Source organism: Camelus bactrianus, chromosome 24 (assembly GCF_048773025.1).
Source record: "Camelus bactrianus isolate YW-2024 breed Bactrian camel chromosome 24, ASM4877302v1, whole genome shotgun sequence".
NCBI classification, from domain to species: domain Eukaryota; kingdom Metazoa; phylum Chordata; class Mammalia; order Artiodactyla; family Camelidae; genus Camelus; species Camelus bactrianus.
The window spans coordinates 12236640-12308728 of NC_133562.1; the positions used below are offsets into that span (position 1 = coordinate 12236640).

At 41.3% G+C, this 72089-nt stretch overlaps 1 long non-coding RNA gene across 1 annotated transcript; it reads left to right on the forward strand.

Moving 5' to 3' along the window:
* Positions 1 to 23539: 23539 nt before the first annotated feature.
* Positions 23540 to 47295, forward strand: LOC123614459 (uncharacterized). The gene is made up of 3 exons (XR_006721865.2): positions 23540 to 23991; positions 24960 to 25529; positions 39054 to 47295. It is a non-coding gene; the product is annotated as an uncharacterized LOC123614459 (long non-coding RNA).
* Positions 47296 to 72089: the final 24794 nt, after the last annotated feature.

Genomic DNA, 72089 nt, shown 5'->3' on the forward strand with positions numbered 1-72089 from the left:
AAGTCTAGTCATATAACAGTTTTTGGTTCTGCCATATGTATGGATGCTTAAAATAGGAAAAAGAAAAAAAAAAGTTGGCCCAAAATATCTTAGCCAATGGCTCCATCTAGCTTTATTATAGCACTGTCTCAAGTCATTTAAATATGTATAACTGCATTTCTCTTAAATGCCTAATAGCTGAATGTTCAGTCCATTTTAATACTATCTGCCCTCAGAAAAATGGGTCACGTATGATAGTCAGAAGGGCCATAGTGGAGAATGACAAGTCCATTTGTATCAACACTCATAGTTCTTCATATTCTTTTATCACCTTTTCTAAAATAAGGGATTTCAGACTGAAAGATCTCGAGATTTAAATGTGCATTTTTTGTAAATGCAAATGAAAATATTAAAGGTGCTCAATGTATTCATGGAGCAGATTGATATTTTTCCACACAATAATGCTAAAATGCTGTGCCCTCTGCAGTGGGACCACAATTAAACCTGTTGGCATTTCCATTTTAAACCTAGTCATAAAAAGTCTCTCTGAGCAGTAATGTGCCATTCCAAGACTCGAGCCAGCAGTCTCCACCGCTCAGGAACAATATTTGAGGAAGTTTTAGCAGGGGGTCAAGTTCTAATAAGGTAAAACACTTAGCAGAATTTTTCTTTATTTCACACAAAATGCTTGCTTGCCCTCTACCAACTAATTTCAATCTCATGTGTGATGTTTATAAATAGCATGAGAAATGCATTCAAGCTCCAGTTTAGAAAATGTAGTATATACTGTTGTATCCAGTTGTGTTAGATCCAGTTTAAATAATTTGAGAGGACAATGTTTAAGAAAATTACAAATAAAAATTAGAAATGAAAGTGAATATTTGAATGAGAAAAGTGATCATAAGCTAAAAGTTAGAAGCCTGACAAAGGCCACAATATCAAAATCCAGAAGGATCACAAGATAGAAAAATATTATATGGGTGAAAGATAACCTTAGATATTTTGGCTACTCTTTGATCACCTCTTTATACGACAAAGACTTTATAAGATCATTTATTATGAAGAGAATTTAGTCAGTCTTTCCCTCTACCATCAGAAGTTGGCAAACTTGCTCTAAAAGGCCACGTGGTAAATATTTCAGACTCTGCACCAAACAGTCTGTTACAGCTATTCAGCTCTGCGATAGCAGGCAATCAGTAACAGACAGTACATTTTCACGTGTCATGAAATATTTTTCTCCCAATCATTTAAAAGCATAAAGATCATTCTTAGGTCATGGGCCATAGAAAATACAGACCACAGTTTGCCAACCTTTGTTCTACTCCAGTTGATAGCTTTCAAAAACTATCAATCATTAATAAATTTCTACTTTCAGCTTCTTAAGTCATTGTTAATATGTATATTTTATGGTAGTTGTCAAAGTTATAAAAAAAATTTTTTTACATATGAACATTTTGAGTTTTTTCTGCTATGACTAATTTTAACTTGAATTTAACCAGTTTGTCATTGATAACAAAACTCATATGATCCTTTGCATTGCAGTTTAGCTGTTATATTAGTATTCTGTATTAAGCCAAGAAGTTTTAACATTTTCCCCAAAGCACTCATGTCATTCAGTCATATGATTCAAAGAACCTATTCACCACTTCCATTAGAAATGTGTCACTTTTTCTTCATTATTGCTTTTACCACACTCTTAAAAATTTGTGGTTATGTTCAATGTTAGTGTAATTTCTATTGATTTCATCACTCACTTTCATCACTTTGGTTCATATTTATGCATTTTTTAAATCTGAAATTTCTCAGTTCTTTAATAAATAACTATAAAGATGACAAGACTCATCATATCCATCTAAATCAGGTGTAATTTCTCATGTTTTAGTAAAACATTCCAAAACACCTTTTCAAAACACCTAGTAACTTTGTGTCAAGATGCCAGGTCCGTTGGCACAGTATTCCAGGAATCCACTTTGTGATGCCAGGACTCACTGAACCATATTATACACAAATGAAAACCACACCAGCATGTCTCATCAGACTCAATACAATGTATTCCCAACTCAATTATGCCTTAGGCAGGTATCAAAAATGCCTACAGCTAACCCAATACACTCAATGAGTGGGGAAGAGGTTGGAAAAGACAACAAATTTCACCAGCTCCATAACCATGCTAAGACCTGGTAGGGCCCCTTCCCTGGCCTTCAAGGTGTTTGCGTATCTTATCTTCGTAAGTCTGGTCAATCCACTGCTTATTGCTCCCCAGAAGGTCTGTCATGCAGCTAGGCAGTCGTCCATAGCCCCATCTACCACATTCTCTTGACCATTCCAGTCCACAAATGGCCAAAGCTGAACATTAAATGAGTAATATTCCAGAGGAAGTAAGAATACATGCATTCATCTTACAAATTACGCAAAAGGTAATTATTTTTTAAAAACACAGTAAGTAATCATTCAATGGTTTTGAAAAAGAACACATTAGGAAACTCGTCTACTGAGATTTGAAAATGATGTGTATGCTTAGGACATTTCATTCAACAAAGCCTAGCAGAAAATTTTATATCACAATCACACATCATAATTACTGATTCTAATTTAATTATGTGATTGCACGTATTTATTTACTCCAGGAACTATAACAAATATACAGTAATTAAATGGTATAACAAAAGGCTAAATTTTCTAAGGAAAACAAGAAATTCATAAAGCTTCTTACATAGTAAAAAAAAAAAAATTTAAAAATTAAAAAGGTTAATTACAAGCTTACAAAAGCAGCCTACTCTGATTTGAAAGATAATTACAGCCAGCTCATTGACCTTCTCTACTGTACTAGATGTTCTTTTCAAGAGTAAAGGAAGGAGAAAGTTATAGGAGGAGAGTTTCAGGTTTGAGTATCTTCATAGGTTGGAAAGCAACCACCATGCTCCTAGAAATTTCCATAAAATTCTCTTTGTGTAAACGAAGTCATTTGAGGGTTAATTAATCTGCAGTTCAAACCTCTGTCTTTTCTTCTTGGCTTTCTTTTAGCCTTAGGGTCCTTGTAATACATTTCTGGTCTTAAACCCACAAGCTTTTGAGAGTCTATTGTTTTCCTAATATAAACTTACTAGCTTTTTTCTGTGATTATCCATGTAAAGGATAATTAACTCCAAGAAACTACTATTTTTAAGACTTAGACATTATAGAAATAGTACAGGTACACTGAACTGTATTTTCCATCCTATTAAACTAAATACTCCAATTTTAAAACACATGTTCACAGGTCTGCCTGGCTTTGAGAAAAATCAAATATGAGATAAAAATACAAAAAAGCCCAGATAGTTTAGAATAAAAATATTACTCATATTACAGACAAAATACTCCATTATTTCTTCAGTTTTGAGTTTCTCTAAATTACAAGCTAAGCTATGGCATTTAAAATACAGCTTATTTTTAAAACTTTTATTTATACACAGTATAATAACGAAACTCTAACTTCCTTAAGCCTGTATCAGGCATCCTTATCAGGCCATAGTTCTACCCTATAGCAGTTAATCTCTCATTGGGAGACCAAAATAATGATATTTTCATAACTATGCCCTCCATTATGCTTACTTATAATTATATTAAAGAGTTAATTTCTATGAGTAATTCTATTACTAAGTAACAGACAATTTATGAACACTGTAGAGCTTTGGAGGAATGTTTGGAGAAAATGCTTAATTAGGCCATGGTGTGAATTTTGACATCTTTCTTCATGGTTCACAGAATACACTTTTGCTGACATATCTTCAACAGTTTGATCAACATAAAATCTTATCTTTCCAATATTAAAAACAGTATTACAGGGTCATAATATGATGAGAAACAAAAAAAAAAAGGTTTTATTTTTTAAATAAATGTCATCTTAGTAAGTCAGTAAGCCAAAATGATCTAAGAGCACTGAAAAATAAAATAAAATTTGCATGAAAATACACCGCTCACAAAATATGATGGACTTGTAATGGATGAAAACAGCTTTGAATCCAAGAAGCCCCCATTCTAGTGGGGAGTACGCTTGGGGCATAAACATGTTGCTTCAGGGAGTCTGAAGCAATTCGCCCACTGCTTCACTGATATTGCCAACACTGGCACTTACTGGGTTATCACTTTCCGGCCAGAGAATGTACTAAAACTAGACGCTCATTAGGTGGGACCCCAACGGCCAGCAAATAGAGCTTAGGCTAAAGAATCTACTTTCTTCTTCATTTATCTACACTTAGATAAGCCGCATGATTGTAACAAACAGTGACAACATTAATCGAAGTCACTAACATTGAAGCAGAATTCTCAAGTTTCTAATTTATAGGGAGCTAAATCCAAACATGTTATTAACGTAGAGGATCCATGCACTGGCACATATAGGCTGTGATTCAACTCTGTTAACAGTTTTTTAGGTGCTTCCTTACATTCTAATGCTTGATTTCACACTTCCTGGCCCAGGCACGCACGTGTGGTCCATCCCCGAGTTCTACGGCACTGTGACAGTGGCACTGAAAACTGCGTAGTGTTCTCAGTCAGCCATGTTGGCCAAGAAACCGTGTTATAATCAAATTTAAACAGGGTCCGATGTAAATCAGATATTCTCACAACATATATTTTCACAAACACATTTCTCACTAATGAGCCTTTATGTGTTGGCAAGGGATGAGGTATTCAAACAGAATTTTGTGACTCATAAATTTAATTTGGCCTCAGTATCACCTGTTCCGATGTGAGAAAAATATTCTGCCAATATAGTACTTGCTATTCAAATGCAGCTTTAAGACAAGTCTCTCCCCATTCCAACTTATTGCCCCATAGAGATCCCCCCAAAGAGAAATACCGAAACTGTTAGAGGTCTTTTTAAATCGTGTAGCAATAAGAGACCTACGTAAGGCTCTAGTTCATTCTTCTGTTCAGCTGCCAAAACTCCACACACATGCCCACTCCAGCCAGACCAAATTATCAGAATTCATTTTCAGCGTTCCTGATACCCTATAAAATGAGGTGGAGACCACCCCAAATACATAATAAAAACGTAAAATTCATTCAGTCTTTCAAGTCTCAGATTAGTAAGCATCTTTTATCAGAAGTTACTCAAATAAGTCATATTAATGTTAAAATATTCTGAGAACAGTAACTTGCTGCTTTCAAGAGTTACATTTTACCTCACTGCATCACCAAATAATGGAACCCGTGGTAGTTCTGACTACAAGTCTCCCTTGGGTCTATGGATTTTAGTGACCTTGGTTGAAGGCTCCACCCACCTATGCAACTCCTGGTAAGTTCTAATAAAAATATCAATTTATACCTTGACAATACTCTTCCTTTCCTGTATTTCATTCAAGCAATGAAAAGTTTTTCTGAATTCTAAGTCTTGGGGGAAAAAAGAGAAATGAGTAACACTAATTCTCTTCTACTATCACTAAAATGACATTAATTACACTGGAACCAAACATGATTGACTTGTGTAACAGAAATCAACATCATAATGTATGATGTGAATTCAATACAAATTCTGGGCATCTAGGTAATTCTCACACACACCTTCATACTGCTCTATATCCTCCTTAGAAGAAGATTTTCCTTTGTGGACCTATGTTTGTAAGATTCATAAAAATAGATGCATAATCAAGCTGAACTCTTCAAAAATAGTTTCTAACCTTCCATCTGAACCTCTGCCTCTCCCGGATTAGACAGTTCTGATGAATCTAGCTAGAGACCTAGCACCTTACAGTGAACCACAATCCTTACTCCTCCTCCCAACCATCCTAACCTGCTCAGGTTATAAACAGACCTGATTTCAAGCTCAGGGGTAGGTTTAGTGTTTTCACTGTGGTCTGTCCAGGACTGGCACGCTCAGCCAATCTATGTACCTTAGATATAACCAGAGCAAGCACGGTATAATTTTTCTCGATACAGCACCTGGCTCCCTGGGCCGCTTGCTGGACACTCTGATACCTGGTGAAAGGGGAGGCTGCTATCGACATAAATGTTCTGACAAGAGCAATGTACAAAGCATGACTAGAAAGCTATTCTCAAATGAACCACCGGGCTCGAGTCCTGGGAATCTGTATTTAACACGCACCCCGGGTGATTTCAGCGCTGGTCACGGGCAACCAGGTGTTCAGAAACACTGCTACTGCGCCGTCACAGCCAAGCGTCAGCGTCACAGCTTCCCACACGAGCCCTGTACGTTGCTTCTGACACAGTGAGCTCGATATATTTCTTTCTCTTCTAAATGATTTAGCAACTTGTCCTTCAGGAGATTCTCACCAAGCAGCGGTCTAGAAATTGAAGTGTCATCGCTAAAAAAACATGAAAGAAAAGCTCCCTATGACTCAAAACGCACGACACCGAGGTACTCTGCGAGGTGATGTGCACCTACTTCCCAGTTTAATCAGGGGACTACACGCTTTCTTTAACACAGGTCCTCACGAGAACAATACTGCACCAGATAGTGCACTCATCGAAGACGATGCAGCAGTAAACAAAACTGTATATACAATACCTGACATCAAGGAGCTGATCGCCTAGTCGGGGAACAGAAATAAACATGCGTCGCATGCTACACGGAAGGAAGCCCCATGGACAAGGTGACTCGGGAGAAGGGGAAGACAAAGGGACACGACACACAGCTTTTCTCAGAAAAGCTGCCCTGGGAACGGAAGGAGGTGAGAGATGTGACTGGGTCTGGATTACTGATTTATTTTGAACGTGGAGCTAACAGGATACGCCGACAGCTAGAGATCGGAGGAAAGCAAAAATGAAAGATGAGTCCGAAACTTTTGGCCTGAGCAGAATGATGTTCCCACTTACTGAGCTGGCCAGTATTCTAAGGGACAGGGCTATCATTACTCGCATTCTGTTTTAAGGGTCAGAACATCTGGGCTGCCCTTGCTTACGGCCGTTGCCACAGGTAACACAGCTTGTACACGGCGGAGGTGGGCTTGAACCCAATCAGTCAGACTCTGGAGGCTATACACAACCACAGAGGCAGCTCTAAGACCCGTCATCCTGCCCCCGCCGCCAGGCTGGCTTTGATATAGCCCTAGAATCTCAAGCAGCTCAGAATAAGCACAGACAGAAAAGGAGGGTTAGAGTCACTGCACGGGGCTCTGAGCACACCACCGTGCCCGTATGATGCCCCTCCGCACACTCCCCGGCAGAGCAGAGGGGCCTGCCCGTTCCCCTGGTGTGACATGTCAGAGATTCCTGCTGCTCCTTTCCATCTATATATAGGCAGGGCCAGCCCCGGGCAGGTGCAGCACGCAGACAGGATCTCAGCGCCCCTCCTGTACACCACCGCCCTCCAGCATATGGTACGTGGGTGGAATTAGGTTAAAAAGAACTTCAAGGACAACCTTGGAGGAGAAATGAAACCATCACCAAAAGGAAACACGCAGTGGAATAAAGGGGAAGTCGCTAGATGATAAAGGTGGTGGAGGGCTGTGCCTACGCACAAGGAATGTGTGGCTGGCCACCTGTCCATTGCTCTTCGGAAGTTTCTACACTGATGATTAAGTTTCAGGCTGGGGAGAGGAGCAAGAGGAAGGAAAAAAAGCATCTACTGATTATCTGATAAGAGCTGGACACTGGACTATGTGCTTTATATGTTTTCACAACACCATGTGGCCTTGTCATTATTATGACAATTTCAGAGATTGGAGCGAACTCTGCTGCACGAGGTCCACCTGGAAGCTCCATGCGGCAGGTGAGCTCCTGCCCGGTTCACACCGTATTCCCAGGGCCCGGCACTCAGGGGTGGGGAGAGTGGAGGCCCCTTGACTCTTGAAGGAGGCAATGCCTCCCTCTTCCCAATTCTAGTTTCCAACCTAGCGTCACCTCCCTTTCCACCAGGAGGAGAAGCGGGGCTGAGAGCCCCAGGGCCACTCCTGCTATGCAGGTGGCTGAGGCTGTGGGCAGCAGGACAAGCCAGCAGGTGCACCATCAAGCAATGGTGGCGACCGCCAGAAAGAGCGCCAAGGAGGCAAGAACTGAGAGGGCAGGCATGCCGGGAAAGCCAGGAAAGCCGCAGCTCACCTGCTCTCAATTTGCACAGGAAAAGGGACAGTTGCGTCTGCCTGCAGAGGAGACGACGTCCTGAAAATCTGTCATCCCCCAGGGGTTCTGCTTTGGAGTCCATGCCCTGGATAGACGCCTCCACCACCCAGGCGCTTTTGGCAGCTGGCCGGGCCGCTTCCTGTTCTCAGCCACCTGCTTCTCTGAGTCACTGGTCTTGATGCCTCTGAAGTATACCCAGCCCCCCTAACAGCCTTAATTCATCTGTTCATTCCATTACCATTTATTCTCAGCAGAGGCACTAATTAAGAATGTGAAATGGTGGTACACCAACAAGAGGCAAGGTAAAGGAACCGTGTGACCTCCCATCCCGGGACTTGGAAGTGGACAGGAACTTTTTACTCTTGGTGTAAATTTACACTCCTACTCAGATAACTAATTTGGGATGGGATTACTTTATAGCCCCCCCCCCGGGGGGGCTGTCCAAAGAACCAGTGTTAAACCACATTACTGTTAAACTGTCCTTTATCATTGATTAAAAACAAAATCCAGAAGCAGTTGTAATCAGTTGATATCTGGGTAGAACTAGTCCCTAAAATGCCCAACTTTAGAGCAACAATTCAAAACACCAAAGCTTAGCATTCTCTAAATATTCAAAAGTACAGAGCAAAGAGCTGCCCATTAGACAACCTGGAATCTTTTACCTAAGTAATGCATGATCTGAGAAAACTTTCTTCTTTCTTCCCCTACAAGGTGGTCCTTGTTCCCCAGTCTAAAATGTCTCAGTGTAGCCTTACACTTCATTTGATAATGGATTTAAAGATGCCTCAGTGTCCATGTTTCCTTCTGTGCTACACAGTGGAGGGGGAAGCAAGCAAGCACTGTGCTACATTAATTTTTATGCCCCTTACAATGATTCTTTTCAGAATACATTGTATTATTGGCCAGCACTGGGCTTTCTATAATTATAGAAAATCATCGGAGATATGCCACGTTCCAAAGCCCTTCCAGGGAACCCATCCTATCCTCACCTCTGGGTGTGTCCTTCATCACGACTCCCTTTAGAGCTTCACAAACACCAGGGAGTGCTACCCAGCTAGGATACCCGACTCGAAAGTTTCTCACTTTGGCAAAGCCCCGCCCTTGTCATACCACAAAAACTGTAACACTAATGCCCCTGATAAACGTTAACACCAACTGTTGCGGGAGAGAGAGAGAAAGAAAGAAAATAACATATCATGTTCAAAAGCACCTGCATGAACCAGATGCTTTCTGGGAGAAAATGTGAAAATTAGATATGGAGAATTCTTGAGATAAGTTTTCGCAACAATTAAATGTGAGAAGGTAAAGAAATGGTGTCAGTTCACATTGAACAGAGGGATAAAGCAGTTTATCAGAAAAGAATACCTTCCCTATTAGAATTTCAGTCTGAAGCCACAAAAGGCCTGCGGGCCACCCTTCAGACCTCTGTGAGCTCAGCCCATTGAGGGACTGTGCCAGAGATGTTACATTTTGGCAGAAGGCAGAGACTCATGGCGTGCAAGAAACACCCTAACTGCTTTTCCTCAACAGAAAAGGATTGTTCCCTATTAAGTTGGCCACTGGCATCTTTTACTTCTTGGAGAATTAAGCAGAATAACAAATCACACATTGTGTTGGTAGCCAGCTAAGGAGGAGGTGTGTCTGTGTTGCAATAGCAAATGCTGTGGGCTTCATGTCAGGACCCAAATTCTTCTCTCCTTCTCCAGCCTTCTTATCTACCTCGGGGGACATGCAGCCATGAAGAGCTTCAGGATGGTGGTGATAATGATGCAATATGTACACACACACACAGTGGGCAGTATACATTTAATTTCACACCAAAAACAAACCTGCATGTTCACTGCTTTTTCAAGAATTTAATATTACCAAAATATTTTTTTAAATAAAGGGAAAAATAAACAACCATCCTTCTATTCCTTGGAGAACACAGATCCAAGTCTCTGAATTCATCCGAGTCCAGACTTTCATCCGCACTCCAGAACAATTAATGCAGTTAATTCAGTCAATTTATCTAATCAAACATATTGAAATAACCTATCTTGTTTCAGTATTACCCAACTACCAAGAACTCAGTTCTATTCTCAAGATTTATGAAACACCTGTAGACTACTTCTCAGGATTCAAATATATTACAATAGAATGACTGGTTGAGACTCAGAAGAAACAAGTGTCCATAAAAATGAGACAGTATTTGATGAACCGAATTGAGAGAACTGGGGGAACAAAAGCTTCCTTCATCATCTTTCCTCCCTCCTTCCTCTCCTTTTGCCCTCAAATCAGAATATAGCCAGACACAACCTTTTTTCTCTCTCATATCTTTTTTTGATGCCTCGGTTCAAATTATGAAGACTGAATATTCTCTTTTGGAAATTTAATCTTAATGCTTTTTCCATGTCAGGAATACCCTAAGTGATGGTGTTTAACCAAACATCCTGAGGAGGCTGAAAAACAGATTGAGAAAAATACTTCTACCTTTAATGTCTGGCTTACCTGATCCACATTCTATGACTGTATTTGTTTCTAAGCCTCTAGTTTAAAAAGGTATATGAAATTCCACTGGAATTGACGTTGGTGGCAATTTGTTTTCCGTCTGGATAAAATGATAGTATTTCAACTTAAAGAAGAAAAAAGAAACCCAATCTGAAAAGGGGTTGCATTATTTATTCAAAGATGTTCCTAAAATTTTACAAGGCTTAAAATTACTTATTGTTTGCCAAATTACACGGAGATAAGATGCTGGAACAGAATCAGTTATTTAAACTGGGCAACAAAGAAGACTCTGAAGATTTAAAGAACATCGTTTCATAGTGTTTGGCTGCAAGAAACTCTGAATATGGCCTTATAAAAAATCGCTCAATGGAGGAACATGGCCCAGGAGTGATGACTTAAGTTCTGGTCATTTTTAAAATCTAGCATAATGCCGCCTCATACGGTAGAGGGGACAGCATCTGGTAAGTGGAATGTATTTTTAAAGTTCTTCAAAAATTCCAAGGCAAATTGATCCAGTTTTCTAGTGCTTATGTAAAAGTTGCAAATGAAATTGCTGAAGAATGAAAAAGAAAGTATCAGAGCTCTGTTTCAATCTCCACAAAGAAGATCAAACTTTCTATTCAGGAGTAAGACAGTTTTCTTACAGAGTGTCACAGCTGGGAGGAGTCAGAGATGACCTTTCCAGGCTCTTTTACAGATGAGGAAACTGGGGGCCAGACACCTTAAGTGACTCAGGGTCATCTTCACTCCTAGCTTTTAATGAGATATCTCAGACATTCTCATCTTGTAAGATGTGTACTGTAGATTCGCCTCACTCAGATGTAAACCATAGAGGTAAGAAAGAGCGTGCACTGTTGCACAGAACCTACGACAGAAGATGAACAGTCATGGCTGAGTAGGGTCCGGCTCCCATGGTTACATGTGAGATGAATTCAGCACACTTATATCACCACAAGCCCTTTAGCCTGCTTTGAAAAGGAAGTTCAGTGCCATCCTCTCCTCTTCTCCACATTATAGGCTGCCCTTGTCCGCAGAGGGAAGCAAGGAAAGTGAATATCTATTTCCCCTGTGTTTTTCTGATGACAAGTGATCTGGGAATTAATTTAAGAATCCTGTTTGTTCAAATAAAACATTTCTGACCCCAAAACACTAACTGCTATCTTTAAAAGGACTATGTCTGGTGGTGACCTTTGAGTTTTCGGTTTCTTTTTTCTTACTGATTTCAAATGTTGGCCTACATCCTGGAACAGCTTCTTGCATGGAAAAAAGTCCAAAACAGCCACTCCTCAATTCTAAGAGTCCTTAAGATACTTCTGAGTGCTGGAATTCCCTGGGACGTAGACTTTCTTTCCCATTGAGCCACATTCTGTCCACACCACCAGGGAGGCTTTTAGAGAGCAAAGGAAACGTTTGGGAAACTGTGGAAAGTCCCAGAATCTGGCTCCGCATGGCTCTCTCAAGGCCTGGGAGGCAGTCACACCATGGTGACCATTGCTTTGCTTTGCATTCCAGTCTGCTCAGTATAAAAGCCCTTATCTGTGGTCAAAATTTTTAAATAAAATAAAAATAAAAGGACTTGTGTTTGGTATATGTGAGCTATGCTTAAAACAAGAGAAGAGAGCATTGGCCAGGCATGGTAGCCAGGAAGGGAGCCGTCGGGGAACACGCGGTGAGGCTGCCAGAGGAGATCGACAGGATGCAGCAGGTAAGTACTGTTCTGATTCCTTTTTCTTAAGAAAAGTGCCTCCAAACTGAAAGCAGAATGAACCAGAACAAATCTTGATACATTTCTCATGAGAAAACCTAGTTGTTCAAAATGGAGTAAATTACATCACCAAGTATTGAACCATCTTGTGATTCCAATCAAGAATCATTTATGGTCATCTTTGCATAATCAGAAAGAAAAGAAATTTGAATAGACTGAAGACATAAAAAAATCTTGACTCCAATTTCAAGAACAAATTCTAGAAAGGATACTGTTCAACTTGACTCAAATCCCTGATAAGTTCTATCAAGGATCCAAGAACAAGGGGTTTAGAAGAACTGAGTCAACAAGCCAACACAGTTCACTAAGAACAAATCCTCAAGGTACTCTGCTCGTTTTGAATTATACATCAGAAGAACGCTCTATAGAATAAACCAGGAGTCTGCCAAGACATCTGACAGTTACTCATGATATTCTTATGAAGCCCGTGGAGCAATATGGATTGGGTCATGGTAAACAATCCATCTAACCGTACTAATTCCACAAGCTTAGTCAAAGGCTATCGGCAATTCAGGAAGAGAGAAGAAACCTAAGCTTCATGCTGGACACTTTCTATTCTTAACCAAGCTCACTCCTTCCTGCTAGCATTTGCTGTTCTCCTCTGCCTGGAATGCTCTCTCAGCTCTTTGAATAGCTGGATTCCTCTGAAACTGAAGGCATTAGTATAAATGCCACCTCCCACCCCATCACTCTCTATCCTACCCGTTTGTTTCCTATCACACTGTTTCTAGTTCATCTCCTCCAGTGAAGTATCAGCTTCATAAAAGCTAAGGCCTTGTTAATTCAACATGCCTTCACAAGGCCTAATACAGTGTCTCACGTGGACCAGGCTCCAAGAACATTGGAATGAATTAATGAGATACATCCTATGTTGTGACATCATACCTTCTATTTGGCCTTTCAGAATATATTTTCTATCAGTGTCTTATATGAAGATATACAAGGCTTGTGTGGAGTTTTTTCATTTTTTTCATTGAAGTATTGAAGTATTTAATTGAAGTTCCTGTACAATATTATGTAAGTTAGAGGTGTACAATATAGTGATTCACAACTTTTAAAGGTTGTACTGCATTTGCAGTTATTATAAAATATTGCAAGGGGGGTGGTGGTTGCTTTTGTTTTTCTCATTACATTATACTGGATAAACACACTGCACGACGAAATAAGAATTCCAAAGGGCCTTGAGGGAGTGAAAGGTCAAACCCAAACAAAATGATGTAACCAGGATACACAGAAAGTTCTGCATTTAGAATGACAGGAATTTTTTGTGCTATCACAGGATAGGGAAATCTGGTTTGTCATTGGGATTTGTAAAAAGTACGTCGGGTTTCAGGTTATCACAGTCTTGCTATGAGCCCATAGTGTGATGTGGGCATTAAAAAGTGCTGGAGTCTTAAAAGGAAACATGGTACCTTCAGACCAAATTACATACTTGTTCAGTGTGAGATGTTAACATTTAAGGAAGATGACTAGGAGAGGCATGGAAAACTATTCTCACAATGAAAGAATCAAACTTTTACCAAAAACTCCAGTTAAGAAGGAAGGAGTTTCTAATAGTCTACAGTCATCCCAACATATGTTAGATTATTCCATGAATCAGTGAATTCTTTGTCAGTGTAATTTCCACTGAACAGTTAGCAGCTGGGATACAGTGGAGGAAATTCCCACACAATGCAAGGTTATTTTATTAACAACTGATGACTGATTTATACATCTATACAAGCTTCTATACTCCCTAATTTCACTACTGTCAATGATTTGCACAAAATACTTACATTTTTCTGTTTTACAGTGAACAATTTATGGAGCAGTTGGTTGAAAGGTAGACATGTTTTGTCAACCTGCAGATAAAAGAATTATTATAGTGTTTTACTATATGTTGGTGAACCATGGAGGCATCAAGAAATGACCAGCTGCTTACTCACATATCCAGGAATGGAATATTTGGTACTAAACTAGAAAAATCTGGGCATGATGCATAGGATTAGCCTTTGTAGGAGCAACCCAGGAGGTTCTCTCTAAATCTGGATCTCAAGAAACTAAAAAGACCAAAACATAATAGAAGGGAAGCAGATTTAGAAGATGGAACAGGAGGAACACAGCTACCAGTTTGGAGAAAAGCTGAACAGAAGGAGGACAGTCAGCCTCAAGACTCGGGCAGAAGGAGCAGCAGCCTGAAGTTGACCTTGTTTATCAAATCCCATAAAAGACATACATGTTTTGGTTTCCATAGTTTCATAATGATGGATGATTCAACAGATTCAAAACAACCATGGTGAAATATTCCTCGGGGCTGCTCTCTTCATGAAGCAACTCTAGTTAAGTCTGCTTCTCAGGGATTCTGGTACACTGTACTCATCTCTCCATTTTAATGCTCATTATGGCTTATATGTTTTAGTATCATGTAAGTTTTCTTAGCATGAGTCAGCCTTTCACGTCTATAAAACATGGAAGAGCATACTAGGGAGCTCGTACTAGATCCTGGGCTCAAGTAACAACACAGCACAACGGCACCTTGCATGGCTCCTTGGCAGAGAGCCGGATAGCCTTCCTCTGACCACACCAGGACTCCCTCTCAAAGATACGTCGCTCTGTGTTGACTGCGTGCTTTAACATGAGCTATTTAGTGGTGGCAGGATTTAGAGATGTTTGATTTCTAGGTATGAACAAGCTCTACTGAACATAAGGATCATTAAGAAACCTACAGGTTAGAAAGGAAGTCGGAGTGCGATGGTCTGCAAAGGAAAGGTTTGGACATCAAGCAAACTTCAGCAATTGGTTATTTGAAACCGTGGAAGTGATCAACAAAGCCTGACCGTCACAGGACAACTCCTGAGCCTGGACAAGGAGGTTAGTATGAAGCTCAGTATTTGGAGGAAGCCTATGCAGTGATCGGTAGACCTGAAATGGGTCTACTCTGAGACTTCCGCAGAGAGCCCTTCAGGTGAGAACTCCCAAGGGGCCCAGAGAAACACTGGTGAAAAGGCTGCTGAATCAGGTTCACACATTTAATGAGAACGATGACAATGAAGCAGTACTCACCCATGCACATTTTTGGAAATACAAAAACTCCTGCCTTTTTCTCCCAAAAGAGTGCAAGGAGAAACTACTCTGAGCACGGCTTGGGTTCGAAGCGTGAAAGGGCATCGTCCACAACGGAACACTCAAAAACCAACTGCTGAGTCATTCTCTCCTCTGCTGTATGGGACCCCATCTCATTCCATCCAGAAATTGTGACCCGGAGCCAGCAGTCCACAAGAAGAGAAAGTGAGTCTGCCCCCATGCATTTCTTTCTGCTTACTTTGCATTTGAGAATGACACTGTGACATCATAGCACAGAGTTTATAAATGATACGTGAAATTTTCTTGACCAGTGCACAAAACATCAGCGCAGACTGCTGGGTAATCTCCCAACACCGCGCACAGAGTTTATGCAGAGCTGTGGATGCCTCACACCCACTACTGCACACCCCCCAAATCATTTGCTTATATTCTAAACTAATCTATTACCTATGTTAGCCCTTTTCACTCCTTAGTCTCTCCAAGATGTTGGTCTGTGACCTTGGGGAGCAAATCATATCCATATACACAAATAGCAGTCTTCTAGATTTCATAAAGAATGAAGACTTTTTCTTCTTTTCCCTTTCAATAAAACTTTTTGAAATTTAGATGAGAGAAAAATGAGGCAAAGATTAGAATGAGCAAAGTGAGCCAAAGTGATTCTGGTTGATGGATTTGATGGGTAAACTGAAGTTCTTATTTGCCCAGTGACGCCAGGCCAAGCATCCAGCTACTTTCCCAGGCTTAATTAAATCTGCAGCTGACCTGCAAGGAAGGGGATGGCCTGCCATCCAGAAAAAAAGAAAGGAGGCACAAAGGATTTGTGATCAGTGTCAGGTATTCCAGCAAGTCATGCCAGAGGCAGAAATTAAGACCTGTTAAACCCAGTTCCTTCTCCAACCACTAGATTTCATTTCAGCCTTCAGATGATATGATGGCTGACCAATGAGGATCAATATTTTTCCCACACATGTATACATAGTCCAGGTGACAAATGCATAGGCCTTTTACATTGTTGACAAGTAAGCATATATTATTTAATATATTTTCAGATACTTAAATGATTTGCAGTATCTAGAAGATTGGTTTTGAATCATAAATAAAAACTGAATTCTTATTACGGGATCTGAAACAGCACTATAAAAACAGAAAAAGAATCAAAAATAGCCAATTCAGATCAAGACATATGAGCCTTATATATATATTTTTTTATCCTTACCTTACTTTTGAAAATAGTTATTTGTAAAACATCTGGACCTAACTATTGAAGTCAACAAGGGTGGCCACTAGCTTCAGAAGAACAATATTTACTCCATAGCTACTCCACTCCAGTTACGGACACCTCTTTCCAGCAGTCTTGGATATTGCCAGGCTGAAGCAAACAGCTGAAGCAGAGATTCAACTAAGTAGGAAGAATGTTTTCATTACCTCAAAGGAACCACAGCAAGCGTTAAAACATGCAAGTAAGGCAACCTACTGTGTGAAAAAGACTCATTCCTGCACAGAAATAATGAGATAGCTAAACTAGGAAGCCAATTTACAGGAACAATGCTCACCTGTTTCTGAAAAGGCACCCACTGAGAAGTCATCAGAACATCTCACCAGCTTGCCAAAAACACTGGGCAACCTCCCTGTATCTGGGAAGGATGCTAACAGCAGCATTACTTGGTAATTGTTTCAAAGACAATGAGCAGCAGTCACATTGCTCCAGGTCTCCCATCTAAGATGCTTATCTCCAGATTCATGCACTTCTTTCCATGGTTTAGAATTCTGCTCAGTGGCCGGGTAACATGGCTTGGTATGCTTCCAGACTGTCACTGTTAGGTTCTGCCATCTCCATTCAAGGAGGTCACCGAGCATGTGTCAGATGTTTAAAGCGTGAAGATCGTGGATGGATTTAAGAGAACTTAGTTTTGAGATTTAAAAATGGGGGAGGGGGACTCTTGGATACCCAAAGGAAAGATGTGTTCCTTCTGAAATCAATCATTTCGACAGATGAGAGGTCTATGGCAGTTTGATAACCCTAACACACATGATTAGAGTTAAAATATACTCCCTCCTGTATTTCAGTTCAATTCATAGCAAAGGAATCTACAGTTCTTACTGTAGAGAGTCTAATTGGGTGTTTTTATAAGGTATGGGAATTGAGGAGATCAAGAATCCTCCCATAGCAGAAAGACTCATTTTGCTCTGAATGCAAAAACACCCTTTTACTCATTTTCCTTAGGTAAATTTGCAATGGTGTTTTAACATCTGAAACTGCCATCCATGAATCTGAATTTCTGCATCATTAAATGGGCAACAAGATAGCGCTGGTTGATGAAAATATGAGCTGGAAGATAAAGAGCGCCATATGGAATGATGATCACATCATGAACCAGGAAACCAAAACCTGAACGAGGCAGGCTGCTTAGAAACACAAAACAAGGTTACAGCACTCCTGAAATTACTACCCTCACAAACGGTAAAGAACATTACCTTCCAAACTTGGTACTATCACCTCAGATCAGTAAATAAGTCATACAAGGGCCCCAAATTATTCCTCAGGATTTAGGCCAATTCTTGTGAACAAAGGAAATCATGACGTATTTTTAACCCTTCTTTTCAACAAAACTTGAGGCTACACTTTTGACTCACTATCACTTTCCCACCCCCAGTGAAAGCATAATGATGTGCAGTATTATTTTTAAGTTGAAAGCACTGAACTTCCAGTCATAGTCATGGCTGAGATTTATAGAACCAAACTGCTATCTCACTAACAGCAACCAGCTTCCCTGAGCCACGCGTCTTGGAGTGATGACACTGCAGGCAACAAATCATGTTTTATCCGACTCGGTTTATTTTTACTCCAGAGACTTCCATGCTTTATGGTCTGACGAACAACTACGCAGTGATTATGGCCTGAATTACAACAACAAAGTAGTTGGATATACTTCACTATTACATATATTATATATCAAGCAATACATATATTATGATGATGATGATATCAAGCAACATGTTAAATGACTGCCATGATCAAGAGAGATCCCAGCGTCCAAACAACTCTCACTCAGGGAACGATGGGTTTTAAGAGCTTAGGACACGCTCGTCACTCTTAGCCACCATAATGCTTCAAGAGAACACTCCATGTCTATGGATGGCCTCGCACAGTTAAAAGCAGTAAGCTACAAGCACACTGGATTTCTTCATAAATTACCTAACTTAACCCTCATGAAAAGCTCGTGAGCTATGTGAAATGCAAATAATAAACCTACAAAAGGTTAAAGGATTTGCCCCAGACCACACAGCTAATGTAACAATGAACTAAGCTTGGAAGGGTAACAGTAAAATTTGTGTAGCATTTACTAAGCATCAAGCATTGCTCTGAGAGCCTGGCTCATTTCATCCTCAGGATGGAAGGCTGAGGTCCAAGGTCACCTGATCTGGGCTGGCAGTGGGGCTTCGGAGTCTGTGCTCCCAGCCACCACCTGGTGCTTCCTCCACCGCCTCTAGGAGCTTCTAGATGAATGAAAGAAACACCGAGGCCTCATGTTTTGCGACTCTGGCTCAGTGTTTATATGGTACAATTAGCCAAATTCAAGCAGAGTAACATTAAGAGCAAAGATTAAATCCCCAAAACCTTAAGATGCTAAAATTCTTATTTCTACAGCACGCTCTTGAATTCATTTTCAAAAAATAGCTTTCTCATTTCAAACCACCCCAAAAAAAACTCAGAAATGGCAATACCCTTATTTCCAAGAAATTCCAAAAGAAAATATTGTAATATACCATGATATTCTATGATCACATAGGAGAAGGTTTTGTCAAAGCCAAGAGGTAAAGGAGGATAGTCGTAAGATTGGTTTGACGTAAAATATCCAACATCTGCTTCCAGTGATTCTGCTGTGAGGACAAGAAGAGGTGGGAAAAGCAGTGTGCATGTTATAGTAGAAAGGACTAGGTGATGAGCGTTTTTAAAAGTAGTTTCATCAATTTAAAAAGAACTTGATTTTGTGTCCTGTTTGTTTCCCAGATTCCCATCTTGAGTTTTCTGTCAAACATATTAAATGAGCTCTAAATGCACCTGAGCATATTCTTCACCAGTATCTTTAAAAACGATTTGTGGCTGGTTCTGTACAGAAATGGGAAGTACTCAGGCACTGTAAGTACAAAATTGATAGCTGTGCCTGATTTTTAAATATTTATTGAGACTGACAGGTAAACCAGGTGTATTAGACATGATCCTTGTCTAGTCAGCTGGAGTTTCAAATTCAACATGGCAACAAGTCACATGGGATAGTTTACAAAAATGTGTTTAGAGGAAAGTAGAATTTTAAAAGGCAATAACCAATTAACTTTCCATTATACAGAGAATGCCCATTATATGATTTGTGGAAAATGGTTTTTAAAATAGCATTGTGTCACTGAAAAACAGGTATTTAAAAAATCTCAGATAAACTTTGAGATAAGTCCCCATGTGAGCCGTCCCCACTCTGTGTTTTCATTTATGGAAAATTTAGAAAATATTAAATTGCTTCAATATGGATGTTGTAGAAAGAAATTAAGCAAAATAATAGCAGGTATAATTTACCAAATGCCATCTTGAGCCTTACTGATCAAGAATAACAAAGCACATGCTTAAAGAAAACAAGGCTCCAAAAAAAAGAAGAAAAAAGAAACAAATTAGATCAGCAATGCAGAGGTCTAGACAATAAAACCTGAGAACTACGAAGTTTTAGCCTAACTACTCTGTCACGCATGTGATTTTTCACAGGGGAAAGGGACTTTTCAATTCAACTGCTTCCTCAATTACGAAGTTTTACTAGACTATGAACATTATAATTCCTACTAGGACTCTTGTGGAAAAGCATCTTTATATATTAAATTATTATCACTCTACTGAAGTGCTCTAGAGAGTGTGAGCTAAATTTGAGAGGGTAATTTCCATCATGTTGTCCTTGTGCCTAGTAGAGCCCTAGTAACAGGTACCATCATGTATGAACAGTGTCTCCCGAAAAAAGTTATGTTTAAGTTCTAATCCCCAGTATCTCAGGATGTGACCTTCCTTGGAAACAGAGTGACTACAGGTATAAATGGTTAAGACGTGGTCAGGGGTAGAGCCGGCTCCTAATGCAACAGGACTGGTGCCCGGATAGGCCGGCTGTGTGAACTGCTAAGCCTGAGTTTGAATCCTGATCGCACTAGTTACTCCCTGTCTGCAGACAACTCACTTCACTTCTCTAGGCTGCGGGTCACTCACCTGGAAAGCGAGAGGAACCCCCCACAAAGTTCCCGGGAACAGCAGGTGAGACGATTAGCTCGAGCACCTGGCACACGACCAGGCACTGAGTAAACGTTAGCACCGGTCTCCCCTTCCTCAAACACAATGTTGTAATCAAGGTCAAGTGAGGCTAGAACATAGAGTGCTTTAAACCTAGACACTGCTATACCTTTTATGATTCTAAAAATCACCCACAATCTGGGCATATCACAAAAGGCCCAAAAGAGTCCCATCTGAAAGACAGTGGTTAAGACCCCTGGAGCCTAGGAAGAGAACTTGGGACGGGCTGGAGTTGAGTTCTGTATGATCAGAACCCCGGTCCTAAGCTACAGAAGACTCAGTGAAATATAATCCCCTTCAGAGCCATAAAAAATCTCCATCCAGCGTCAGACAGGGCGGCCTCACACGTGTTCCACAGCACAGGTCCTTGAGAACTTGCTGTGAACAGGGAAGCATTAAACTTGAAGGAACAAAATCACATCCTGCTGGAAAGAAAGCTTCAGGAAGATAAAGGACAAAAACACCCATTGGCTATATTTGCTGCTCCAACGAAGACGAGGCAGAAGTAACAGCTGGTATACGACGTCCCCAACTGGGATCAGTAGTAATTACTGCTGAGCAAGGTCAATACTGAGTTCAGAGGAGAACCAGGACCCAGTCCCAGAGGGATCAGCCACAGTCCTAAGAGCAGCACCACAGGAAACTTGCATCTGTACCAGGGAATGTTACTCAGGAACCAACAGGAGGAAACTGCTGACACAAACAGTCATTACGGAAAACAGTATGGAGGCGCCTCAAAAAATTAAAAATAGAACTAACATATGATCCAGCAATTCCATTCTGGGTGTTTATTTGAAGAAGACAAAAACACTAATTCAAAAAGATATCTGGACCCCCACATCCACTACAGTAATATTCACGGGAAGGAACCTAAGTGTCCATGGATGGATGAACGGATAAAGAAAGTGTGAAAAATATACATATACACACAACAGAATGTTACTCAATCATTAAAAATAAGGAGATCCTACCATTTGTGACAAATGGATGGACTTCAAGGGCATCATGCTAAGTTCGGGTGGTTCAGTGGCACCGCTGAGGAGGGCAGCAGGCGAATGACATTTCACAAAGGTCACACAGCTCACAGCCGAGAGCATCAGCGGCAGGTGGGTCAGTGACAGGAAACTCCCTGCCACCTCCCTGTCCCCTCTTCCCAGGGCACAACCCCAGGGGATCCAGATGAGGGGAGGAGGGGAAGTGATGGGGCAGACACACCCCTTCCCTTCCCAGCAGGCACCTGCGGATCTCTAGAGCCGAGAGTCAAACCTGAACCGGGAAGGGGAGGCATGACACTTGAGTTCTTAATCACATTAGTCCGGATTTTAACAGAGGAAAGTGAATGGACTGCCGTTCCAGATATCTGGGGATACAAGAGCAAGAGAACGTGGTTTCAAGTGATGATGGAATAAAAATAAAACCTCTTCATGTTTGCTGCCCACAGAGAGCAAAACCACTTCTCTGAACACAGAGGCAGGGTCCTGAGAGAGGAGCTGCTGAATAATGCAGGGGCCAACCTCCGGGAAGGAGTCCAGCGGCCCGGGTGAGCCAAGGTAACGGCGGGAGCTGACGGACAGGCCGGGCAGCGCTGCATCACTCTCAAGGAACAAGCAGCTTCTGTGCCACTCAGGTAGGTGTGGTGACTTGACATTTTAAGAAGCCAATTCTGACGGTGGCCTAGACCGTGGAGGAGGGAGCACAGGCAGGGACGAGTGCGAGGCAAGAAGGCTGAATCCAACCCTAGTCGTCACATCTAGTCCTCAATCACCAGATTCAGCCTCTGCAGAGAGAGGTCAAGGACAAAGCGGAACCCAGAAGGGCACAGAATGGGGCTGCCTTGGTAGGGACAAAGAACTGGTGGGAGGCCCGAGGGGTTTCAAGGGTTTCTTTTTAAATAATTTGACTCATACTTGAATTCATCTGATTAGCAGTGTTACATGCGAAATTCCTCCTGCTTGGAGAGCCAAACTTACCTTGAAAAGTAAAACAGAGAAAGGTTCAAGTAAGAAAAAGCTGGAATATGCGGCTTACGCTATATATTCTCTAGGCTGTAAGCGAGTTTGGGGGAAAATAGTCTTTGAAACTGAAATACAACTCAGCCCTTTACCAGAAGAGAGCTGGCAGTGTTTTGAAATTCAAGCCCCAATTAGTAATAAAGACACCCTGTTTTGTACACGCCCTTCCTGCCCAGGCAGGTATCTCTAGAACCTAATACAACAATGGGCAACTGCTTCAAAGTGTAGGGGTGCAGGGACCTGCCTATATGTAATTCTTGAAGAAACAGCTATTAATACTGAGGAACTGAATACAGTACACTTAACAAGGAATAGTAAGATGAAGGTAGGTGGAAGATACACTGAAATAAATGGGCAGGGTTTATACTCATTAGATATCAAATATGTAAGGAGAGAAGACAGTTACAGGTTTTGGGAAGGAATGGATGGGGAAAAGGCTACTAACAGAAACAGGGAGGGTAAGAGAAAATTCAAAGAGGTAAATTTAATCCTTAAAATTCTCTTTTTCTTCCAGTTTTGAGATATGACACATCGCACATTTAATGTGCACAGCAGGACGACTTGACATACATAAGTACTGCAAAATGGTCACCACAGTAAGTTCAGTTAACATCTATCACCTCACATAGTAACGAAAATTTTTTCTTGCCATGAGGACTTTTAGTATTCACTCTTTCAAATGTGGCTTTTTAAACTATGATCATGATGTTGTACGTTACACCTGTAACACGTACTTATAACTGGAAGCTTGTACCTTTCGACCACGTTCACCAGCTCCCCCATGTGTGGAAAGAAAAGTGTTTGCATTACATTCACCAAAACTGGAAAGAAGAGGCTGGAGCACAAAAGAGGGAGGGCACTGTCCCCTCCCACCCCACTACAGCAGCAGGGCTGGGGTTTGTGTGTCCTGGCACCAGGAAGAAGAATGAAGTCCCCGCTTCAGCGAGCACAGCGGCTACAAGAAACAAACAATAAACCTATTTTGCACATTGACTGATCTGACTCCAAGGGTTGGCAATGTCTCCAGTGTTTAGAGAGCAAAGACCCAGCTTACGTAAGTGCTGAACTTAAGAGCTGAGGGCCCCAACCGGAGACTAGGGACGCCATGACGTTTGTGACAAGCAGAAACGAAAATACCAGATGCCACATGGATGAGGAACTCCGGTGCAGGAGAAACGCGTTATTTAACAATCTGCCACTGAATGAACAAAAACCAGCTGAAATCAAGCTAGAGGCAGCCAAGAACACACCGCTGAAGTCATCACGGAGCGCTACCAAGATTGGCTGGGGACTGCAGAGCTGTGAGTCTCATTCTGAAGGAAGGCGGGGGGGGGGGGCGGTTTGACAGGCAAGGCGGGGGCATGGATGGAGTGCGCTGGGAACTAGCAACGAGAGGGGAAAAGACAGGTACTCACTGAAAGCTAATTAATATATTGAGTGGCCAGGCAAAGAAAAGGAGGGGATCACCCCCATAAAAAAACCCCACATTTCTCTGTGGGCTGCTCTTTGTGACAGCTGTACTTGGTCAGCTACCTCCTCTGCATCGTCCATGAACTGGGGCAGTAACTTCCTAGGCCAGCACTTTCCCAAGTGCCTGCAGGAGCACACACCAGCGTCTCCTGGGGAGATTGCTCCTTCCCCACTGCGGAGAGAGCAGAGCTCACCCAACTTTAAGAGGTGGAGATGCAGAGCACCTGAAACCCCGTGCTCACTGGAAGGAAAAGCAGGTTGAGCAGTTATACGGAGTAAAACCAGGCACAGCACATGACACAAGGAGACACACAGGGGCTAATTCAGCGGGAAACACTGTACAAGATAAATCTCTACCAAACGCCTATTTAGCCTCAGTTTTCTTATCTGCAAAATGGGGAAAATTAAACCTCTCTTATAGGGCTGTTGTAAGAACTGCATGAAAATAAGATTTTGATCAGAAGACTAAATGAATAAATATAAGCTAACGTTAAAAAGAAGAACTGATGTTTTAAAACTGCAGTCGGCTGTGTTCCTGGAGCGAGTTAGCCACTCTGGGCCCCCCTTTCCTCACCTTAAGAATGAATCTATTCAGAGTACCTTGTCCTTAGGTCTACTGAGGGCTAGAGAATGAGGCACATTCTTACAATAGTGCCAGGCACACAGTACATGCTCATTAAATGTCAGCTGCCATTTTTCATTAGAAGTTCCTTAAAGCTTCCCTACCTGCCTCAGCTACCGACTCTGCCTCAGCAAAATATTGCCTTATTTCTGTGTTTTTATTCTACTTACCATGTAGAATTGTAGAATCAGCAACAAACTTGAACATAAACAAGCCATCCAACCACCTGCACGGGTCTTTTTTCTATCTACAACTGAATTCAACTGGGGAGGGAAGCAGTGTTGGCAGCACCTACTCCAGGTTGGACCCACGGAGACGCTGGGATGCAACCAGGGCAGGTGCCCAGGTACAAACACACCAGTTCTCCAGATGCTCAAGGATTTCACCAGTTGATTAAAAGCAACTCCCTTAAGCTCCCCGCCGACCCCCTTCCTCGAACACCGGTGGATGCCTCCTTATACAGCAGCAGGAAGATTTCCTCACAGGGAAAGGATGATTTTTCAGAGCCAGGTACAATCATGACTCTCACACAGATGTAACACCAGGTCAAAGACTGAACTCATTAATTCATGGGGGAACTGGAAAGCTCTCATAAACACCTCAAAGGAGAATCCCAGGACCAGACTGAACAAACCTAAGCCCATCAGGAAACAAATCTGCTTGAGGGATGCAAAGCTAGCTTCTTCCACAGTGGAGATGAAGTCAATTCAACCTCTAGAGCACAAAAAACTTCCTGCATGTCTACAGGTAAGAATTATGTGCATTATATCAGTATCGTAAAAGCTAAGGGCTATAGAGTGAACTCGATCTAGTCATCTCTAGAGGTGTAAAATAACTCAAAGACAATTAAAAGCACAAACCCAGTAGAATCAGGGAACTCTGAAAGGTATGCTCTAAACACAGTTTGCCACTGAAGACGCTGGGAAATCTTTTGGCCTAATTTAAAGCCTTTTACGACTTTTGGGCTCTGATCTTTCCACCTTGATCAAGAATAATCCCAAAGGAGCCACCCCCACAGGGCTAGCCTCGTTAGATTTGGCCTCATCGTGTGTGGAGGTGCAGGGGTGGGACTCAGCGGGCAGGCTGCCTCCAAGATGTGCTACTCTGGCCTGTGGATTATTTTGAGCTGTGAACAATCAAGGCCCAAAGACTCAGGAAGAACCTTTGAACTTCCCCCTAACTGCCTAAAAGGATGCAAGATAGGACGCCTGCCCCAGGAAGAGGCTATCACCATAGATAACTGCAAAGTATTAGGTGTGGCGGGGGGGGGGGGGGGGGGGGGGCTAGCAAAGCCCTTTTGCTCAAAGTCCTCTCTCTGCCCCATTGTCTCTAGATGGCCCATTAACTCTTTCTTCCTGTGAATTGCCTTACTTCCTCTTGAAGCCTCAGACCCCTCCCTCTTTCTCCTTAGTCCAGAATATTGTACCTTGCCTTGCTGTCTTTGGAGTTCATCCTCTGAATTCCCACAGGCACGTAATGAATTTGATTTTCTCCTGTGAATCTGCCTTATGTCATTTTAATTGCTGGTCGAAATTTCCCCTCCACCACAGCAGCAAGAGGATTTCCCAAGTTTGCTTTGGAAATCTAGAGGGCTACAGTGCAGAACAATTCCAAAATAAACTTCCGTTGGGTAGTTTTCTCATAAGGAATGTCACATTGGACTTCTTAAAGTTTCTAGCATTTGCTATCCCAAGGCTAGGAAACCAAATCCAAAAAACACCAAAACCAAATTTCACCTGCAGTACCTGTGAGTGCGGGTGAACCCCTCTCTCTTCAAGGCCCCTGGCCTCCCAAGAAGGTGGCCTCCTCACCACCTGGAAGACTGGGCCCCAGCAAGCCAGGTTCCAGGGCAGTTGTCCTGAGAAGCTTTCATCGGCACTGGCTCCATAAAAAGGTTCTAAGTAAAATAAGTTCATCTTGTTTTCTTAAAAGCGGTTGTCATGCCTAATTAAATTGAGAATCATTCTCAGATAAGACATTCCAGGCAAGGCTTTGGTCATATACCCAATTTTTTCAATTAACTCCTGGTACCAAAGAGGACAGATCTGTCGATGAAAAGTTAATCAATCTAAGACAGAAACAGAAAGTTTTATTCAAGCCAAATTGAGGATTATAACCCAGGAATGGCATCTCAGAAACTCCAAGAACTCTTCTACCCGTTGGAAGTCAAGGAATTGTTATACAGCTTCTTTGAGACAGAGGGCTGTGCTTTAAATGACATACTATTGACAGTTTATACAATCCAGAACTAGGATCACCCTGATCCCTTAGGAGATCCAGAAGAAACGTTACCTTCTAAGGAGTTGTCTCGATGTTGCTGGGAGAATGGTGCTGTTTATGGCTGAGCAGGTGTTCCTGCCAATGGGAGAGGTCTGGTCAATGCATATTCAGATACACAGTGAGGAAGTGTGGACACAAAGGGAACAAAAGAGGGGCTCTGTACAGAAGAAACTGCATGAGTCGAGTCGTAACCTGGAGGCCAGTTACACCATGGAGAGCTAAGGAAACTGCAAGTTCATTTAGGCTTTGGACAGAAAAAAGTAAAATGTTTACCACCATCTTTGACTTGGCACAGGATAAACCCCTAGGTAGTGATAGCAGCCTCTCTGCTTTAAGGATTTTACGGAAAAAAACAGTGAACATAAGACAGGCAAAGTGTGTGAGTAGGGTATTGTAAATAATTCTCAACTCGTTCTAAAAATGGCTCGCAGCCATTCTAAATATTGCCTAGGAATTATTTATAACGCCTGATACAACATTCGGTGATAACATAAGCACACACAATTGGGAGTCTGTTAAAATTTAATCCCAATTTAAAAGCGAGGCGGAGCAGGCCAAGACCAGAATCAGCAGAGGATTTATCAGAAATCTATCATTCAAGTTAGAAAAGACTCTCAAACTCAAAAAATTTTAAATGTCCATTTCCCAGAGCTGACAGAAGGTGATCTCTTCTTGAGACTGGTTGCCACATTCAACAGAGAACTAGATTTTCATCAGTCTTAGTGAAAAGGGTTATTGGTCTTCATCTACTTGTTGGCACATATCCCCCAGCCTCTCCTAACTCTAAAATCACATCTGGAAAAATGAGATTATAACCAGAGCTGCCAGATGGCTTCAACAGTGAAAAATTCTTCCTAAAATGGTAGCTACCATTTAGTTACTATGTACCAGGCACTTTTGAACATTCCTAGTTTAATCTTAACCCAACCCTATGTGATATATGGTAAATTATCATGCCCATTTTACAGATGAATAAACTAAGAACCAGGGAGACTAAGTAACTTGCCTAAATTTTTCATACATTACAACATATGAAACATTGAGAAGCTCAGATTCTAATCCACATCAATCCTAAAGCCCAGTCTTAAAAATACAGAATCTCTGAAGAAAAATGGAGCTCCCCCAAGGACTTTTAAATAAAGACGTTTAAAAGAGCATCTGAGTTTATAAAAGGGTGTCTTTGTCATCTCATAAGTAGGCTTCCTGAGCCGTAACCAGGCCTGCCTTCAGCATTTGTAGGTCCCTGGACAAGAATACAAATGAAAAATCCACATACCGTATGTCTAAATGTTAGAAGTAATAAATCAATCTAACAAGCTGTTAAATAAAATATGTTCTACACTCCTGCCTTGATAAATATGCTTTATAATGACTGCAAGGCCAGGTTCAAATTCAGAATCCCTCAGCTCATAGCAGGCACCCTCCCTCTCCTCCACCTCCTCTGCACACACACAGTCCTCCAACGCCCGGCTCTGTCCTGCACTGCAAGGGGCCTGGCACACAGATGTGGTCACCGCAGCCCACATACCCCAGCTCTACCCACCGCCCAAACACAGCTGTCCCTCAGACACTGGCAGAATCTGCCTCCAGCGTATGAATTTAGGGAGATATTCTACACAGGTCCCCGGAGGCAGCTCAGGTCCCTTTGGGCAGAGGATCCTGGGGACCCACTCGTGGTCTAGAAGGTACTATTCAAAGCAGTCTTTGAACCTGGTCCTTGAACTGTTCTAGTCTGCTTCAAGTGCAGATAAAGGAAGCATTTAGAGCCTTTCATTGCAATTTGACATTGCTACAACATCCAAGTGCAGAATTTTGTATTTCACAGGAGTATTAGTCAGCCACAAATGGGAAAAATAATTTAAGGGGGGACGGGTTCTTATCCATAATGGACAGCAAAGCTCCGTCTAGAACAGTGGGGAGGCTGGTGGCCACATCCCCTTGGCCCACAGACTCATCCTCTGTGGGAAGAGGCACAGCCTGGGGAGGACCCGGCACGGACTTCCAAAGCAGGGTTTCTCATACCCAGGTCTAAGGGCAGCAGTGACAATACCTTTCCTGGTTTTCAATCTTACTTTAAAGCTCTACCATCTTTGGGGCTTGTGCTCCAAAGAAGGTCCTAGAACCGTGAAAGCAGCTCTGCTATCAAGTGTGTGGGCTTAGGCGGGGACAGAGTGAACAGGTGGCTAAGAGGAAACCACCACGCCCCCAGAGCTCCTGCTACCAGCAGCCCCCTGCTCGGCCTCAGCCAGCAAAGTGGTCAATGCCAACAAAATGCAGCTCCTGTTAACTCAGGACTGCTTGGATAATTCAATGTCAAGATTTTAGGTCTCCTGTGATTTTTTTGTTTCTTGCCTCAAACCTCAATTCCTGCTGAAGACACGTTCTCCAGCCATTTTTTGCTTGTTTGTTCCTGTGCCTGTTGATAAAGTCATTTCATAGGAAGAGAATTTGAGGTGTTTCAAAGAAAATGAATTTTTAAAAGAGGAGTAAAACAAAAATCTCAAAACACTATTTACAATCATTTTGATATTATTACCTAAAGGTTTTGGCCAGGAAGAAACTTTTTAAAATGATGTGGGATAAGTACGAAGAGTTGCCACTACATTTTTTTTTCTACTTCATAATTCTATTTGTTCAACCTTCAGCGTGTATTTTTCTCTTTGCCCACCCACCTCCCTTTCTGCAACCCCCTCAATATATACACATACACACCCACCCCAATAAACCATCAGCTAATGAGAACTGCAGTAGTTCCATTTTCAAATGCTATGTTTAACTCTTAATTGAGCAAATGCCTATTTCTGATATGGACCATATAAGAGATTATACTTTTAAAGCAATAAATTGCTAGCTACAATTAATTTTATAAAAATATCAAGCTTTTAATTCTAGGACAGTTTCCAGAATTTTTCTACTAAGACTGAAAATGTGATGGTTCAGATTTATGCACACAGGCAGGGAAGAAGGCAAAGTGAAAGGCAAGATCCAGTAGTACTTTCTTAAACAGGGTTTCTCTCCCTCTCTCCCATAGCAAATTGCATCTTAGGACAAATCCACCCCCTTTCCTTTGAGACCAAGGTTTTGTTCAGCAGCGAAGATCACCATCAACTTAACAGGAAGGTTAAGTTAAAGAGTGTAAACTAACAGAAGTTTTCGGTATCACACTTAAAATTATGTAAATACTGTTCGGTAACACCAATACCTTAGTGAATACGAGGTCCCTTCAGTACACATACCATGCTAACCCTGGAACAGTCTGTCAACAGTTACCCTTTCTGCTCAAACAGTGGCTTGATCCCTGGAGGCACAAAATGACTTAGGTCTGTTTTCCTGAGCCTTTCTTGGTATTAACTTATTTTAGGCAGGCATCTTTCTTTCCCTCTAGACAAGGGGTGATTAGTGGGCATAAGAACCATTTAGAATAATTTTTTAAATGCACGTTCCCAGTCCACCTCCTTCAAGACTTAGATTCAATAGGCCTGAGATCTTGCCAAGGGTCTTTGTTTTTAACAAGTATCCCAGGTAATTTCAACAAAGCTGTTTCAGGGAACAGCCTTTGAAAAACACTTTATTGGAATCTTGAGTGTTTTAAGTACTGAATGAATCAACTAGTGCTTATTGGCAACTTGAGCTCATTTTATCTTGATGACAGAAGTATCATGGTTGGAAAAAGTAAAACTTTATAGACTGACTCACAAATCAATACATATTATATAAATTGATTAATGATAGAGCCAAAGCTGCTAAAGTAAATTCAGATCCAGTCTCTTGTTAAAAAAAAAAAAAAAAAAAAAAAAAAAAAAACCTTGTTAAAGTCACCAACATTTAGAAATAAAGAGGTATCTGTCATTTCAACTCTAACATTTAACTGGCTCCATCAAGAAATATATAAGTACATAAAGGAAAGTACCTGCTTTTTAGTGTTTAATTGTGGTTACACGTGACCTTGTAGATTTCTATCCATAGGAAAGGTAATCCCAAAAGTTAGTCATGTGCCCTGAAATGCATTAACTAGGTTTGTATCTAGGATTCAATTTATTCTGATATTCTTTTATCTGACTCCACTTCTCAAACTATCTTGAGTCAATCTTCCCACCTTAGTGGTTTCTTCATTAAGCAATGGGGTGAATAAACGCATTAACATTTATAAGAGAGTCATTTTTGATTCTTTGAGAATTGTGCTTTGGCAGTTTGGGAGGTTCTACTGAGATGCTCAAATGCACTCATCTGCCAAAGCCAATTAAACTACACTGATCAAAAGTACAAATTCTTGTGCTGTTTAAGCCTAGGCACATCTTCTCTTGGCTCCCACAGTCAGTGTCAAGCAGCAGGAGACTTCTGCTGCCCCTGTTTCTGCCTGTGTGTGTATTTCTGATTCTTGGCCACATTCAGTTCTGTTTCTGTTTTGACCTGTGGCTCAGAGTTTAAGTGAAGAATGTATCTATCTGTCTAAAATTGAGAAAAAGCCATAACCTCTCACTGTGTAAATGTGAAATACTGTCCTACCTTAGTAGGTTATCAGTAAGTTAATGGCAAAGTCTCAAAATAAAAAGGCTCTGTTTTGTGTTGGTTCAGAGAGATTACTACTTACATGAGTGAATTGTTCCTAAAATTCCCCCAGAATATAAACTGAATTTTAAATGTGATAGCTTTCAAAGATAAAACAAATCACTAGCCCAAAAGCATGTTTTTATAAGAGTCCAAGTTTATATAATCAAGATAAAACCACCAGACAAATAAGACTGGTTTAACAGTTTTGGTTATGAAAACAATATTATCTTTCTTGTGATTATAGCAGAGTTCAATATTATATAAGATGACATTTTAAAGATATGATTTTGTTCATGAATTTCTCAAATGTCTTACACTCACTTATTAATCAAATAAGCTTCTACTCCTATATTATTTTTAGGATTATGAAAAATGTAAAAATATACTCAACTAAAATTATAATTCTGATAAGCTTTTTGATATTAATAGTAATTTTGTTCTGTAGAGTTTCAGCTTAAACATAATATCCTACATCCTTTGGTAACTAGAAAATCCTGGGCTAATTTTAGATAGAATTAATTACTGGATAAGTTTTAGATACCTGGATAATTTCTGAGTACAACACTGAAACCCAAGTACAGGTTTAATACATGTACCTTCAGTTTCTTTACTACAGAGTGGTTATAATTTTGAATCATGTTATTAGATCTGCTCATTCTTGCCACTTTACGAATGTAAAGGCTGATATGTGTGGCTTTAGGGACTCAGTTTTGCTTGTTTGTTTGCTAAACTGTCTCTGTGATAGGCAATTAGCAACTACCCACCTCTCGGCAAAACAGAAGTTAATTTGGAGCACTGAGCAGAAGTTAGACACAACTGAATATGCAAGGTAACGGGATGCAATTTCATTTTCCCAGGAAAATCAGAAGAGTATTGTTCTAAAGGAAAGTGTCTGCTTGTTCCAGAATATGAAAGGGCATGGTGGAGAACAAAAGTTGAGTTTATACAGCAAGTTGGAGATGTTTAGAGGGAACTGCATTTTAGTTACCTTGGTTTTAAATACCTGAGCCTGAAAAATAAGGAAGTATGTTAAAATTTTGACAGTTTGCTTAGTTTTGATGGGCTTGTAACTTAAGAACCCTTTACTGCCAAACACTGTACTAATACAAACTAGAACTTGGCTTTCTTTTTATTAAAGTGACAACTAGTTTTGAAATATTTAGTCTAAGAATGGATAGTAAGTGCTTACTCTTTAGTTTAACTTGTCCAAACAGGACTGCATACTCACCCAGGATAATCTTCTGTGCTTTGCATTGCTTTATCATGTTCTTGATTTTAAAAAATAATAAAGGACAAAGTTTACTCACTTGTGAAGGTGCTGAGGTCAGAGGCTGGGTTCTGCGCGAGCAGATGCTGAGACAGTGGCAGATGGAAGCAGAGGGGAGAATGGCAGAAGTCAAACAGGGGGCAGGCCCCACAGTGCTTCAGCAGCCCCATGGGGAACTCGAACATACATGGCTGTGTCCAGAGTTGGACCCCAGAGTCACACCTGGGATCACTGGGTGTGAGCCACCCTGGAAAGGAGAGCACTTAGACAAGGCAGCTCTGCAGCTGAACAAAACCCACTGGGGGCTGAACGCCTGAGGCTGCCTGCTGACAGCTGGGCAACATGTCCTTCCATGACCAGGAAGCTGGGCAGCTCATCCCCACGGGCACAATCCCCTGCGGTCATGTTACCTTCCACTACGTCCATTCCAAAGTATCGGAGTGACACCTTGATTAAAAAGGTAACCAAGTATTTTATCTCAAGAATCCATAGATCCTATCTTAATCTGGTGAGACGACTCTTCGTTAAACTTTTGGTTTGGCCTTCAAGATCGGAACTCAGTTAGGAAAAAAAACACAAATCTCCAGATTTTTTTTTATCATTTAAAACTTAACTTTGCAATTTCCCATTCAGCCTCCGGATGATCACATGTCTTTATGCCTTGTAAAAAGGACCCTAGAAATTATAGGGTGAGTTTGGGATGCTCTGTTATTTCTCAGTTAGCTCAACATTATTACAAGGACACTCTTGTACGTTGTCAAACCCAAGGATGAATGTGTACAGGATATACATTAATAAAAACGTCTGAGATTAGACCCGCTGCGATGTTTCTCCAAGTGTGGTCTCCAGACCAGCAACAGCATTCCTGGGGATCTCGTTCGCACAGGGGAACAAAATGTGCCACCCCAAAATGCGTCTCTTTGGCACAAGGGTTATTTTAGGCTGATTATTTTTAAAAGACCTGGCAACTCAGAGTCTTTCTTTACCTCTCCCTTAACTGCCTAGAAGTTACATGAAGGGCCGTAGGTCCGGGGAAAGCCCTGTCACAGAGACACCTACAAAGATTATGGGTGCGGCGTGGTAGGGGGAGCTCAGCAGGGACCGGGGACCAGTCTTCTGTGTCCCACTGTGTCTGTACCACGTTAACAAAGCTTTGGTTACCAAGTGTTTGTTCTTCCACCTCTGAACTGCCTTCCTCCCTTCTGAAGTCCCGGATCCCTACCTCCTCCTCTCAGACGGCACGTAAGTGGCAATGGAACCTCCCCAATCCCCACACACATGCAATGAAGTTTGACTGTCTCCTGTTCATCTGTCTCACGGCAATTTCATCTGTAGACCAGCTAAAAGAGCCTAGAAAGGCAGAGCAAAGGTTCCCCCGTATTAGAAACACCAGTCCCAGAGCCTCTCCTCAGACCTACCTCCTCAGTCCAGCAGTCGGGCTCTGCAGAAGCTCTCCGTGGGGTACTAGTGCCTGATAAAACCTGAAAACCACTGCCTCGCGGAACTGATCGAAAGGCCCTAGAAATCTGTTAATACCCCCAAATCTGCTTTATATATCCATACCCTCAGGAGTAAAGCTGGTCAAATTTGAAAGATTTTTATGTATTTCATTGCAATAGAGAATTTTAGTCTCTTGTATTTTTATATTATTGCCTACTGTAATAAATTAATCACAGCATCTAGCCTCAGAAACAGGTTTCTGCTCTACTGTGATATTTGCCTAAAGACTCCAGGCATGAGTTTGTATCTTCAACAAGGAAAAATGGTCTCAAAGGTCAAAGCCAGAGATTAAGGCCAAGACTCCCAGATCAGGCTTTGGAGCTTAAAAATGACATCACTTAGACAACTAATTATTCCTGACGACAGAGTCAGGACGTAAACAAAACTGACTGCATCAGACTAAATGAACCAATGAGAGAACTTTAATTGTGGTTATTTATTTTGGAATATACTATTTTCAGTGTTCTATTTTCTAATCAGTATATGAGAAAGGCTCTCTCAAATTACTGGACTATGCTTCTGTAGATTGAAACATTTGACAAGTAATATCCAATTCTTATTAACCCCTCAGAATTCAGATGATTCTACAGTGCTTCCTTATTTGTAATGAAAATATTTGCTCTCCTTACTTTTAATGAAATATGGTTATTTGTATATATTCTCTCCTAGTCCTCCTTACTAGGGTGTAACTGTAAAACCGTACAACCACAGCTGTACCTAGTGTCATACTTAACAATGCTTCTTACTTGATATGGTGTAACAAGCATAAAAATAAAAATCATCCTTGATGTGTGGACATAATACTTCAATCCCTCCTAGAAACACTGGCCTGTAATCTGTGCTACAGTTTAGAAGGTTCCAGCCTCACAGGGGTAAGGAAGGTCACATCCTGTTAGTCAGAACCTTATAAAACACGGGGACTGTCTATGAGATAGGACTTCGCCCCAACTTACAGGTAATGCAGGTGAAATTTCATAAAGGGAGAGTCTTAGCTTTGACTTCCTAGACCCAAGACAGAAAAGCAAGTAAACAGAGATGCCAACTAAAAAGTGTCGCTCGCCATCTGGCTCTGTAAGAATGAGGTCACTAGCCACTGCAGTCAGTGACTCAACACACCCTAAAAGGAGTTCAGGCTGGAGATCAGGAATGAGACACTCTGACAGGCCTTCAGACAGATATTTCAAGAGATTTTATGAGCCCAATTTCTTGCACCTTCTCATATCTAGAAAGGCCCTAAAATCATTAACAGGTATCTGTTCCTTGTCACTAGCAGCAAGCCTCTGCCAAAGCGTGTGCCTGACTGTACGCATCCCCTTTCACTAAAATCATATACATACTGACCTCCGCCCACCTCTTCGGAGCAGTTCCTCAGAGCTATTGGAGAGGCGATAGTCCTCATTCTGCCCCAAATAAAACTTAACTCACAATTCTCATATTGTGCATTTTTTTCAGTCGATAAAGGCATATAAAAGTCCAAGCCAGGATTCCTCTAGAAAACGTCCATGTAGTTCATTTTCTCACCTTTGTTTGCAACTCGCCAGAAGCAGCTTATGTGTGTTTATTTACAAAGGTGCAGCAAGAGGTGGAAATTACCAGGCCACGATTAAATAAGGCTAACTTTTGTTGTTTAAGAATAAGCTTTAGAAATTATTTATGGTCATAGTGGGAGTTGGGGGAGCAGTTGAGAAAAAAAAATACCCAAAACTTGGAAATGAAGCTTAAGGATAACTGCCTGTCCTTTCACTGTCATGTTTAAGGATTACATAAATATCTTGGAGAATGCATGCACCTATGGATTTGACTTTGTTATTTAATATTAAATCAGAATACTGATACTTTGAAATTGAGAATTCTTAGATTCCTCCTAAATAAAAAAGTTCTTCCTTTGTAAGCCATTAACCACTTTTAATCTATTCACAGATCTCAGCTTTCTTTTGACTGCCTGACTATATAAATCTTTATTTCCCAAATTCTGCTTTGAACCAGGCTTACCATCTTACTGGTTTCCTCATCAATTAGTGAGTTGAATAAAATCTCTGACATATGTTCATTTTATATTTATACAAGAGTCATTTTTTTTTCCACTTTTTGAAAATTCTGCTTTGATACTTGGGGCTGGATGTGCTTTGGAACATAGAAGGCAGATTTTAGAAAGTGCAGAGATGTATATTTTATATATTTTTACATTACAGAAACAGACAACTCCCAGCAGCATCTGGGACAGCACCCCATAAGCAAACAGCTTAGTATTTCTCTTGTGAAGCATATAAGTATTTCTATTCAGTGGGATGAAAGACAAGACAGTAAACAGCCTCATGTTATTTCAGGTTTTTTTTTTGTTTTTGTTTTGTTTTTTAACCACTGAACAAACTCAGAAGAGGTCAGGATGCTACCAAGTGAGTTATGAAAAATTTGTCAGTTTTCAGCACTTGTGGATTTTGGTAGGCAATTAAGGAACTGTGAACCTAAAATTTCTATTACCATCTCAAACTACATTTATTCAGTTACAGGATACTCATGTCAAAGATAATAAGAAAAAGAAGAAGTGTGAAACCTCAGAAGCCATTCACAATTTAATATCCAAGAATGTAATTCAATGTGAGTCATTTCTCTGAGAAGAGTAATAGAGCTGAAAAATCTAACAATCCCAAAATAATGGCTAACGCTCCACTTTCCATGTTTAAGAAGACAATAATCAAGAACCCCAGTAAGCAAATAAAACAGCAAACAAAACTGAAAAAAAACTAGGAAGATACAGACAAAACTTCTGCATAATGTAACCAATCTTTTGCAATCTTTAAGTAAAATACTTAAAAAAAGCCACATGGTCAGAAAAACTGAGTTTACTGGTGGTAAGGTTGAAAAGGGCTACATCAAGTCATGTGCAATGTACTCTTCAATGGATAAAGATGATCTCAACATTAGGGATAAAAACTAGAGACTAAGCTAAAACATGAATAAGTTTAGAAAAATCAGGAAGAAAGGTAAGTTTTACTGCAAAGAATATGCTGTTGTATCTTATCCAAGTTTTTCATAACATTTACATAATATTTTGAGTATCAACGACTGATTTGAATTAGGCTAATTCCTTAACTTTCTTCCTGATGATTCAAGTTTCTGGTTTTTTAGAGAAGGATCAAGAGAAAGGCAGAGACTTCTGGCTCTAAGATGATCTTTATGGTTATTCTCTCCTTCCTCCTCCCTCAATTTAACAGAAAGACAAAATGATATAGAAAGAAGAGAGAAGATGGGAAGGGAGCTCTGGACAAGCTGGAGACTGGGGTTACAGGTGGGGAAGGGACTGCACAAACACCTCATGGAGTAGACAGCCCTCCCCTGGTTGGCTGCAGATGTGCCACAACACTGAATGTCCTGGGACCGTATCAAGGGAGACTGGAAGCCCAGTAGTTTAGTCCCAGCTGTTGAAGCTTCTGCCAGATTGGGGCCACCCTACTCATCTTTGTCATACGCCGCGCAACCTGCCTTGATAAGTCAACACAGGCAATCTTCTCTGGGCACTGTCTCAGCGCCCAAGGGAAGTTTAACATTCTTCACTGACCCTCTTCTGCCACCATCCTAGGGATTCAGAGGGATGAGTTTGTATCTATCTATATTTCATCTGTCTATCCATCATCTATCTAAATATATATTCTAACACAAATATGTCCCCACTGTGTAATTTGCACACACAACAATCCACATTCATGAACCATATTCCTAGAACTTCCAAAGCTGGATTTGATACAAAACATACAAGGAGGCAAAAGGACCTTTGCTGAAGGTTCTCCCTTGATGCCACCTCTCTTAAAACTTACCCTATCAAAAAATAGGACAGCTGAATCAAGCATGAATTTTTTTTAACACCAAATAATATTTATTGAATGCTTAGTAAATGACTTGATATTTGAAAAACTTTTGTCCACAGAAACTTTCCACACTATGGTGAAAAGTGTAAGTTATTAATCTTTCTTCTCTATTAATCTAGGAATGAGCTGTGTCTCACACATTACAATTCACCTTTCCTCAAGAAACTGAATAAGAGATCTGTAGTTTTGATTTACATTTTACATTTAATATATGTACATATTTAATATATTTAAAAATCTTTAAAGACATTATTCTAGCCTTTAAGTTGAGGATGTGTCTAGGATTTCTCCCTGCCCTCCTCCCCCATCCTCCGTTCTTCCTTACACTGTTCATGTACAAGGACAACCCCAGTGACAGCCCCTTAAATGTTTTCCCACCACCACACAAGGTAATTAGCTTGTAATTTTATTAGTTCTCCTGTGTTAGTTATCCAATCTAAATTGTAAGTGTAACCCCCAACTGGACAACGTAGTTAAATAGGCTGGGAAGGAGGGTAAAGGGAACAGTAAAATAACGGTTGATAAAGAGTCAATGACTTTGCAGTGAAGAAGGCGGTCAAGGCCTATCAGTGGGGAGCTGCTGTCCAGACATCCAAGATGATGATGAATTGTACAATGCTTCCTATAATCACAGCATATACGGGAAGAATCAGGACAGAGACCAGAGCATGGCAGCATCATTCTCACGTGGAAATACACTCCGAGGGAGTACTCATTATAGGAGAGTCCACAGATAGACACATCATCAGAAATCAGGGATCACAGACCTATAAAATGTCAACTTTGTACTTAATCTATGAATTTCAGCATCTTCAGCCTAAGGAGTCTGAGAAATCCATACAACTGGGATAGAGCCTGATGCCAGGAAACTGCTGTCTCAGTGCAAATATCATTGATGGAGACAAGGAGACTCCTGAAGAGGAGAGCAGCTGGAGGCAACAAAGAGAGTCCAGGCAGGTCCTCAGGTGAAGAGGACTGGAGGTTAGCATCAGAACCATGCTGCACACCACCTATGGGGAATCACTACGTCTTCATGGGACAGGCAGCAGGTATAAACGTGACACATTGATACTGAGCCGCCCTTCCCTTGGCACAGTCTCCTCCTGTTCCCCTGGAGTTCGCCAAGACTGCAGCACAGGCACTCAAGCAGAGTCCTTCACCTTCTTCCCCTTCTCCTGACTTCCTGACAAGCTGCCTGCCCTCCCGGGGGCTGCTCCGCTACCAGGCACAGCTGTCCTTGCCCAGATGCTCCCCTACTCCAACCGAAGGTCAAAGCTGACTGTGGTCCACGACCACGTGGTTACTTCACCTCCCTTACAAGCGGAGCTGTTGCCCATACCTCTGCAGTAACTCTGCTCATTGTCTGTCTCTCCAGATGGCTCTCTGCTCAGTTCTCCACTGAAGATGCGTGGCAGGTTGCTTTGGAAAGTGATGCTCTCTCTCCACCCCTCCCCTTCCTGTAACCACGACATTTTCATTAAGATGGAACCTATTTCCCTGTCCCTTGAATCCAGGTTCGCCTTGCCATTTGCTTTGGCAAACAGAACCTAGCAAAGGTGGCACGTGCCTCACCTACTTCAGCCTGAGCCCTCTATCATCACCCAGAGAAAAAACCCAGCTAACTGGCTGGTGGGTGGGACCACATGGACCAGTCACTGCTGTCAGCCCAGATGACAGCCAGCCAACTCCCAGCAGCAGGGCCACCTCACTGGCCTTCAGCTCCCAGCAGATGCAGGAGGCCACTCAGCCACTATCAGACCCAGCCAGCTGGGGCCAGCCTAAACTGCGGACCCACAGAGTCATGAGTCACATAATGGTGATAATAAGTCACATAATAAGTCACATGATAATAAGTCACATAATAAGTCACATGAGTCACTTAATTTTAAGCCATTAAATGTGGGGGTGGTTTGCTACACTGTAGTAAGTACTTAACAGAATATGCTACCCATGGCAAATTGTCCACCTAGTAGGTAACTCTCTAGATCAGCTAATTTTCCACAGCAGAAATATTTGAGCCTCCTGTTATATATCAAAACATATATTAGAATATGAAAATACTGTTTTATCACTGCACTATATTGTATGATGCTATAGTATTACACTGAGTTACACTACATTATTACATATCCCACTATACATTTTCAGAGGATACAGGTATCCAGGGGAAGCTCTGTTGGTGGCGGGGAGATGGTGTTACACTTAGCCTCACGCTAGACCAGAAAACACTGCTCCTTCCAGCAGCCAGGCCACGCCGCTCAGTCTAATCCACCTTGCTCAACCTTCTCCTCCTCTTGTCTTTTCCAAAGTTGCTCTTCAGTCTGGCTTTCACCAATGTTCAGTTCTTTCAGACGTATCTGTATACACTTGTCACTTAGGACGCTTACAGAAGCAAGCACCTAAATTGGCTATGTTAAAGAGTGAGAACATTCATTTTCTCACATACCAAAAAAATCCAGATGTAGACAGCTCCATGGTTGCTTAATTCAGCAGTTCCATGACATCAAGAATTCATCTTTCCACCTAACTGCTGAATAAGATGGCAGCTTTGTCCTCAGAATAGCACTCTCCTGGGCACAAAATTGTTGCCACCACTGCAGACATTATGTCTAGACACAACATCTCTGCCTAAGTGTGTCTTGTTAAGAACCTTTCCCAGAAGTCCACCAGCAGAACCCCCCTCAGACCTCACAAACTAGAACCATCACATGCCTCATTCTAAATCAGTCATTGGCAAGTGGTATAATATAATCATGATTCACTCAAGTCAACTAGATTTACCCCCTTAGAAGTGTCCGCTAAAATACCTAACTTCTATGTAGAAACAAGATCAAACCATTTTTTATGGTTTTCAGAGGCCCTACGCCACTTGACGTGTTTGACCTAAGAGCCTGCTTCCAAACATCTCTTCATTCCATGACAAAGTTCTTTGGGGCAAATTCTTTCCTAAATTTACGTGTAAGTTCAGCTAGCACTCTGGATTATATGTGGTTTTAGAGAAGGAGCACTGTGTCAGTGACTGGCATCAGAGACAGCCAGTTACACTTTCCACATCCACTTGTTCAAGTTCAGCCATGCTCAAATTTGGTCCTTGGACCAGCAGCATCACCTGGGAATTCTTTTCTGGCCGCATCCCAGATTAGTGAAACAGCAATCCTGAGGGTAAGACTCAGCTATGTGTGTTTTACAAATCTTTCAGGTTATTCAGATGCTCCCTAATGTTTGAGAACCACTGCAGTACGTATGAGCTATGTGGCTTCAGACAAGATATACTCTCTTTCAGGCTCAGATTGTCAGTCTTTCAAATGGGGTAATAAGATCTCTCTTAAAGTGTTACTGTAAAAATTAAACAATGTATAAAATACTTAGTACAGTGCTGGTGCAAATAAACATGTCAGCATATTTTCACATATGTAAAACTACACATTAATTCTTAAAATCTATGTACACACTCAAATAAAGAAATCATTGCTCAGGAAGAAAAAAATCTATGTACAACTATGAAGATGTGTATAAATGTATTAAATGAACTGATTACAAAACTACATATTTTTAAAGATGTACATCTATTATTTTTATACCAATTTTTTATTAAACATATACAAAGAACAAAAAAGCAAATATGAAAATCTTATAAAAAGAGCCATTTCCCAGTTACACTACCACCACTCGGCTACATTTTAGTAAACTGTAACACTATTTATTTCCATATTTCTGAACAAGATGCACAGATTTCTATTTCTTAATTCACCAATTTTAGACACTCCTTTCATGAGGATGAGGATTTAGTTCTCTTAAACTAGCATCTCCACTTCCTCCTGCCTCATTTCCCAAATGAGATTTTATCTTCGTATTTAGCGAAATCAATTCTTTACATTACTATGACCTCATAAATGTAGTTCTATTGGTCAATAAATTACAATGACATTGTTTCTTCTTGTGCATTTGTTCTCTTTTGGAGGCAAGAACTGCTCAATATTCCAACAGCTCAACCTAGCCAATAGCTCAGGAAAATTAATCTCAGTAATAACTTCCTACACAAATATCAGATAAACTACCAGCTCTGTTTTTCCCTAAAGAACGTTCTCCTGGAGTTTGAACTAGCTGCTGAGATTTCTCCAACACATTCTTGCCCTGTGTTAGAGATTTTCTGTTCTGACCCCCTACCTTTTTGTCATTTCTTGATTTACTGATTCATTTTGGCGAGGTTCCTCTTAGCAGCTTCCTGAGAAAGGATCCAGAGGAAGTGTTTTGAGTTCTTGCCTATTCACAGATGTCTTTCCTTGCACATCTGCTTGTCAGTTTCATTGTGAACAGAACAGAATCCCAGGTTAAAAATCATTTTTCATCAGAATTCGAAGGAATCACTCTAGTCCTTCCTACCTTCCAGGATTCAACCCCACACTTTCTCCCAGCCTCCTGCATTTGCCCTCTTTAGTTTGCTTCCTTAAGTTCTCACCTTTAGTGTTTTAATGCAGACTAACATCCCTTCATAGGAGTCTTATTCATTGTAGCAGGTGCTCTGCAGGCTCTTCACTACTGAGAAGTCCTTATTTGATGATTTTTTCTCTTTACAGACTTTCAGATATTGGATGCCCTGGTTGATAATTGTCTCATTTTTATTCTACTGCGCATTTTCTTTTTGATCTTTTCAGCTTTCTTTTCTCCTTTTCACCATTTCAGGATTTTTTTTTTATTACTGCTTATAAATCTGGTATCTCAGATATTTTTTCTACATTTTTTACAATGCCCTCTGCATTGCCTGTTACCTCCAATTTTCTGTTTTTGTTTTCATGGGTTTTTGGGTTAGAAGCTTTCCTTTAGGATCTCGTGGTCCTTGAATATCTATGTATGGTAGAAAAAGATTCTAAAAATCTAATCTGATGCTCTGGGTTTCTTGGCCAATTTTTGAAACTATGGATTTTACTCAAAATAATTAGGATTTAAACTGGATTCTTCTTTGGAGAAACTCCAAGTGTCAATGTATTTCTACAATGTTAAGTTTCTGACTTGGAAAATCTAATTTTTCTGCTCAAGGGTATGAGTTCCAGAAATAGATGAAGGGAGCTAGAAAACCTGGGGTTCAGCATATAAACTTTTATTTCATCTCCAACTATCCCCTCAAGAGAAATAAAGAAAAATAGCTCATTGTACCAATGACCTTCTGTGGTGACCCACATTCCACAAGCTACTTTAGATTTGGATAATCTTGTGTTTCTCTTAGGCACCTAATAGTATCACCTATTATGGACTGAACTGTGTTCCCAAAAAATCGTATGTTGAAGTCCTAACGCCCAGCACCTCAGAATGTGAGATTGATTGGAAATAAGGCCTTTAAAGAGGTAATGAGGGTAAAATGAGACCTCCAGGGTGGACCCTAATCCAATCTGACCAGTGTCCTTATGAGATAAACAGGAGAGACTTAGGAGACACACCTGGGTCACCAGTGCCAGAAAAAAGGCCACGTGAGGACACAGGGAGAAAGCAGCCATCTGCAAACCAAGAGGCAGCCTCAGAGAAGCCAGCCCTGCCAATTCCTTGATCTTGGACTCTCAGCCTCTAGAACTGTAAGAAAATCAATTTCTCTAGCATTTAGTTATGGCTGCCCAGCAAACTAACATAGTGCTCACGGGTACACACAAGTCCCCAATCACTGCTCATTACTGGGTAACTGATTTGCCTGCTTGGCTAATTGGTGCCCTCCCCATGTGCTCTCACCTGCTACTAAGGGGTCACCCACAAAGAGCTCCCATACAGTCCAACAGCTTCTCTCATCCCTGGGGCCAAGAGAGTGAGTGGGGAAGGCCACAGTTCATGATCCGGGGCCACACTCAACCAACAGGGGGCCAGAGTGTGGGCCAGCCCCCTCACCCTTTAATGGGACAATTCCAACGTGTGTCTCTCAGAAGGTCCCCAGCAGAGCTGAGCAGCCTTTGTCCATCATCCCACAGCCAAGAGTCACAGCTGAAGGACTGCATAGGGGGAAAAGATCCCAAGAAAACATGCCATGACAGTTACGTATTTCAAATATGTTATCCTTCATCCTCACTACACAACTAATTCACCTGCTGCTGCTCATGCCTCCCTTACAGCATCAGTGGTGTCAACTATAAGGGCTGCTCCCAAATCACTTAGGTCACACAGAAGGTCTGCACAAGGGCTTAAATAATTATAAATTCATTTCATTATATACACTAAAATATAAACGTTCCTACTATCTTATATTATTAGATTTAGAAATTTAAATTTTATCAGCCTAAGACATTTCATTGTACCAGTGATTCATGTCTGTTGAGGAGTTTGTGGAAAGCCATCCCCCCGGAATAATTCTGAGCATGAAATCCCAGAGTGGCATTTCACTGTGTTTTTCCTCTAAAATTAACACAGACTTTTGTCCAACTATATAATACAGAAAACACACTATTAGGAAGTTTCGGCAATAAAATGACAAAGTTCAAAGAAAATACAGTGTGATGAGGATTTTACTTCCACTTGAGTTGAATCTGTGATTGGCTTCAGTCCAGAATTTCTCACCCCCTGGGAATTCACTCTTTTCACACCTCTTGTTTTAGTTTCAGTTTCTCCCAAAGTAGATTGGACGTGAGTAGCTACTTGGGAAGCCAGAAGTATCCCAGCAGAAGGATGGAGGGGAGAATCCAAATGTGACTGAGTTTAAATCCTCCAACGATGGAATATTTCCAAATGAGAACAAGTTGAACTTACAAGAGATAGTTTTAAATTAGAAGAGACCAAGTATCTAAATAGGTGAAATTACATTACGTAGGTTTGTTCACTCGTAGAAAAATTGTAGGCAGCAAAAATTTTTACCAATTGTGATTTGAGACGGACAGAAGTCTAAAGTGGCAGACGGCTGACGGAATCTGAGCTCTCCAAGGACAGAGAGGGGTTGCCTTCCGTTCAGTGCTATCAGATCCATGCCTAGAACAGTGCCTGGACCACAGGCGTCAACAGTGAATATTGGTGGGATGAAGGATTAGGGGAGATGGGAAGGACTTGGGGTTCCCAGGACCTTCACTAGGAAGTTGAAATTAATTAAAAACAATCTTTCGGAAACTCTAACCACCATTACCAGAATAAATTGACAATATATCCAATAGGAGAAGCCATCATAAAAAAGGTTATGGGTATGCCAGTGTGTATAATATTTTTGAACAGGAAAAAAGTTGCCTCCATTCTGAACTGTGGAAAATACGGTGACAATAATACCAGATCAAGTATTATTGGATAAAAACTTACCCTTACAATGTTTGGAAGTCTTAGTCCACTAGGGCCGCCCCCACTCACTAAATCAGAACATTAACACGTTTTTATTATACTAATTAGTGACAGTAGCAGTAACCACAAGTAAACGTGGATAGAAACAAGATAGAAGCCATATATTTGGTTATTGTACATAATTAAATTCTGGGATCTGAACCTTCAAAACCACCCAAGTCTTAAAACCTTAGGGACCAACTAACCCCTGGCACCTGAATGCTCAGGTTTGAAACCCAGCTCCACAACTTACTAACTCAATGAACTGGTACAAGTTTAACAGTTCAGCAGCTGTTTTCTCATCTGTAAAATAGGAATTATCACAGTCCCTCATCACTAGGTTATCGTTAGGATGAGAGATTATCCACAGAAAGCGTGTAGTAAATACTTGGCACATGAAAATATGAGACGAGTCTCATTTGATGCAGGGACTTCCCCTAGTTGAGAGCTGACAGACTCAGTAACAGCTGATAGTAATTCAGCATTTACATCGGGCTAGTCACCATGCAAGGTGCTTTGTGTTATTAGCCAATTGTAATACTTATTACGTCTCAAAATGGCCTAAAATGCCATTTTCTTTGACCGCCACATGTTGAACAAGGGACTCAAGCAGTATCATTAGCATTTTTATATTTTCGTATGAAATGCTATTTTCAAGTTTCTCAGCCCTATCTTTGAAATGGGTAATTTTCTTCAAAGTACACATAGGCAAATATATTTAACCATGGTTAAATTTCATTTTCCTGGCCTTGGACCATCATTCCAGCTAATTCAAGTCTGTTTACCAAAACACTGAATGACTTGCAACTTTGGGTTGAATACTACAGAAAGCAAAAGGGAAACCAATGATTTGCTACCAATGACCTCCTTCCAGCTAATCTTTACTTGTTTTAATACTGTCTGATAGACGTTAAACTTGCCCAGCTGACACTTCATCTGGCCTAATTTCTAAGCTCAGAGATCTTAGCTGTAAAGTGGGGGAAGCCTTACAGTGCTGTTTGTGAGGGTCAAGCGAAGACACATTTAAAAGACTCAGACTATTATTACACTGTGCTGGTTTTCTTTTCCTCCATTCAATTGATAATGATATTTGTTTGGAGTGCTGGCCAGGTCTCCTAAAGAAATTACACTTCGTCACGGAATTTTTCTTTCAATTACTTAGGCTGTGGCCTAAACCAGCTGAAACCCATGTGCAAAAAATGCAAACAGATTATAATGTATCAATTTAGGTCAGGAAGCCATATCAAAAATGAAAGACTGCAATGAGCCTCTAGTTCTATAATTCAAAAGGACTGTTGTGGAGACAGGCGGGAAGGAGGCAGGGCACGACCTTTAAAAGAATGACTCAGCAACTGAAGATTCCACTCCCAGTGATTGAGGCCCAAGTGGTGGGAGACTCACCTTCCAGTAAACCTTGAGCCCCAAGATGGAGGAAGATGCAACTTCCAGTAGACCTTGAGCTTCATTATATACGCTCACTGTAATGTATTAGCAATACTAAATGACACTCCCACAGGTGCCAAGACAGGTCCAAGGCTGGTCAGAAAAGGCCAAAAAGCCGGCAGTGGCCCAAATCCTGGGAATCCCTGCCCCTTCCCCAAAGTAGACCATCTCTGGTCTGCTGGGCTTTCTTGCCTTCGGAGACGGCCTACACTCTGTCTATGAATGTGTATCCATTTTTACTTTAAACCCCCTCCCCCAGGCCATGCCAGCCTCCGACCTCCCTGGCCTTCTCAGACGGCCTGCACCCTGTCTATGGAGTGTATCTCTCTGAATAAACCTACCTTCACTCAATTACAGATGTCTCTTGAATTCTTTCCTGTCGGAAGCCAAGGACCCTCCCTTGGTGGGGCGCCTCCCAGGGACTCGGGGGAGACCTGGGACACAACCCTCCTCTTGCGCCTGGTTTTCCTACGCGTTACTTGGGCTTAGACCATTCCCAGCAGGTGCGACCATTCAGCTTAAGAGCAGGCTGGTGGGCTACCTGAGCCGGGCTCTCATACCTGTTGTGCGGGAGGCCCCCTGGTGGAAATACTCCTCCTCTCCCGAGCAGGTGAAACCGCTGCCCAAACTATCCCACTCTCCCCATCTCTGCGTGTTCGGTACTCACCTTCCCTGCAGGGGCGAAAACGGCAGGTCCTCGCTCCCACTTCGGCAGAGGAGCCTCCACTTCCTCCCTGCACCAGGTCCTCCGAGAACTGGAAGCGCGCGCGCAGGCGCGCCTCCGCCATATAAAGCCCGCAGGTCTCGCGAGTCTTAAACCCAGCTCCACATTGGGAGCACCTGGGAAGCCCGAGGCCGCTGCGCGAGCCCGCGGTCCACGCCCCAGGGATGCTCATTAATTGACCTCAGATGTGGCCTAGGCAGGGCGATGTTTAAAAAGGTGATTACAATGTGCAGGCAACTTTGAGAATCACCACTGTTGAGAGCAAAGAGCTGCGCCTAATTCCACCCGTGGGACTCCCCAGCAGATCCTCATTGAGACTAGTGAACTCAGGAGTCCAGGTCCTTCCTTCCTCCTCCTTTTTCTTTCACTATCCCACAGACTTGCCTCATCTACTTGGCCTCAGCAGTTCCTTATGAGCCCTAATAGGGGAAAGGGTGCAACTGGGAGTTCTTTCTGCTTAGCATACCCGTATGAACCTTTCACCCGGATTCACATTTCAATAATGCGAAAACAGGTGTTAATTTCACGAATTCTGCAAAACGGTTTCACAGAGAGAAATCAAATCAGTCCAGCCTCTTGCGTCCTATATATGAGCAAAAACAGAACAATTTTCTAAATGACTCAGTTTTTTCCAACTGTTTCAACATAAACACATCAAATTTTTTTCACCGGAACATAACAACTGAAAATATCTCCCAAAAGAATATTTTCAGAGGCACCAGTTTGGACAGCCAAGGCCACACTTTTAAAATATCATTCATGAATCAGTGGATTAAACATCAGTAATAGACATACTATTCTTCATTCACGTTCTCAAAGACGCGTATATATATTTCTCAAGCAATACCTGAGAAATATAATGGAATGGTCCATTTATTTTTTTCCCAAAGAGAAATGATTTGGTAAACAGCATTATCTTGAAAGCAACTAGCTCTTTTTAATACTTATCATGCTTTCCTTGTATTCAGTTTAAATGTCACACATCAGCACCTACAGGTGGGCTATTGTCAGCGACCTTTATATTATGTTGAAAAGGCACCAGGAACTTTTTTTCCCCGTATTTGCAAAGAAGTGGGGGGAAAACTTCAGCCCACTCTTTCATTGCCAGGAACGTTAGCAACCAGAGCTCAGTGTTCCCTGTTATACGACATCACAATCACAGTCAATAAATATTGATGACAAATTCAACAGAACTCCCTGGATCCCTTGAGCTAACATCCAAATGCATGGGGTAGGGGTGGAAATCTCTTAATAGGTTTTGTATGCACCTCTGCCTCTGCAGAAAATGGTAACCTTAACCTGGGGTCCCCTGGATTCATAAATAATACAAGAGAAGCATTTATGCCTAAACATAAACTTGTGTCCTAAAGTGTCTTTTTTTAAAAAGTATGTGTGTATATACACATATATTAATATGACGAATTTACCCTTCATTGTAAACTAACAACACAAAAATGGCTGATAATTAAATGCTAATGATTCAAACTGGATGCTTATGTTTTGCATTACTTGCTTCATAGGGTTAGCATTTAAATGGTCAGCTTTGAAGTTAGCAAACAGCCATTAAGATGCATCAGGGGAGTTCTCAATTTTTTTGCAGTCATTGTTTTCATCTGGCTGGCTACAGGCTTACCCAAATGGCAGAGATGGGATTTACATAGCGAAGGCTATTTTTGTTAGTGGGAGGGAAGAAATCTTTTCTTCCAAATAAATAAATAAGAGGGATGGTCCTGAGAGGCTAGCATGTGGGAAAAGCTAAATCTTTCGTCCCCCTTCTCTGCCAGCCTTGAGAATTCCATTGTTATTCCCTCTTTCCCTTGAAGGCTTCAATGCAAATTTTTTAGTTCCCAAGCTTTTGCCTTGTGCGTTGCTCACGGCATCTCAGCCCCCTCTCAAAGGATTCCTTGGATACGGAGCCAGCTGTCTACAAGATTCATTATTCTGGACTCTCTGGGGTTAATACCCAAATCCTCTCCCGGGGCAGTACAAGTCTGAGGAGGCATGGAGGGGAAAAAATTACATGAAAATTCCTAAAGGCATTGTCTATTGAAAAGAGGGCAATAATTAAGAGATAATGTGAAAGGAGAGAGAACATTCTCACAGGATAATGGTCTCCTGCTGCTACAAGAATGCCGGGGCCAAGCCAGCACCGTTTCTAGAAAATAAATGCCATGGTGAGGGAGGTTAAGACATTTACTTTCAAATCAGAAAAGCCAGTCCCCTGGCAGAGTCCTGGGAATCCAAAGGATCAAAACTGATTGCTTCATTTTATCCCATAAATATTCGTGCAGAAGAGGGGTGCTTGGTACGTCATTAGTAGCCTGCAGAGTTAGAGGACCTCTCATTCATAGATAGATAGATAGATAGATAGATAGATAGATAGATAGATAGATAGATAGACAGACAGACAGACAGACAGACACTGGTTCTGTCTTCAGCTGGTTAAGAAAGATGCTAGTACAGCAAAATCTTTAACAAGTTCATCACTAGACTATGCTCAGAGTGATTCCTACTACTTAATATCAGCCTGCATTCTGCAGAAGCTTCCTAAGAACAACACCCTTTCCTTTGCTGAATAAGAAGGGAAACTGAAGGATGAAGGATCTAGTAGGGGTCGGGAGGAGGCAGTCTTTATAGTGCAATTATCTGAGGGCAAACGGAGCCTTTCAATACCCTCAAATCATACTCATAAAACTAATTCCAGCGCTGTGGTTCCCGGAGTGAATTGGAAAGGAATTGCAACGTTCCTTCATACGACTCTAAATGCAACCCAGATTGTGACATGGTTGATTAAATATTTTGGGCCATCAGTGAAGTGGCACCTCACTTTATTGCTTAAAAGTCAAACATTCAAACAGGCAAATTTTTTCAAATAAATGATGCAAAAGTTTTATTCCGTCATGTCAGAGAATCGTGGTCAGTGTCACTAGTTCTGCATTTGTGTGACCTTACATGATCGCATTCACCACACACAAAGTTGGAAAGTTACATAAAGACGACAAATATTTGGTATCACTGGTGGTCACTGGACACATAAATATGAACAAGGTACCCTCAAGACATTTGTAACCCACTAATATCTTTGTAGAGGAAGGAAAGGAGAAGGAAAACTGTTGGTATTTTTTTTATCAAAAGGGTGGGAATCCAACAGAAAGAAATACAATGAGAACCCAGGTTGGATCAATAAATTCTAGTTAATAAAATCATGGACAGCTTCGTGGAGAGGTATGTGGCTGCCAGGAGCATAACCAAGTCAGGATCATCACACTATTTAAAGCCCCCAATGTCTTCCCATGTCACTCAAGGTAAAAGCCAAAGTCCTTCCTGTAACCTACAAGGTTCTACATTAACTTCTCTGAGATTCTCCCCACCCCTTTCTTCTCATTCATTCCACATACCCTGGCCTCTTTGCTACTTTTGGAAAGTGCCTCAGGGCCTTTACACATGCAGTTCCCTCTGCCAGAAATGCACTTGCCCCAGATAGCCACATTCTCGCAGCTTGCTACATAACTTTCAGGTCTTAACTTGGAAGTTCCCCTTTTCAGCGAGAACATTCTTGGCCACAATTTTTTTTTAATTGAAGTATAGTTGATTTACAAGTTTGTGTTAAATCAAACTAAATCAAAGTGATTTAGTTATACATATATATACATATTCTTTTTCATTATAGGTTATTACAAGATATTGAATACAGTTCCCTGTGCTATAATGTAGGTCTTTGTCATGTATCTGTTTTACATATAGTAGTTTGTATCTGCTAATCCCAAATTCCTAATTTATGCCTTGCCGCAACCTACCTTCCCCTCTGGTAACCACAAGTTTGTTTTCTATGTCTGTGAGTCTGTTTCTGCTTTGTAAATAAGTTCATTTGTCTCACTTTTTTAGATTCCTCATGTAAGTGCTGTCATGTGACATTTGTCTTTCTCTGTCTGACTTACTTCACTGAGTATGATAATCTCTAGGTCCATCCATGTTGCTACAAATGGCATTATTTTGTTCTTTTGTATGGCTGAGTAGTATTCCATTGTGTATATGTATCACAACTTCTTTATCCAGTCATCTGTTGATGGACATTTAGGTTGCCCCTATGTCTTGGCTATTGTATACGGTGCTGCTATGAACACTGGGGTGCATGTGTCTTTTTGAATTGGAGTTTTCTCCAGATATATGCCCAGGAGTGAGATTGCCAGATCATATAGTAACTCTGTTTTTAGTTTTTTAAGGAACCTCCACACTGTTTCCCATTGGCCACTGTTCTCGAAACTAAAATTCTCACCCATCTCCCAACACTTCCTGCCCCCCTTCATGCCCTTTTCTTCTTCCTGTCATTTACCATATTCTAAACTACTATGTGTTAGAATGTGAAAACGAATATATGTACGTGTGTGCATGACTGGGACATCACGCTGCACACCAGAAACTGACATGTTGTAACTGACTACTTCAATAAAAAATTTTTTTAATTTTTTAAATAAATAAAAAATTGTAAATTATAAAATAACTACTATATGTTTTTGCTTATTAGCTACATGCCCCTCCCCCATAAGGGGGGAACGAAAGCCCCATAAGGACAGAAACTTCTCTAAGTTTCGTTCAGTTCGAAGAATGCCTGGTTCGTAGTAGGTCATCTTAACTAAGTCCTGAAATGAACAGCTTTCTTGTTCTCCTGTTTCATGAGAGGATTTTGCTGTGGGTGCTCTGATTTTCTAGCTGGCAATATAATGCTGTTTTTATAAAATTTCTCCTGGGATCATTATAGAATGTCTTTACATGATTTCTTCATACTATTCCATCAGGATGAAATAGAAACTGTCTTATAATGGAAGCCAATCACTGAATTTTTCCATCTGAAAAAAAGAAGTGTTCAAATAATGATAATCATAATCTGAATAAGAATAGCAGCCATTTAATACTACGTGCAAGGCAGACTAGTCAATCAACACTTCAGCAGATATTTGTGGACTCTCCAGTATATGCTAGCCCCTGGAAATTTACAATCAGTAAGAAGTACACATGGTTTTACTTGGTGCTTTAGTCCCTGCACAATCTGATCCACCTGTGTATTCAATCACCAAATATTTACTGAGCATCTACTATGTGTCAGGCAAGGCAGAACACACCCTCTGTCTTCTACAATATTTTCTTCTACTCTTCAAAGTCAGAAAGACTAGCCCTCTCATTTCCTTTTAAGTATCTAGGCTGTATTCCTTCCCCTGGCTGTTCCTGGGGTTCTCCCTGGGCAATTCACCTTTATTCATTCAGACATTTCCCGTCCTGGGAGGCGTCCCAGCCTCCTACAGTCCAGTCTCCTTTCTTTAGCTGTCTTCATCCAGATTTCACTTAAGCCCTTAACACTTCATCTCACAAGTTACCTGGCTACTCTCTTCGTCTGAACTTGACTTCACATCAGAATCACCTGGAAGAGTTTTTAAATAATAACTAAATTAGAATTCCAGGCAATGACCCAAGAATCACTGATTTAGACCCAAAGTTGAAAATTAATACCCTCAATTCAAGTAACAAATAATCAGCCTAAATTTAATAAGGATGTGGGTATCATCTGCTCTACACTACAATGTCATTGGGTAAAACAAGAGGGGATCATTCCACAAAGTGGCAATTTTCATCCCAAATGTTTTTTGCCCACCAATTTAGACAGAATCTTGGAATTGTTAGCTAAAACCATATTAAATGTCTGTTAAAGGCCTTCTTCATCCCCTATTTGTCACTGCAAAATAATGAATTTTGTACTACACGAGTACCTGTGGTCTCCTATTTCACTCACAATTCCATTGTTTTTCGGACTGTAAATTTTTTTTTAATTAAGTAAAAGGCATGTTAATAAACAGGGGCATCTAGCTGTAACTTGCCACCTCTCCTCCAGCGTGACAGGTTTTTAGTGAAAATGGGAAGAGTTCAGGGAACTTATGACACTCAAATCTTAATTTTTATAGCTCTCATAAGAGTTTCTGGGTACATAGATTTCCTTTCTGTTAAAAGTGTTTTTAGAACAATTGGAAGATAGAGGTTATTTTTAAAGCACTCTTTTTTTTTTTTTCAGTAAATATTTTTCTTTGAACTGAGGAAATTCTAAGTTCCCTGGAGTGTAGCTATATTCTCATAAACCATCCTGTGATGGATTTTTTTGGGAAAGAGGCAGATAAAAAAAAAGGGAGGTTGGCAGCTTCAGGGTTGACATTGCCTCCTGATTGTGATGAAGGAGATCTGGGTTCTAATCAAAACCCTGGGTTCTAACCACAATTCCCTCATATAGTCCTATCATGCAGATTTAAAGAATATATGACAATGTACCTAATGCTTAAAAGCTACCCAAAAGGACTTACTCTCTCTTTTTCTCTCCATGCTGTCTCTACTCTCCCCACAGTCTTCTTCCTTACATTTTCCATTTATGAACCAAAATTGTCACCTAGCAAATTTTGACATCTGAGATACTCTTTGTGTTTAAAATATGATAGGCATTCAGAAAAATTATAAAATGATACATTAGTAAAACCAATTTTGAAAAGAAAGAAAGCCTTTACTGATTTACTCTGCAGTAACATGAAATAAAATATATTTTCACTTCTTCATCCATCTACCGCACAGAGGGGAGTACAGTCAAAGTGTTCTCATATGTAATTTTTGTGCTACGGTTCCTGTGCTGCAGGTGCAGACCATGAATCCACAGAACCTCCCTGAACGTTGATACTCGCTCTACCAACGCCACATCACAAAAACTACGGAAAATTAGATCTAAACTGACATTTCCAGGTGGCTATCTATCTCAGGGTGTCTTCCACGCATTGATTCTTTCGGCAACAGAAAAATCACAAAACATTCATCTTAAGAAGTCCAACACATGCTCAATTTACTCCTAATGTGTAGGACTATGAGGAGAGCTGACATTAAAACCAGCGATTTCTCATATTAAGTGGAATATATGAAAAGCGTACTGTGTTACCATGCGTACAAGGATGCCTCACTGTCCTGCTCCAATCTCCTCTGGAAATGAAAGGATTATGTCACCCTCTTAAAAAAAAAATGGTCTCTGAATCTACACAGCCCTCTGGCTTTTTCTGTTAGATTTTACCTTCTTAAACCAGAGTCCATCACTCTCAAATACCAACAGCAATGTCTTGCCACACTGCCCGGCAGTTCTGACACCCACATCATTTCTTAGGGGCCTTTAAAAACCTCCTCACTTTAGGAGGAGGGGTGTAGTTTAGTGGCAGAGTGCTCATCTAGTAAGTGCAAAGTCCTGGGTTCAATCCCCAGTACCTCCAACAAAAAAAGGAATAAAAATCTACTTATCTCCCCCACCAGAAGTACACAGCACTGTATGTTAATTACATCTCAGTAAAACTAGAAGGAAAAAAAAAGGATTGTTTTTAATTAAAAAGAAAAAACCCTGACCATTTTAACTTGTTTTAGGTGTTGCTAAGCTCTTAGGAACTACGGGCCATCAGGCAGTAGGGTCCTTTTGTCTGATGAAGTCTGGATCAGTTACTCCCACAGAAAACCTGGTTCTGTAGGAGCGGAGTCCACAAGTCATGTAATTATATTTGCGGGGGAGAGGAGGGAAGGGAGAAGTTGGATCGTTCGTGAAAGGCCCCTTCAGGATGGACAGAACACATCAGGACATCCTGATGGTCACAGGCAGAACACACGCAGCTCCGAAAAGCTGGGGTAGAGAACAGACTTGGCCTATTTCAGATTTTGCCCAGGCCTGAGTACCTCCGCCCACCTCACGCACATGTGATGGGCACCGCCTGTAGGCTGGGAGCTTCTATTTCTGCATTTTGTTTCAACCAGTTCAGCTTTCGTGGAGGTAAATGTTGACCAAAACAGACACTGATAAAGTCCACCTTCATGCTGGAAAAACCATCATATGGGTAGCAATTGCTAGTCGAGAGCTTTGAAGATTTTTCTAAAGTGTTTTAAACAATATTCTGCCGACAGCAAGTTGATAAGATGGCCACTCATTACAGGAGATTAATTTCTGCATAAAGAGACCTAGGCTTTTTCCCATTGTCTTTACTGCAGCCCCTCCTGATACCAACCACCGACTGAGACCCACAGTCCTGGAGTCCATGCTCAGTCTCCCATAGACCACATCCAAGTCTGTGTCAAGTTCAAATGCTCTTTTCCTCAGTTTTTTCTCTTTCTTCTTCTTCTTCTTTTTCTTTCTTTCTTTTTTTTTTTTTTTTTTTTTTTTGCTGTATTTTCATTCCTGCGCTCAGCAAATATTTACCGAGCACTTACAATGTGCCTGGCACTGCTCCAGAACACTGGGATATGGCAGTGAGCAAACAGACTGAAGTTCTGGCTTACACTCTAATTGGGGGGGGGGGGGAGACAAACAAGTAAGTACAATACGGTAATTGATGGCGAAGAGGATTGGTTGTGCAGGGCTGGGGGCAAAAGGGGTTAGAATTGGGGGAATGAGGGATGACATGGGGTCCTCAGCTTCCAGGGTGACTGATGTAAACATGAATAGGATCCTGCTCTCCAGATAAATGCTGGTGTAAGTCTAGAAGGGAGGGATGTAGTCCAAGCAGTGTAGTTCACAGTTCTGGAGGCTCTTCTTTATTCTTACAAAGGATGACACGGGGACAGGGGAAGGGCCCAGAAAGTGACCTCCTCGTCTAGAGCCAGAGAGCTCAAGGGCTCCCTCCTGCCTCCTTTGTTGACAGAATCTTTGCTAAATTCCCAGGTGGATTTTTGTCCAGATCGTTATCCCCCAGATATATTAAAATAGAAAATGTCCTCTTTAAAATCCCTGCAGAGGTTACTAAAATTATACCTGCAAGTAAGAAAGCACAAACATTTAAAAGAATTTTAACGTTTGATGGCTCGTGTCCTCCCAAGGTAATTAAATACTATCCCTAACTGACTTTACTCTTTCTTTTTCTTTTATTTCCAAGTGGGCAAGGAAAAAAGAAATCAAATTTCCTGTTTCTGGCATACTGTGATTAAACTGTGTGTTTCTAACTATAAGCTACCCAGTCAAATGGAGAAAAAAAAATGTGTTAAGTTTTCAAAACATAGCCAACACCACAAAACTATACCTAAGTCCCAGGGAGCAGTGGCAGGAAGGGGGCTGACTGGGTACCTCAACGAAGGACAAGTGATCTTCCTAATGGGATTACCGGCCACCATACCCTTCAGCTGGGACTTTTCTACACGGATGCTTTTGCGGACCCTGGGGAGGGAGTATTTGGAAGGAGCTCAGCCTTGGACATTGACTAACTGATTGTCTGGCTATAAATAAATGTATCCTCAGCAGAACAAGGAACCGTGGCGAAGCACTGAGGACAAAACCAGTAGCGTGTATGCGGAGAGGTTTTCTGCACGTGCATGCAGCAGGTAGTATAGAGTTGTGTCATGTGTCTCTGTAAAGGTTGCAAGTTGCATGGGGTGGGCTGAAATGAAGCCCTTGTTTTACTATTCACCAAGCCATTTACTCCAATGAGGAGTCACATCCCACATCCGCCAGGGGAGGCAGGTTGGCCCAGATATCATATAGGCTATTGGAAGAAGTGTGTGTGTGTGTGTGTGTGTATGTGTGTGTATTTCACAACACTTCCCACTCTCTCCTATATATTCAAACCCTTCCTTTCTCTTGAATATTTCTACTCAGACAGAAAGTATTCTATTAAGTATGTATGCATTTAAAACTTAACACTTGGCTTATTCGTTCCTCAAGCCAGTTTCTGTCTCTAATCCTTCTTCATTCACTGTCTGCAACACCGGCCCCCTCTTTCCACCCTGAAATCTGCATCCAGCCGCTCTGCCAAAACCCCACCTTTCATCCACGCCACTCTTGCCCTGGTTACCAAATTCACCCACCTCTTGGAGGGTCCTTTCTTTCTGCAACATCACACTGCTGATCAGCATCTATTCCCCCCAAATCTTTCCTCCCTGGCATTTTTCATCCTGTTTGTTTTGTTCCCTAGAGTTGCTTTTTCCCTGACCTCACCTCTGGTCTATCTCCCTGCCTCTGGCCCCTGGAGTGCTCTATTCAGCCTTCTTCTCCACTATCTGTCTTCTAGGAAAATACTTTTACTCCCACCATTTAAGTTATCAGACTTCCAAATTGCTATCAGGAGTTCTGACTTCTGTCTTGAGCCCCAATCCCAAATTGTGTGCCAGACCAACTGGCAAAAAACCAGTCTGATGCAGCTTGCAATGGGGCCTGGCAAAGGCACTTTTCTCCGACTAGAGTAAGAGCCAAAGCAGCCACAGCCTCACGCCTTTCGTAGGCTGACCAGAAAAGAAAGCTGTGAAGGAGGAAGATGGGAAAGAAAAGCAGGGGGAAGAAAGAGAGAATGTCACTGAGACGGCATTGGCTCCCCCTCAGCCCTCCAAGCTTGGTTTCCTACCAACAGCTCAAAGTGAATCTAGAAGATTTGAACTTGTCATCCTCCATCCCATCCTTAAGCTCTTCTCTCTGGGTACCACATTTATGTTTATGTCAGTTCATCTTTTGATTTGCCTGGGTTCCAAACATCAACACAACTAGTTCCTTTCCATTTTGATCTAATCTATACTTTTTCCATTATATCTTCTCTCCATGCTTATAGCCTTCACTTTGGTTCCAGTTCCTGCTGCATCCAATGCCTGGACTGTTACTGTCATGCTGTCTAACCAAAGTCTACACTCCTGTTTTCCATTCTCAGAGGTCTGAACTTACTCCAAATAGTCCCTACTTATATAGATATATTTGAATAAAAGACACAAGTTCTGAAAAGTCTCAAGACAAATAATTAAAACCACGATGTTGAAAATAGTATAATGAGGTTCATGAATTTGACTGGCAGGCAATTTCCTAAAGTCCAGCACTGTTTCTGGGTGCCAGTACCAACAAGGGGCATGTTACAAATATCCCTCTTTCTATTGAACAGGTACTTCTCTTGGCTATAAACAGGGTTCGTTTATTAATATTTTATATAATTTATGTTTAAGAAATGTGGTTGTAAATATTCATTTGTGCCCCAGAAGAGAAAGACTGGGAAAAAAAGCCCACCGGTGGGTAGAAGATTTTGTTTTGGGAGGTGGGGGAGAAATGTACCAACTAAAGAAAGTCTCAGTAAACCAGGAAAGCATGTTATTCCGCAGAGGAAACTAGACAAGGGTTGATGTGAGAGGAGAAAGTACGGAGGGGGTGGGGGTATATGCCCCCAGTTAAACAGAAGAGCTCTGTTTCCTCAAAATGACCAACATTGAGTGGGAAGAAACCAAACTCAGAGTCCTAAGCAGGAATCTCGGAACATAAGAAATCAATGTGAAGATTATTCTTCCTAATTAGCAATGCTGGACTCCGTAAACACACTCTTCACCAGTGAGCTTGGCCCCTGTATGGTGCCTAATGACTAAGGATTGAAGAGTGTCCTATGAAAAGGGAGTGGCGTGGGGGTCAGTCCTGCAAACTCCAGGCACTTCCTTCACGTTCTCTGAGAACAATTATAAATTTCAGAGTTGATTAGGGGAAGACATGTTTATCTGCATCCATTTCTCTCTACCAGATTACACCTAGCTGGCCCCTGTCTACACTTTGGCTCTTGTCTCTCCAATCTCCTTCTTGCTTCTCAGACTCAGCCTTCAGACGTCTTTCAGTTACTCCATCCCTCCACCATCTCGCTGGGCTTTGCGACTCCACATGTGATGCTTTCCCTGCCTACAAATTTACCCCTTTTACCTTCTTAACACTCAGCTCTCAACTCAAGGCTTAGGTTCTCAAGGCAAACACCTGGCTTGCAGACATCCCTGATGCCCTTCTTATGCAAATAGGCTATTTATATCTCCTGCATCATCTAAAGCTATTTAACTACATAACCACACACAGTGCTTTATGTAGTATAAAAGTTTCCAAAAACTTTCTCTAAAAATGAAATTACATGTTCCAAGTGAAGAGCACTGTTATTTCAAGGATTACATTCTCCTCATTTTTATTGGAATTTGAGTGGCAGTAATTCTTCACACTTTATGTTTCTCAGCTCCAGAATCTTTCTCTCAGTTCATTAATTACACACAAACTAAGGCTTAAAAGTATTGGAGGAACATCTCTCTAAATCAATATTTAAGTGAATTCTTTTGTTTTAATGAAAGACACATTATTTAAACTTCGTGTGATGATTCTTTGCTAAACAACCCACACATATCTGGGATGTAACGTGCCCTTTCACTGAGAACGTTAAATCAACGTTTCCTTTTTGCAATGATGACATTCAGATTCAGTTTTCCCTTTTTAAAGTTTTTTTTTCCCCACTCTTACATTGCCAATATTGGAATTGCCACTAACAGATTTTTCAGGAGTGAGGGTGAAATGATGTGTGAGAGAAAAAAAAAATGTGATAGGGAAGTTTGACAAAGTGTTTTAACTAAGCAGAGGCTGAAATTAGAAGCTGGTTATATGAGACATAGCAAAGAAGATATGACATTAAATATGCAGCGATACACTGAAACCCTGCTCAAATAATAGCTCATCACAAGTAAAGGTATAGGGGCTATTGTTAACAATTCTTTTCTATGAAAAATGAAATAAGAACTAAAATATCAGACACTTTCCTAATCCGAGCCAGAATAATACATTCAAGACTGGAATAAGGAAAAGATGAAGGGGGATTTACACAGCCCCACCATGAACCCTGCATGCAAAAAGCCAGACAGACCTCTGGAGCTACGGTTGAACTGTTAGACCTGTTTCTAAAATCCTGTGATCAAAAGCATGTTATTACCTATATTAGGGAAGATTGATTCATTCACTTTTAAACTCTATTATCTTTTTAGAGAAACAAACAAAAAAAGTCACCATACATCTACATCTGGTAGCCACCACCATGAAGAGAACGTGTTTCAGTAATTTCTTTCCATGATGGGTGATGAAAAAAATAGGTTAATTTTATTTGGAGGAGGAAAAAGCAACTCATCTCAAAATACAGGTGAAGGCAGAAGTCATTTTTGTGGACGGTATACAAAGAAGGAGAAAGGATCCATTAAAAGGCAAACTCTTGTCTGCTACCAGGTACTGATTTATTATCAGGGCAAAGGGAGAAGTGCTGGTCGGATTCCTTGCACTACTTACTGCCTCTCCCCGGGAGATTCTGCAAATGCCGTCCAGGTGCTGACTTGGTCTGCACTTGTTTTATTTATAAGATCCAATGAGATTGTATTCAAGCTGATACGACTGCAGGGTTCCTAATTCCCATGGCACGCAAACACTCGGATGTGTCTTTTTCATCAAAGGCATGATCAGCTCAACTTCTGGTGGTTCCTCTTTTTCTGTGACTATGCCCTGGAGGGCACAGTGAGTCAAGGTGATGTGATTCTCCTGATGCTGGTGTAATTTAGTTTGAACTTACAGGACGACAAGAAGCCCAAGACAGAGTCTCACTAGAGCCTATTACTTGGTCTATAGGATGACATATCAAGCTACAAATTGGAAAAGTGAGTTGGCTTATATTTTGGTTGGTCCTCAACCAACCGGTATAACTGACAATTGTCACGAAAAGGAGTTACTTCTCCAATGCTTCACCACACCACTTGTCTAAATCATGAGATTTAGAAAGCCTGAAAGTAGCTGCCCGGTTGATGTACTTAGGTACACTGCCCAGGTACCAATGGGCAGTGCCTCCATCCAGGCACTGAGATGCTTGGAGACCTCCAGTTTCCAATCAGTGCTGACTGGCTGATGCCTTAGGAAAAGCTAATTAAATCGTTTCAGAGGCCAGAGCAGAAGAAACACTCTAAGCATCCTCAGAAAGAAAGTGCTAATAAGTAAGTAACTAAATATGAATGATTCAAGTAATGCTACTTTTTAGGATTCTTAGAATCAACAAAAGACAGTGAAGCATTCCTTTGCTGGTCACAGCATGGTCATGAAAAGGCAGAGATTCTCATTTACTATCTGAGCAGGACGTGAATCTACTACGTGGCCAGGGGAATGTGTTAAATAGTAACTGTGAGTCTGACGCTAACACACACTGGAAACCTTCCAAATGACCCCACAGACGGAAGGACTTTCTGCCCCGTCCTCACGTACAAGGAGATCGCCCTGCCTGTAGCCACATATTTGCTCCCAAGGACTTAGAAACAACTGGCATCTCAGCTCTGAAATTTCTTTCTAGAGGAGTATGAAAACCTTGTAGAGTCAGACAGGCATGAGCCATTTAAATAAGAGATCCCTTGCTCAAACTAAATACAAATCAGAGTCAAAGGTTCCAGAGGAAGTATGCAAAGTTAGCTAATCTGATTCAGATCCAACCAACATATACGGTTATTGTTGGAAATATGCCTGTTATGTTTCACATGGGAAAGTTTTTATTATCTCCAGATAGAGGAAGGGATTGAGAAAAGTTCATCTCACCCAGTGGGTAAGGTGCAGAGCTGAGATGCCAACCCAGAGCTGTCTGCCTCCAAAGATGGATCTTTCCATTAAGAGCTGTTGAGTCTCTCTTAAAGGCAAATTGTAAAAGAAGACTGGCAGAATGATGGTGGCAGTGGTAATGGAAACATTAATTACTATTCCTGTTCCCATTCCTCAAACTTCTCCTCCACCCTACCTCTGTGTTGAAGGTGCTCAGGTTTTTTGTTTTGTTTTGTTTTGTTTAATTTTCTAATCAGCATCAGAAAAAAAAAAATTACTGCCCACAAAGAGAAAATGATCTGCCCGAGTCCATGAGCAAGTCACTGACAACTGTGTCACTCTGATTTCATCACTAAATCTCTCTTTATCTCAATAGCCTAACTGGTAAAAGGACATAAATTATCTCCTCTCTTCCTATTTCAGCAGTTAGGGAAGGAGCCAAGAAAGGAACTCAGCATCCTTGTTTCTCTGTCTAAATGTTTTATTGACAAAACCATATTGTATCTACATGCCTGAATAAGAGCTAGGACAGGAAACAAAAAAAGAAGAAGAAGAAAATTCAGAAGGGCAGGAAGGGCGTGGAAAAAGCAACTCATTCTCTCCTTCCTCAAAAAAAAGGAACAATGACATCGATTCATTTGGAGGTAAAACTTGAAAATCCGAGAACTATGGCATTGACTATTTAATTCTGTTTCCCACTCTGACTTGCCTGCCGCTGGCAATTTAGTGCAGAAACTGCACCAGAAAACACGAACCAGGGTGGAGGGCAGGGGCACAGAACCATGAGAAATCCCACACAGCCCAAAACACTCAGTTACATTCTTTATTTCTGGTTCATGGGAAAGAATTGGCTGGGGGTGCTGATCACCCTAGGACTGGCGGAGGCTTCTGCCAGGAGCACTCTGAACTTATTTCTAATTTACACTCCCGGACAAATCTGCGCTCTGATCCCATTCACGAAGGCTCCACCCTCATGACCTAAGCACCTCCCAGAGGCCCCCCTCCTAACACCATCACACTGGGCGCTGTTTTATAGCATTTGAATTTTGAGGGGACACTAATAATCAGTCCATAGCAGCAATTATCACTATCTGAATTTATCTTGCCTCCTGATGATTTATTTCCCACACCCACTCAAGAAAATATAAGCTGCATGAGACAGAGTTAGTCCACAATAAATATTTAATGAATAAACAAATGCTTGGCTGCACTAACGTGGCTGTACACACATCTTGTAGGCTTAGACAACCAGTAAGCCAGCCCCCAGGAATGAGCCGTAAGGATGTTTATCTACCTCTTCTTTCTAAGGTGTCTCTGTTTTTTCCTTTCTTTAACCAGCAGTGAAAGGCTGGAACTCAGGTTGATTGGGGTCTTAGGTTCCTGTCTGCACTCCGTCCTGTGACACACTTGGAGCCATTTTATTGCTGTTACTCTAAAGAACACTGGCAAGGTCCAGACCAATGAGACAGCCTCCCCCTTCCCCTGTGACAAAGGCATGAAGAAATTCACCCTACCAGTCTGGCTCTCCTGGAAAAAGTCCTTCTCTAGCCGACTTCGAGCCAGAGTTACTCACCTTCCAATCCCTTAATTCCTAACCCATCTATAGGTTTAACCTCTTGCCTCTTTCCAGTGCAGAAAAGACTATGGCTTACTCGTCCTTGTATACCCAGAGGTACCACAGGAACGAGCATATTGGATGTGTTCCACGATATTTATTGAAACAACTAAATATGTTTCAAAAAATTATTAAGCTAAAAGAGAGAGACTAAACAGAAAAACATGTCCCTTTCCATAGTGGGAAAATAACTCTTAGATGGAATGAGATTAACTGAATCAAAATATACACAACGAGTTAGACAGAAAAAGCCCTCCTCAAGATCAAACTCACCACCCCACATATAATGAACGTTTCCATATTTGAGGCACTTCGGACTATACTGAGCCATCTAAAACATGTCACTACAAAGTCCTGTAAAAATAAAAATCTGTGTTCAAAGAAAGATGCTGGGCTTCTGATTTGAATCCAAGATGGACCTGCATTCACTGCATGTTAATCTCCTTAAACCTCAGTTTGCACATCTGATCTCACTTACCTGTCTCCCAAGGCTGTCAGGAAGCTAATGAGCTATTGTCTGCAATATGCATAAAGAACTTGACATGAAAGGTGTTACAGAAGGCCAAGAAACTCACCCTGGCGTTGGTTTCAGTTGGAAAAATTTCTTCAATTATTATAGGAAAAAAATTCCACGAATGACTCACCAGGTTTTAACCCTCCATAAATGTCAAAAATCGAAAGATCTTTCAGCTTTAAAATGTAAATCTAATTACAGATAAAGGTTATAGAAAATTCCGCAGCACAGTTTAAGGCCAAGGGCTCTGGTAATGGCCAGCCTTAAACACAGACATCTATTGTCTCTAATCGCTGTGAAAGGGGGACCACCTGTTTATTCTTTGCGATGGTTTGCGGGCAAAGGGAACTGTGCTTACACCATAGCATACTCATCACCTGCCCTCCACCAGAGTCCAAGAAAAACACTTCAACGAACACCCCAAAACAGACGCACTTGATTAACTCTATCATTTATATTCTCCACTCTATTTTTAACTGATGGAAACCAATCTTATCTCTAAAAGATGATTATTGCAAGAAAGTTTTTCTAAGTCTTCTTAGACTTCAAGTTGGGGATAAAAAAAAAAAAAATGCAGTCATTCTATCCTCTCCTGAGTCTGTTTCTCCAGAAAGAACAAGGCCATAAATCATTTAAGCATATGTACAAAGGAGAATATAGCTTTGTTACATTCAAGATAAAAAAAGAAAAAGTTTTGGTTTTTTTTAAATTAGCTTCTTTTCTGTTTGTATTCTATAAAGGAAGATACAAAAGATTGTTTTTGAAATTTTGTTTCCAAGACTACGTTTTTCTACAAAAGAGCACGCTTGCTTCAAATTTTTATTAATGATAAAAGGGGGTGGTTCAGTAATAGGAAAGCAAGAATGAAGGCATGGAGTCAAAATTCTTGGATTCTATCTCTGTGACCCACTCCCCGAAACATGCTTGTGGTCAAGTTATAACGTCCCTCAGTTTCCTCATCAATTTAAAGGAGAATGTATTTGATCTAATAATTTAACAGTGTTGTTATAAAGATTAAATAAGATAATGCATTGGAAAGCATTAGGGAAGTGTAATTTATAATATTTTTAAACAAAACATTACAGGTATCATTAATACTGCTGACATCTAGATCACATCATTGAATAATTATTACTGTCATAATATATCAGTCAGAAAAAATGTATCCAATTTCTGTCCTTTTGAAAGAAGGGAACATTTTAACTGTAATTATTCTGATCTTATCTTACTTTTTGTGTTGCTCAATGTTTTAGTTCTATCATATTTTTATCCCTAAATTTGATATTATTATTGTTTGACTCAGTCAGTATTGGTTTAAGTCAACTCAGAATTTGCCAACTGATTTGATCAAGACTCCACTGTATGTCTCAGACCTTCCCCCAGAGACCTTTTATCCTCCGCCTCGTATACTGTCTTTCGGGTGGTGGTTTTCCAAGTAGAGCCGCGTGCAAGCACCTGGAAAACTTGATACACCCCAACTTACAACCCACCACAGAGTTTACGATTCATAGGTTTAGGGTGGGGCCCAAACACTTGCATTTCTCACAACTTCGGGGTGATGCTGTTGCCGCAGGGGACCACGCTTTGAATCACTGGACTTTGAGTGGGAGTTGGTCATAAGCTCAGTTTTTGTTTGTCTGAAAATGGCTTAATTTGTCCTTCCTCTTGAAGAATAGTTGAGGCGACTACGTGAATCTCAGTTGTCAGGATTTTTTCTTCTTTGTCTCAGTGCTGAAAATATCACTCCACATCTGTTGGTACTGTTGAGGGGTCTAACATCAATTTGTTGTTTCTTTGTGGGTAAACACGTTTCTCCTCTTTGGCCGATTTTAAGATCTTTCTTGCCTTTAATAACTGGCAGTTTTCCAAGGAAATGGCTCCTTTCCTGAATGCCCCACCCCCTCCCTTCCTTCCTTGGGTGTGGTTTCCATAATCTGTGGGGTCACATCTTTCATTAGGTCTGGAAAATTCTCTGCTATTATTATCTTTTCAAATAATGCTTCACCCCTGTTCTTTCTGTTCTTATTCTCACTGTTCAAAGAGGTATTTTTTACTTCTTTGTCTCACTTGGCGACATTTTTCAAATCTATTTTCTGTTTACTTGCTCCTCAAAGCACAGGCATCACCTGAGATCTTGTTAGAAATGCCACCTTTGGGGCCCCACCCCAGACCCACAGAATCAGAATCTGCACATTAACGAGCCTCCTGGCTGTGTGCCATGTACACTGGAGGCTGCGAAGCATGGCTCTGATTCACTAATTCTCCTTCTTCAGGTGTGTTTTACACGCTGCTTAACTCATTTGTCAGTATTATCACTGTAATGATGATATTGTTTAGTTTATAGATTTCTGTTGGGGTTTTTTTTTTCAAACTTGTCTAATCCTATTTATGGTCTCTTTTTTGTCCTGTGTTTCACTCCCTTTTTCTTTTTTGCAAACATTTAAAACATTCCATATTTCCTCTCTGCTTATTCCTGCATTTAAAGTCCATGGAGGGGGGGCCCCCATGGCTCATTTCCTTGTGTTTTCCAATGACTTTGGACTGTGAGTTTTTATTTGAGTGCTGGGAATCTGTGGGTTTGGAGGACACTGGGTTGATAGACTGTTCTTCCAGTGAGAATTTGGGTTCTACCATGTGCTCTCAAGCATGATAACTGAAGTCCACTTGAACTTACATTCTTGTCTTAAGATTTTTCGTAACACCCAAAGAGGGTGATTTAAACTCCAAACTTGTGTAAGGAGCCATGCCTGATTGTAAATCCCTTGGCTCAGACAAGTATCTCCCTTATTTCTCTGCCTGAAGGCAAATTTTTTTCTAACCAGTCCCTTACCGAGGACGTGGTCCTATGAGGTCCTTTAAGGGTCTTAGCTTTGTGCCAGGTCTCATTTCTAACTCCCTACCTTGCAAAGATCCAGTACCTTATCTCCTGGCCTCACCAGCTGGCAATGCCAATAATTTAAGTCCCCTTTGCAGACAAACACGCTCAGGGCAGCTGCAGCTTTGCTCACTGCTCTGGTCTTTAGCTCATTCAGTTTTTGTCCTGGGATTTATCTAAATTTCTCCTGAGCTCAGCTTTCGTGGGGGTAAGAGGAGAGGAAGAAGTGAGAGGTGGAGGGAGAGAGGAGGAAGGAAAGAGGGAAACAAGAGGAGAAGGAGAAGGAGGGAGGGAGATAAAGGAGAAGCGTGGGAAGAAGGAAGGGGAAGAAAGAAGGAGAAAAGAAGAAAGAACATCTGCATCCAGGAATCATAACATAGTCCCAAGATAAAGCTCTCTTACAGAGAAGTGCAGTTTTATGATGGGGTTAGCCTTTAAAGTAAACACAAAAGCCACAATCAAAAACAGACAAAAGTGCCCCGAGGAATACATAAAGCACAGTGATATTCAGAGACACTGACTCTCAGGTAAGACCAACACACCTAGGGCATACTATGAAACTTTTCACAGAGCAGGTACCATAAATAATGATTCTTTATTGAATATATAAATTATAGGTTCGGATGTGGTCAGGTCATGGGGTAAACCAGGGAAAAATAATCGTATTGTCCAAAAGCCAACATTGCAAATTCCTCATGCCTTCTAATCATGCCTGTCTAGAAAAAGCTGTCATCAGATCTAAAATGCTGATTTAGATCCTAGTTATGCATTTGCTAAATCCAACAACACAACATGGAGAGTTCTAGTTTGTCATTTAGCCCTAAAGTATACGTTCCCCATTAAACAATTAGAAGTGCAAACCACTACAGTAAAACTTCTTCCAGGCAAACAGATGACCGGAAACAACCCGTCAATTTTGGAGACTTGTATTTAACTGCGAACGTTGCCTTCTATTACTGGAAACCACTTAAGGATCCTCTGAAGTGGTCACTTAAGAAGAGGGTATTTCCTTTTAGAGACGACCCTGTAATTGCCAGCTTTGAAAATTTCCCTTGAAAGACTGACCAGAGCCCCAGTGTTTCATTGACTATGGCATAGCAGGGAGGAGCTATGGCGATATATTTTTGACCTGACCCTTGAAGCAGAGACATCGGGTAAAGCACATAATATTCATTCAAAATAACTAAGCTAATCTGATTTTTTTTTAATGTCGTGACTCACGGAATTCTTTCATTCAATAGATTTATGGGCTGGCACACTTCCAGGCACTGGGTCTAGGAGATAAAAAAGAATAAATGAGTACAAGGATATATTACTCTCTAGTGAGGAAGAAAGAAAATAGCCTTATAGGTTATAACAGCACACCAGCAGCAGGAAAGAAAAAATTTTTCATTTCTTTCCCTGGTTCTACACTCATCTTAAGACATTTCTTCCATAAAATATCTGTCCTGAATCATGGCTAAGAGACAAATAAGGACCATTTTCAGGCCCACCATGTCAGGATGCTGTGGTTGCACACTGCACAAAGATGTGATGTCTAAGGGGGGCCATTCCCTCATGGACATATCCTTACAAGGACAGACATGGAGGTTGAATCCATCTGTACTCAGGGTGTCTCCAAGTCACTTCTTTCCGGTGCTTCTGCTTAAGAAGCCTACTTCCTTTCATCCAGTTAGACTCAAGCCTAGTATGTTTGCTTCACCCGGGGGTAAGCTCATTCTACCTCCTCGGCGCCTCCGTGTGTGTCTTCCTGCTGTTGTTGGCTTGCCAAGGAATCCTGGGTATGTGTGAGCGGGAAAGCATACAGGCACGTGTGTGTCAAGCTCATAGCATTGTCTGTGGGTCTCAGGAAAACGCCCCCAGTGTAGAGCTGTTCAGGTTATGCTAACTTCTTTTGTTTAACCTTATGGACCAAACGACTTCTTGGGATTCTCAAATAGCTACTGGCAGCAACCATCCTGTTTCACTTGCACACAAAACAAAACTAAACAAAACAAAACCAAGAAAACAGACCTTTCCTTTTTCTTTGTATCTGCTCCTTGACAGACGATAACAAGCCAGCAAACCCCCAACACCCAACCAGCACTGCCTTTTGTGCTGTGCGCATGGAAAACTCCTTTGATCCACAGCAGCAGCTGCTATTTCCAGAGTCTGGCTCTGCACTGAGGGATTCCTGGTCAGCCCAGAACTTTCACTCTTGAGAAGCCATGTCCTAGCTGATTGCAGCCTGCCCGGTGGCCTCAGCAGCTACTGTGGCTGCCCAGCTGCCCACAACTCTGTTTGAAGCCCAGCGCCCCGCGCCTGCCCAGCATTTGTCTCTCTCTCCTGCTTTGCCACTGCTTCGCTGCTATTCACTGAAAATCAAGGGGCAGCCACAACTCTTTGGCTCTCTCTTGCTTTCTGTCCCTCTAAGGGTGAGAGAAACAGGCACAGGTAGAAATGTGAGTTTGGTTCTACAGGCACCTTTCTGGCATACACAATTTCCGTCTCCCGAGTGACCTCCCTTGACTCGATAAAATTCTTAAAACAACAACAAAGGAAACAACAGCGTGTAATTGTATTAATCTCCCCAAAGCACATAATAAAAGATCAAAACCAGATGACCTTTGTCACCTGAAGCAAGAATAATTTCCACGGCTCAGATAGCTACCTCATCGCCATCCGGACTGGATCCTCAATGATCAGAAATCCCAAGCCATGCAGAGTGCACAGCACTGGGAAACGGGAGGAAGGAGAATAACGTTATCCATGACCCGGATCTGGAAGACCTTAAACCACCCTGCTTCTCGGATTGCAGGCTGGCCTCTGCTGCATGAGCCCTTCTGCAGGAGCTGCACTGTTTGAAAAACTATCCCTTTAAGGTACAATTGATTTAGCCATAAATAAATCCTGGAGGGAACGTTCTGCTCTTTGCTAGGAAGGGCAGCTCGCACCAAGTGCCTGTTCTTTCACACGGCGATATTTGATAGGCCCCAGCGTTGGCTGGAAAATGTAATTTGCTCAGTGAGGCATGTCCATCCCTTTCCTCTGATTACTCGCTGCTCCCTTTACAAACGTACCAGCCCCTCGCCTCTCCGTACCCATCTGGGCTTAGCTTACACTGATAGCAAATATTTATCACATCAGTGATTATTTTTATTATAAAGAACATACACAGGCCACACAGCCATGTTGGTTCAATGATAAAATTATATCTCTCCCTCCAGGTAATTCCTAATAGAGTAATTATAAGGCTTTCCAGGCTCATTGAGACTTTCCTGGAGACCCACGATGCGTTAGTCTTCTTCCATGAACCGTTTTTCCTGATGCTTCTCTGACGAGAGAAGGGTCATCTGTATCAGCAAAGTTTCCACTGAAAGGACATTTGCGCTCATCAGTGTTATCACTCCGGTGAGTCTGGTTTTCATCAAGAAGTTTAAAATGAAAAGCCTCTGGGTTTTCTATAAACACCGAAATGCACTAACATGAAATATCTGAGTGGGTCAGGGATCGCAGTGCGTTTCCGTTTCTGCCAGTCTGCGACTGGCTTTCAATTCCTGCTCCTACCTTCGGTTCCAGTTCTTAAGGTTTGTGTCCTGTAGGCAAAGGGAACCGCTATTCTTATCTCCTCAGGCATGGAGTGCAGTTCGGTTCCTTCAACTAGATAACCGATGCAAAGGATGTAAGTATGATTCTTCAAGTCTGTGATCCTCAGTAGAGAATGCTAGAACGTCCAAAGCAGGATTGTACTTTTGAGGAGGGGAACTCAAAAATGCAATCTGTGATTTTGTGTTAATCAGAAAATCATTTTTAATGTGATAAGCATCTCTAAATTGTACAGAGGCTTTTAAATTCACACATAATTACGATGAAAACAGACCTATGTTAACTTGCTAATTATTGATGGGATGTATCTAAATCACAGACATAAAATGGTGTATGTGTCCGTTCCTTAGAAAAGTTAGCAATTCTCTCAAAGAGATCTAGTCAGGGCCCATCTCTGTAACATTCAAACAAAAGTTCAGATGACCGTTTCATGTATTATTTCTCTCTACCAAGAAAAATCTCTATGAACTATGGTATTATTTTTAATATGCGTTGTAAATGTCACAAGTATTCTTTGAGATAGCCGTAATTCTGTTTTGTGATGCTCTTAGCATAATCTTGGCAGGAGAAAAATTCGCAGGTGCACCTGCAGAGAGCAGATGGCTTCTAACAGCTCTGCTGGAGGGAGGCCTCAGTTCCCGGCACGGTTCACCCTTTACTGGGACCAAAGCACCAGGTGCCTCCCAAGCTCCATTTGTGTCCCACACCCCCCTACACGTGTTTCTGCTTCCAAACCCGCCCAAAACTGTTCCTCCCTTGTTTTGTATTGATAACGCTCGTTTATTCTTCTCCAGATTAATTAGGTGACCCTGGGAAAAGTTGGTGGGCAGGGATGACTGAACCGGGGGTCCTGTCCATCGAGGACAGCACAGGCTGGCCCGGGCATGGAGAAACCTTCACCTGTTCATCCCAACCGAGAGGGGAATGGGAGAAGCTTTAAAGGGGAAAATATTAAAGAAAAAAAAAAACTTTTAGTATTTCCTGTTTTTCTTCTCAGGACTTATCCAACAAGCAGAGTTTACACAAATTAACTACCTCACCAACAGATAAATTGAAGGATATGGGTAAAGTCATTGCACAGGGAAGATAGAGATTATAGACAAATGTTTGAAAAATAGCGACTTCATCTTATCAAAGGTATGAAGATTAAAATGGTGTATCACTGTCTCTCTATCAAACTATTAAGACTTAAAAATAATCATTGCCAGCCCTGTTATGCGCTCCTCAACTGCTAACAGCAGTTTAAGTTAGAGAGTGGATAATACATCTCAGTGTTTTTGATAACGTTTCTACCATTTTGCCAAGATTTCCAAGATGTTGGAACAAATCATTCTTTAACAATTACAAAAGAAAGGATAATACCAACAGACATCATGATATTCAGTGCAAGTTGTGTTAACGTTAAATTGGAAAATAAAAACGTTTATCTCCGACAAGAGAGTAGTTA